Raw genomic sequence first — 72,089 nt, 5'->3', positions numbered from 1 at the left:
CAGCACTCCAAGACAAATGGTCTGGACCCCACACTATTGTTGAGAAAAAGGGAGAAGTCACCTACTTGGTGGACCTTGGGACTCCCAGAAGCCCCCACAGGGTGCTTCATGTCAACAGATTGAAGGCATATGTTGACAGGGCAGACATGGGGCTACTCATGGCTACAGATGAGGGGCAGGAGGAAGAGAGTGACCCTCTCCCAGACCTGTTGACTCAGAACCCTGATGATGGCTCAGTTGATGGTGTGGTCTTTTCTGACAGCCTCACTGTCCATCAGCAACAGGACTGCAGACAAGTTCTGCAGGCCTACAGACATATGTTCTCTCTGACCCCAAGTCAGACAAACTGGTGCACCCATGAGGTGGACACTGGTGACAGTCTGCCTGTGAAGAGTAAAATCTACAGGCAACCTGACCATGTCAGGGACTGCATAAAAGTTGAGGTACAAAAGATGTTGGAGCTGGGAGTCATTGAACCTTCAGAGAGCCCTTGGGCTAGTCCTGTAGTCCTTGTGCCAAAACCTCACACCCAAGATGGTAAGAGAGAGATGAGGTTTTGCGTGGATTACAGAGGTCTCAATGCTGTCACTAGGACAGATGCCCACCCAATACCTAGGGCAGATGAGCTCATTGACAGACTGGCAGCTGCTAAGTTTTTGAGCACATTTGACCTAACAGCAGGCTACTGGCAAATCAGACTAGCTGAGAGTGCAAAGGCCAAAACTGCTTTCTCGACCCCAGGAGGACATTATCAATTTGTGGTAATGCCCTTTGGTTTGAAGAATGCACCTGCCACTTTCCAAAGGCTGGTGAATCAAGTCCTTACTGGGTTGGATGATTATTGTGCAGCTTATCTTGATGATATTGCTGTCTTTAGCTCCACCTGGGAGGATCACCTGGTCCACCTGAGGAATGTTTTAGAGGCCCTGCAAAAGGCAGGCCTCACTATCAAGGCCACTAAGTGCCAGATAGGGCAGAGCAAGGTTGTATACCTGGGCCACCTAGTTGGTGGGGGTCAGGTTCAACCACTGGAGAGCAAGATCCAGACCATAAAGGACTGGGCTCCTCCAACTACCCAGACTCAGGTCAGAGCTTTCTTGGGCCTGTCTGGGTACTACAGAAAGTTTGTTAAGAACTATGGGTCCATAGTGACACCACTTAATGACTTGACCTCCAAGAAGATGCCAAAGAAAGTTCAGTGGACAGCAAGCTGTCAAAAAGCATTTGATGACCTGAAGCAGGCCATGTGCAGTGCACCTATTCTGAAAAGTCCAGACTACTCCAAAGAGTTCATTGTCCAGACAGATACTTCTGAGTTAGGTGTGGGAGCTGTTCTTTCACAACTGAATGTAGATGGTCAAGACCAGCCCATTGCTTTTATAAGTAGAAGGCTGACCCCTAGAGAGAAACGTTGGTCAGCTATTGAGAGGGAGGCCTTTGCTGTGGTTTGGGCCCTGAAGAAGCTGAGGCCATACTTGTTTGGCACTCACTTCAAGATTCAGACAGACCATAAGCCCCTCTTGTGGCTAAATCAGATGAAGGGTGAAAATCCCAAACTTCTTAGGTGGTCCATTTCCCTACAGGGGATGGACTTCACAGTGGAACATAGACCTGGGACTGACCATGCCAATGCAGATGGACTCTCCAGATATTTCCACTTAGAACATGAAGACTCAACTGGTCAAGGTTAGTTTAATGTCCCTAAGTTTGGGGGGGGGTTGTGTAGGAGAGTAGGGTCTGCTTTCTATGTTCACCCCCACTTTTTGCTTTTGCTTTACTGGTTTACGACTTAGATGTGGCTGTGGGCCTGCTAATCAGACCCACAGCCCTGCTGTTCTCTCTCTAAATTACTACTATGTACTTTAGGTGCATAACCCATTTGGATAGGATCACCTTATTGGCCCCTGTACAGTGTACCCTAGGTACCCAGGGCATAGGTGTACCCTAGGCCTACCAGGGGCTGCAGCATGTATTATGCCACCCCTGGCCTGGCCTTCCATTTTGACACAACTGGCTGATCAATCAGCTGGGGCAAGGTCGTGTAAACACCCCTTGCTTAGGTGTAGTATTCCTATACCTAACTTACATATAGACACATGTGTACCTATCAGTCACTCCTATGGCAGGCCTTGACAATCCTGGAGGCAGAGTGCTTGGTAACATGTGAGATGGTGCTCTAGCATGAGCTGAGCCTGTCTGCAGCTTTCGGAACCTTGTCCTTATAGCTGTTCTATGATATAGCCTACCATATACTCTTAAAGTGCCTTATAATCTTAGACGGTTATGGTAACTATGGTTTGGCTTTATCGAAACATGTCGTGTAAGGTGTCTAACACTGTGGAATAATACCCCCATGCCACTTCTGGACATGAGAATATTATTCCCCCCTTCTAGAGGGAAAGACATGTTAAAATCATACTTCAACTGTTAGCCTCTGACCAAAGCCTCAGCATCACAAAATGGATGCTGCTGCCACGACACAAGTCTGACCTCCTGCTGCTGGGAGTGATCCCAGCCAGGGAGGCCTGGACAATAGGTTTCCTGCTTGGGGAGGTGCTAGCACCTCCCCAGACAGCCTTTAGTGTATTGGGGCAGGGTGGGCTGAAAGGAATGAGACATGCCTGGGGCACACAAGGTGTTCCTTGCATAGTCCAGTTCAAACCGGCGCTGGGGCACTCCAGCCCCAGCTCTGGCGCGAAACTGGACAAAGGGAAGTGGGTGTAACCACCCCCTCCCAGGTCCCACCCATAAGGCGTGACCTAGCAGGTATCCCAGCCCCCCAGATTAGTATAAGAGTGGGAGTTGGGCCTCAAGACTTTAGATTATCCTGAACCTGCAAAACTGAACAGAAACTCTGGACCTTCGACATTCGACGAAAGAAGAAGACTGAAGAATCTCCCTTGTAGCCAAGGAGTGGCTACCCTGTGCAAACAGGCACCATCAAGTGACTACCCTTTGCTTTGTGAGACGTTCGACGAGGAACCGACTGCAGAGCCCGACCAGAGCCTTGATTTCCAGACTTCTCCGACCCTCATCCACATCTGCAGCAGAGCTGAGATCCGTGGAGGCGACGAGCGACGTGGGACCGGCTACCTGGGAAAAGTGGCTAGTAACTTACAGCGCAGCTTCTGAGGTACCCTCGAAGTTGTGCACCGGGGATTGAGAAGCCCCAACCCCAAGCACCATCTGCACCGAAGACCAGCCCCCCACACTCCACGAGTCCTGCGTGGGGCCCTTCAGCATTTTCCTGCTTGCCGCGTCTGTCCGGTTGCTTGCCCGCTGGCTAGTGGCCTCTGTGACGACGCTCCCTGAAATCTTCTGCGCTGGTTTGGCTCCTCCAGACTGGCTCCCGCTTCTCTGCAAAGAAGAAGCACCCCAGACCTTCCTGGTCTGCACCAGAAGCAAGTCCCTTGTTCTTCGTGGGTTCCGCTTGCCAAGGCTTGGTGAGTCCTAGTCCAACTTCGACGCCGCCGACAGCAAGAGCCTTCGTGGGACAGCTCGCCTCCTGGTCCTGGTCGTCCTCGACGCTTCCTGGTCCTCCTGGCTGCAGCGACAAGCTTCACCTTCACCTGCAACTCTTCACGACATCGCCTGGTTCCTTCCTGGTTCCACGTGGTCACTGGCTAGTGACCTTGACTCTGTCCCCTCTGCTTGCAGGTCTCTTCTCTTCTTGATCCCAGGCTTGGGATCCACCGGACACTCTCTCTCCTGACTGCCTGTCAGCATCTTTCTTCAGGCATCCATAGGAGTCGACGACGAAAACGACGCATCTTCACCCCTATGCACCCGCAGCCTGTGGGCTAGGTAACTTGGGTACTCCGGTGCTCATCAGGATAGTGACTATCCTAGTGTCTAGTTTTCAAGTCTCAACTTCCTAGCTACTCCGGAAGTGTCCTAAATCTATCTATTTCTAAACTGTAACATTGCTATTGACTTTTACGCATTACGCGTGAGTGTTTCCACTCTGCACACGAATCCCGTGGGCCTCCTACTTCCTAACTAACGCTAGTGTAGTGTAGCCCCAGCGATTCCCTAGGCCTAGGCCTATTCTATTTCCGTGACAGTGGTTCTTATACCACTTCTTTAGCATATGGTTTGCGTGGCCCCTAGGGCCTAACTGTATTACTTACCTGTGTGACTTACTGTATGCATTAATAAGACTGTGTTGTACTTACCTCTAATCTCATAAAGAGTGCTGAGGGTTTGCTTAGAATAAATACACTTTATTTTATATATATATCTGTTGTGGTGTCCTTTCATTTGGTATTCAAGGGATTATATATGGTATCACAGCTGGCTTCACATGCCATTCAGAGTTTAGCCTAAGACTGCTCTTGTCCATGCTACCACTAGGATAGCTGGTCTATAAGGTTGACTTTACAACCAATCACCATAAGGGTATTTGGACTGATATAAGGTGTTCACTATAACTAGTGACATCATACATCAGGCCAACTTCTCACAGTTGGCCCCAACTTTTTGCCTGGTATTTGAATGGTTCCGGGACCCCAACCTATCTGCTCCCTCCCTAAAACTGATGTGAGTACCCTAGGTACATTCCAATTGGATACCGAGGATACCCTGTCAGCCCTTGTAGAAGGTACCCTAGGTACCCAGGGCATGGGTCCCTCAGAGGCCTACCAGGGCTGCAGCACTTATTGTGCCACCCTGGGACAGCCATACCAAATGACACCACCAGACCACTACTGTAGTCTGGGTAAGGTGGTGCTTGCACCCCCTTACAGGGATACAGGTACCCTGTATCCCACCTATGTACAACACATGTATTCTCATTGGTCACCCCTCAAGCTGGCCTTGCTAATTCTACAAGGCAGGGTGCTGAGATATGTGTGAGGGGGGACCCCTACCTGAGTAGGGCCCCTCTGCAACCCTCGTAAAACCATTGCTGGGTTGTTTGTAGTGTAGCCATACCATATACTCTAACCGCATTATACGTATATCGCGATAGCGTGATAACTCGAGAATGGCTACACAGAACCATATCGTGTTTGTTGTCAAACATGTAGGAATCATACCCCCAGTCCAGTCATGGGCATGAGGGCATGATTCCCCCCTGCTAGAGGGGCGATATGGGAAAAGTGGCAGAATTTAGACACCAATTTAAAAGTGCACACGTATCACAAAATGGATGCTACTCGCCACCCACACGACTCTGGCTGCCTGTTGCTGGGGAAAACCCCAGCCTCGGCAGCTGGACAATAGGGATCCTGTTGCAGGGAGGTGCCAGCACCTTCCCAGACAGGCTATGTGGATTGGAACTGGGTGGGTGCACCATAGGATACCTTTCAGAGTTGCACGTAGGATGCTACAGCGCCTACATTCTGCATACATCGCCTGGAACTGGTTCAGGGGCCTCCTGCCCCTCGCCCAGGCGGGAAACACACAAAGGGGAGAGGGTGTAGTCACCCTTTCCCGCCTCAACTACCATTGGTGGACACTGATCTGGACACTCCCCTAATCTTGTGGATAAAGGTGAATAACGTGTCCCCGGAGAATCAGATTAATCTTGGACTTCAGAGACTTGACCTTCGATGAGCTGCTGCCCAGCTGAAATCTCCCTTGGGGTAAAGGAGTTACCCCCCTGCTTGGCAGGCACCTGAAACACTGCAAGTGACCCGGTTGGAACTTTGCTGCTTCGGACATCGACGATTCCTCTCAACCTTGAGGTGGGTTTCCTAGTATCCCAGAGGCCAGTGAGCGTGCCCAGCAAGTCTGAGCACCGTGGAACGCGTGGGTGCCGAGATCCCTGATACCCCAGGACACCGGCCACCTCTTGCATAGCACATGACCCTGACCAGTGGGGAAGTTGTGCTTTGGCCCAATATTGAGCCAACCTCTCAGCAGCAACTGTGCCAAAGATCAGCACCCTAGCTCACCCCAGTGGCCCGTGGGCACCCTTTTATGCACTCCAAATTGCTGCCTTCCGCGGTCCCTTGTCTCTCGACTTGTGGGCCCTGGCGGAGGTCAATCCTTACTTTTAAGAGTTCCCCTGGTTGCTCCAGGCCTGCTCTACAGTCTCCTTGAAGGAGACCTCTCACAAACCTCGTGGGTTTGTACCAGTAGCTGATTTGTTTATCTTGCGTGGGTTGTGGTTGCCAAGGCTTAGTGGATCCAATCCGGACACTAACACCGCAGTGACCCTCATCCTTTATGGTACAGTTGCCTTCCAGAAGTTGGCCTTCCTTGAAGCCTCCCGGAGCCCATGGCTGCAGATCCAAGCTACACCTTTTCCACTTGAAGCACCCGACATTGAAGGGCTCTTTTCCTTGAGCTCCCTGGTCACTGTGCCGTGACCCAGACTCTGTCTCCTCTGCTTTCAGGTTCTTCTCTACAAGATCTACAACTTCAATCTTCACGGCATCATCAACGCTTTTGGCTAGCAGCAGTTTTGTACATTTTCCCATTGAAAATCAGCCCGCGACCCGACATCGAAAATGACCTATGCACCCGGCTTCCCTGGGGCAGGTAACAGTGGTACCTCGGTACTCCCGTGGTAGTGGGCTCCTCAAAAGCTTAACTCTAAGTTTTTAACTTTGAACTCCTGCTAGAAGTGTCTTTAATCTGTTTAAATCAAACCGCGACATTCTCCGTAGGCTTTAATAGAGATCCCGATAGCAGCTATTTCCACTGCACGCGCCTCCCGTGGGTCCCCTTCCTCATAACCTGGGGTGGATTCTCAAGGGGCCAGCGATCCTAAATGCCCTAGGCATTGTCTGTAGAATTGTCGTGGTTCTTCTACCACTTTTTAATATATGGTTTGGTCCCCCCTGGGGCCCTGTGATTCCAGTGCTATTTATTGTATCTATAAATGCTTGTTTGAATTGTAACTTTACCTCTAGCCTCATAAAGAGACTTGTGGGATTCTGTTTAGAATAAATACATATATTTTATATATATACCTGTGTGGATTACTCTTTCATTTGGTCATTCAAGAGGTTATCTATGGTAAAACAATAAGCTTAACACTCCTTCAAAACTTAGCCTGAAGGCTGCTCTCCACAGCTACCACTAGGATAGCTTTCTTTAAAGGTTGTCTTTTAAACCTATCACCTTAAGAGTCGAATTGGACTGGTGCAAGGTGGCCACTATAACTAGTGACCAGCATATGCCAGGCCAACTTCTCACAGCGTGCATGTGTTTTCCAGCTCTCTTTTACTCCTGTGCTTTTCCCCCCACAGAAAAAATCTTTTAGCTCCACAGACTTCATATTGCTCTAATCCTCTTGTACTTCACTGCCCTCTGTTTAGGTGTCACTCGTGTGCTTTCACCATTGCCCTCCCTTCTGCTCTCCTTGTTATTCTTTCCCTTGTTTTGCCAACTGAAAGTTTCGAAAGATGTTGGTTAGTTTACAAAATATTGTGTTTTTTCCCACTTACTAACCCTGCTAATCCGTGTTCCTCCCCCTTTCCACTCTACCTTAAGCACCCTCATGTGTCCTGCTCATCGTGTAATGCATTTTAACATGATCTGCCAACGTGATTGTTGGAAAATTTGACTGTCACCCCCCCGCCCCCAATAGCATTTTAACGACCCTGAAGTTTACCTCTGCCTTTTGTTTCTTCTGACCTGAGATCGGTATGTCGTATCGTCCATCATTCTGCCTTATGCCACTGTCTCAAAGATCCTTTTTGGGGCTGCGTTGAAATGAACTAACTGTGAACAGCACAGCTGGCTGCATTATGTATCCCTTCAAAACCACTGGCACCACTGTCTGCCTCTGGCAGTGCCACTGGAATTATGTGATTTTGCGGCCATAGCATTTTCCACATATTTATTAAGTTGATACATTTGCCGCATAAACCATCACCAACATATTTTCACAAAAGTAATTATTTTAGCTCATATGAATCAAAAGTTACTAAAAATGCAGCAAAAGCCATTCGCCAATGTTGACTGTTCATCTTCCTGTTGCTTATTGATGTATTTGGGTGTCACACTGGTTCTAATGTAGTGAATATTTTGCCCACATACTGTTTACATGTGTAACAAGAATTGGCAAAGCCAATAGGTTTCGCCTATGCAAGGCCTATTGACGTTGGCAATGTTTTATAAAGATGTTGCATAGCAGCATGGCCTGCTGTGCAATATGGTTCAAAGCAAATAAAAACAAAGCACCATGGTGCAGCCAGGGTTGGCTGCATCATAGCGCTTTCTTTGTTTAACTCTGCTGCACATCATCCAGGGCTGCTGTGCAACATCTTTAAAAACATTAACATATCCAAATAGCTCTGTGGGAGCTAAATTTCTTTGTTAATGTTGTTTAAAGATGTTTCACAGCAGTGCGGTATGCTGTGCAAAATAACTCAAAGTAAATAAAAACAAAGCGCTATGATGCAGCCACCATTGACTGCATCTCAGCGCTTTGTCTTTATCTACTTTAAGACATGTTACACAACAGACTGGGCTGCTGTGCAATATGCCTTAAAGCACAGTGGTAGAGAGGTGGCAAGCAACCCTTTTATCTGGGGAGAGTATGTGGCCTTACAGCCAGAGCTGCCAACTGGGGCACCAGGTTCGAGTCTCGGAAGCTCAACATCCTGAGATTATGGACAAATCATTTAATCTTGTTGTGCCTAAAACACAAACATAAATATGTCCTTATGTAATAAAACAAAAATGAATGTGTCCTTGCATAATGTAACTGGTGCTCTTGTAAAGCACCCCAATGCCTTTGGGTCGAGTTTACAGCTAGATAAACCTTTAAAAAAAAGCAATAAGAAGGTGGAGGTTGGGAAACCAAGGTAGCAGAGTGAGTGGGTTGAAGAGAACAAAGGGAGTGGAGGGTAAAAAGGAGTGCCTGAAGGAGCCTCTGACCAGTGGAAGGACACTGGCCACAGGAAGCAGTGCTTTGTCCATGTTCCAAGGCAGGGATGAAGACTGTAGTCCAGGAGGAAGTTGGAGGTGAGGCGGAGGCACCGACCAATAGGAAGCAAGGAAATGAGATTGACGTGGGAGCCTATCAACGGTAAAGTAAAAATAAGTAATGGGAGGGCTCAAAGTCCATTTTGAGCTGTTTTTAAAAAGAACAATAGCTTTCACTGACAGCGCATGCGGCCTAGAGCAAAACCTAAAAATGGATCGATAATGAGGTAACACTATTACATAATGTGCCAAATCATGCAGCATAATTTGGCTTTTCTTGCTGCACAGTTTATTAACCGCTGTTGCACGATTTGGGCCTCCCCTGCTTCATACTTTCAATGACCCTGGACTCTGTCCACCACTGCTAACACCCTGGACAGTAATTTGCTTTGTTCTCCAAGTTCAGTATTGTCTTCCTCCTGCTCATTGAGACCACCTGCAGAAGGATAGCTGGCTACAAAATGGCAGCAAAGCCCAAGGATTTAACACCTTTGTGGATCATCATTGTCTCCCATTCAGTCTCTTTGTGAAGGGAAGCCCTTGAATGTACTGCAAATGATTTATCACAACATATTTGTTGGATATGATAGGTCGTTGGGAACGTAGGTCTTTGGGAACGAAGCACAAAGGTGCAAGGAAATATGACTGTAGTATTCCACGGGTTACTCCACCTTCAAATATTCTACCCATTTTGCTTATTTGTGCATTGCATTGCATTACTCAAATATACTGCAGAGGTTTGCAAAATAAATTTGTTCTGGTTACAGGCCCTGGTGCGGGTTTTCAGCAGGTGAACTGCACATGCCCAATGAAGCTCAAGTGGATTCTATTGATAATTTTCCCTTCGGAATAGACCCACAAATGTTTACAAAAAATTATTTGTGAAATATTTTTTTTTTTTCAGGTTGGCAATTGCCATTTGTAAAGGTGGAATAGTTACAAATTCAGGAAAAAACACAAAATCAACTTCTTTCATCACCTTTGCCAGGCCAGCATCCCTGTTTTGTGTCGGTTGAAGTACAAGTACTTACCCTCAAGCACAAACAGTAGGATATCTTGTGCTTCGACCTGCTTTGGGCTTTCCTCATTTGCAAATGTGAATCACCTTGGGCACTGCCTGCCCATAAATTAGAGGTTATGGTAAAAACTTTGTTGGAACCAATTTTATTAAAACTGTGTGGGATGGAATCCAGGTTATTGCACCTGGAGTCCTCTATGTCCAATCTCTCGAATATCGTAACTATAGTGGACTCACAGAACGCTGATATTCAACCAACAAATTTGATTGACAGAGGAGGTGGCAGCAATGATAGTGAGGTCGATCCAGCGCAGACTAATACAGGATCTAGTATTACTAGTGCCTTAAGTAACGCTAGGAGTGCCCCGAAAGAAAAGACATCCGTGGTACAATCCTTAGGTTCCAAAAGGAATCCCCTTATCCCTGTAGTAAATCAGAGGTTAGAGGAGGGAACCAGTGCGCCGCGAAAACAAACGGTCATTGATCTCCCCCCAGAAGCCACCCCTTATGTAATCATATTGGGACAAGTGCCTGCCCTTTCAGCAGGAGATCATGAAAGCTATGAGCAACTGCTGAATAAAACAGCGTATTGGCTTAGTCAGAATACCCCTGGGGGAGCTAACCTTATTAACAACATAATCATGGTACGCAGGGTTAGCTGGATTGGCAGATCTAATAAAACAGTGTGTGGCGACTGCATTATTATTAATTTCAACAGCCCCTATATTGCGGGTCGCCTTTTATCAAGGGGCGTATGCCCACAGTCAACAGAGGATACCGCAATTAAACTATTACCCTTGGGTTTTTTTTATAGGCCAATACCCTGGAGGGATCGGGCAGAATTTAATCGGGAGGACAATCTTTCTGGGGGTGGCTGGTCTATGGTGGGACCTCATTTACATTCTGCTCCTCCTGTGTTGCCCCAGCCAATATTTAGCAGACTAAATAATATCTGTCACAGACTCCCAATTCAGAATAGATATGAGACCCTGTCCGGTCTGGAAGCCTGTGATTGACTTGGGGAATCTGATATCTCAGGAAGTGGGAGTAAGACTGACTCGGGAGTGGCAGAGGATAGACCACATAGGAAGAGTCGAAATAACGTCATCTCCTGGAATATTGCAGAGTTAGCCGCCAAGATAGTGAACCCCCTATGGATTACTTTTGTCAGACAATTTATGATAATTTGTCTGCAGGAAACTTGGTTGACTGAATGTAATTTTCTTCTAGAGGGATATAAGGCATATTTTGTACCAGCAATTGTATGTAACAGAGGGAGACCAAAGGGGAGATTGGTCATTTACGTTTCTGCAGCGCTGACATGCAAAGTTCGTGTTGTATCTTCCGCCGATTTGACTATTCTTGCACTAACTCTGCAAAGTGGGAATTGTATGGTTGGTCTGATTAATTTTTATAATTCAGTTTCTACATGCTCCGATCAAAATCATATAACTGCTCTGAATAGTTTTATTAATAACTCTATGAGACATACTCTACATAATCTCATGGTTGTAGGTGATTTTAATGTTCATCCCTGCGGCAATCCCTTAGCTACAAGTATTTCTGAGTTGTGCTGTCCAAGAACTCAATAGAACAAAGAGAGTGCCGATGCTGCACTGAACTTTCAAAGAGATTTTGACAAATGAACTGAATTAAACATATCCATTTTATCCAGCACTTCTGGAGAGAAAGGATAAATCTAAAACCAACAGGATTGTGTGTGTATCAACCTATAGCCCCACGTCAAATTGGCTCAAGAAGACTATTTCTCAAAATTGGCATCTGATCAAAAATCTTGATGTTTCACTCAAAGAGACTCCGCTATTCGCTTTTAAAAAAGATAAGAGCATCGCCAACCAGCTAGTCCGAGCTGCACTACCAAAAACTAAAAGTCCGGACATAAGAAGTCTCCTTAATTTACCTCCAATACAAGGGCATCACAAATGTGGGACATGTGTGTGTTGCGATTCCACAATCGAAGGGAACCATTTCACCCACAAGGGTGTTCATTGGAAACATAATACTTTCTCAAACTGTAAAACGAAATATGTAGTATACGGTATTTTTTGCCCTTGCGACAAGCTGTATATTGGGAAAACAAATCAGGAAATAAGGATAAGAATACAACAACATAAATCGAGGGTACGTAAGAACGTGCCTAATGCCCCGCTGGTGAACCACTGGCATCTTAACAACCACACAGAAAAAGATGTGAGATGGACTGTGATCTCAAAAGTCACACAAGACAACCGAGGTGGCGACCTGGACGCCAAATTGGTCAAGAGAGAGGCTATGTTTATCATCAAGTTCAATACATCAGTGGATGGACTGAATGAGTTATCCGAGATTTACAATCTGTAAAAAAATCCTTCAAGCTCTCATTAACCAACAAAAATTTGGTCCTTTTGACACCTTACGTGGTGCTTTATGAAATACACGAGGCGGTACATGTGTTTTAGTGATGATGCACATCCTAGCACACCTTTTTCCACCCTTGGATATTGAGCCCCTGAACAAGCTGACTGAGGTTTATTCTTTCCTCGGTCAGAACAGTTGGTGAATGGATTATTATAATTTATCAAGAGCCCAGTGAAGGAAGACTATCAACATATGGGTCAAAGAATAGCCCATGAACTAACCCTTGTTTTTGTATAAACCCGAGTGTTCAGCTATACAATGCCGTTCAGCTTGTTCATTCTTATTGCACAATAAAGTTTTTTGTCAAAAAAACCCGGCCGATAAATACAGCCTGAAACCGGGACAGATATTCCAACAACCACGGGCTTCCAAACATCACACTTCTAAATTACATCCAAAAGGCTGCCACTACATCGACCTTTTGATTCTCTAAGATGTTCTAAGAATTTCTGCTGTGAATTTTTTCTCCCGTTGTAAGGACACAAATCGTGGCCAAACTACATCTCCCAGAAACCTCTGGAGCTCCGCCCTGTAATTGGATGCCGTAATGTAACTACAAAATGGCTACCAACTTATTGCCCAAGCATTCGTCTTCGTGCACGGTCCACGATGGCTCCAATGGCGTCCGACTAACGGGACAAAAAGGTAAATACGATTAAGAGACCTCATAGGAGGTAGCTAGTGTGCGTGTGGTAATAGTGCTAACAGTACGGAGAACCATGGTCTAACGACTACGTTTCCTATCTGTCCCCAGATTCCGGCTGGTGAATTAATTTACACGCTGCTCCTGACTAGCACATTCAACTCCGACCAGGAGGAGTAAGGGGTTATAGATGCACTCATAAGACACCGTATGCCCCTGCAAGTAAGATTTCGATCTTCACACCACTCCATATTGCATCCATTTTTGCAGCCATTAGACATCAGTTTAGACGTTGTGATCTTTCCTTTAATCTTTTTTCTAAAAAAACTTTTTCTACTCTGCTGTCCACAGATCTTCCCATTGGACGTTCATTTATCATCCATTACAAGCCTTGGTTGCGTACTCTCAAGCTATAGGTAAGGTTCTTGAACAGAGTTTAGCGGCCCATTAAAACTTTTGTGGAGGGGCCAATTGGTCTAATTCAGTGCTGTTCGCTTTTTGTTTCCCAGAGAGTTTTGGTCCTGATGAGAATCCCCGGTGAAGATATTCGAAACGCGTTGACCCACCTTGACCTGTCTTCGCCTTTGGCCAATCAACTGCAAAAACAACTTAAAAATAAGCGTTTTTGAAATAGTGCAAGTGTTATTCACTGATGGCCTGTTGTTATTTCTTGTACATATAAGTGTAAATTGTAAATTGAATGTTGTCTGTCGTCTGAATGTCTGAGGTACGCTAGTTGTGTGGTCATTTATATGTGTTTATGTAGTGTAAATATTTGAAATGCACCTTTTTGTAATTGTTAGTTTTTTCTGATCATTTCTGTAAATGCTTGAATCACTCTAATATAACCGTGCAAAATAATAAGAAAAATTTGCATTAAAAATATTTTTGATTAAAATCAATCAAAAAATGGATAAAATGGATATGTTTAATTCAGTTCATTTGTCAAAATCTCTTTGAAAGTTCAGTGCAGCATCGGCACTCTCTTTGTTCTATTTAGTTATCTTGACTTGGCCCTGCTGCCATCGAGTCAAAACCCAAGCTCGTCTTGCTAGTCCAAGAACTCAAGGCTTCCATTTTGAGCATTCAATTGAAGGGGAGTTGTTAAATGATATGATTAATGACCTCGACATGACATCAACCATGGCTCTGACGGACCCAAATATACGTTTTGTGGTGCCTACTTTTAAAGGCCATGGGAAGGGGACTTTTATTGACTTTGTGCCGATTACATCTTTTATGCAAAACTTTGTACACTCCTTTCAAATAGTCGAGAGTGAACATAGTGATCATAACCCACTCTTACTTTACTTAACCAGTCCCTGGGTAACGAAACTAGGATCAAACCCCAAACAGGGGATTCTCAGCATGGCTGATCGGAAGCGAACACTAAGATGGTCTCAAGTAATCCCGGAACTGTTCTACAATTATATAAAATCTGTATGTGCAGATCAAATAGTCATCTGCACACAGGGGGAACATCAACATACGAAGGTTCTAGTGGCTTTCCAGACTGTCATAGATAAGGTTACTGACTTGTCGACAGTACCAGCCAAGAAACAGATAAAAGTGGGCCCAAAATGGTTTGATCAGCAGTGTTCAAAAACAGCAAGAAGTTTGAGGGTTTCTCTTGCTTCTAGACCCAGAGTGCAAGCTGACGTAACAACTTGTTGTAGGGATTATAAAATAGCATTAGCTACACGTAAGGAAGTTTTAAGGGATGAGGCCTGGAATGAGTTATTGGACCCTGAAACACTCAAGGACAGCTCAAAGTTCTGGGGTATATTAAAAAAACCATTTCTTGCACAGGAGATAGGAGCAGGTCTTGAATGTTATATAACGAAAGAGGAATGGGAGGCCCATTTTGAGCAGATGTATGCCTGGCCCTATGAAGAGGATGATAGATTTGTATTTGGTTTTAACATTAAGAAGCTCAGGTTTGGGAAGGGTGAAATAATGGAAGGTATTGTAGGCTTAACAGCCGGTAAAGCTCCTGGTCCCGATGGGATCCCTCCCGATCTATTCAAGACTGACCCCTCTTTCTGGGCACCAATTTTGGAATCGGTTTTTAACGCCGCAGTTCAACTAGGTTGCCCTCAGTCTTGGGGGACTTCAACTATAATACCTGTCTTTAAAAAAGGGGATAAAAGCAGTCCACACTGCTACAGACCTATTTCACTCCTAGACTCCATGGTGAAAGTAATGGGTAGGGTCCTCCTGCAAAGGCTCACCTCTTGGTTAGAGGCCAATAATATCATGTCCAACTCCCAGTATGGGTTTTGAAGAGGCCGGTCCACGACCACTCAATGTCTGAACTTATACTTGATTTTAAGTAAATATACAGTGGTTTATAAGGGGACTGTCCACCTAGCCTTCATGGACTTGTCCTCAGCTTTTGACTGTGTGAACAGGAAGAAGCTCTGGCAGTCCATGAGGGCAAAGAGGGTTGATGGAGGCATTGTGGATTTTTTTAGAAGATCTACATAGATCCACCAGAGCAAATGTTAGATTTTCTCAGGATCTGAGCGTGACGAAGGACTTCAAAATCAAAAGGGGAGTCCGACAAGGTTGTATACTGGCCCCCTTTTTGTTTAATTTTTACATTAATGACTTAGATAGTTTTTTGCAGGAAGTAGGGGCCGATTTCCCCAGAGTGGGGCGCCGGGGTATCCCGGTCCGACTATATGCGGACGATGCGGTCCTCATATCTAGGACTGAAAGAGGTCTCCAAGCACTCTTAACTGCTTTTAAATCTTTTATGTCAGACAGGGATCTCACAATAAATAACTCCAAATCATTCATTATGCAGGTAGGCCAAACCCCCAAAAAGAATTTTCAATTTAATGTGGGCAATGAAAAGATTCCCATCTCTAGCACGTTCTCCTATCTCGGTGTTCTTGTTGACAACAAATTGAACTGGGGCCCGTACATTCTGAAAAAGAAAGGGGACTTTACTAGGGTGAACGCAGCTATCTTTAATTTTGCCTCGAAACTGGGGAAAAAGTCTACTGGCGCAATGTTGCAATTATATAATGCCAAATCAGTGGCTATGGCATCTTTTGGAAGTGAAATTTGGGGGTATAGCTCGGGTGAGCGGTTACAGATTGTGGAGAATACTTTCCTGAAACGCTTACTGTGTCTCCCACAAGGTACATCTAATTTAGCTGTTCATGAGGAGTTGGGGGTACAGTATATCAATGATATTTTTTCCCTGCGACCTTTGATTTGCTGGTTAAAACTATGGTTAAACTCAGATATCCCCCTAACGCACATGATGCTTGTCTATGGATAACTCATCTACTGTACCCTGGCTGAAATATATCAGGAAAGGTTTTTTTAAGCTTAGGGCGGGGTGAGCTATTCGAAACTACCGAATGTATTATTAAGGGGGATGTGGAGGCAACAAAAACAGCCTTCATGATGGACAGGAAAATGACGAGGGAAGCTAAGGAGGCACAGAAATCAAGCGTCAGGACTTTTCTTATGTTAAAAACAACTCCACACACTGAGCCTTACCTAATGGGATCTCTGTCTTCTCATGAGAAACTTTTATTAACTAGATTTCGGATTAATTTATTTCATCATTTGCTTGTCAGACCATATATTTTGTTTTTTAATAAAGAAGCAGGATCCTGCGGATGCGACGGAAAGTCTCCGCAGGACATGCTGCATTTTATGTTTTTATGTAAATTTTACGAATTTCCCCGCAAACGCTATCTGGTCCCGCTTTTTAAGAAACTTGATTTTTATCAGATCAGACCTGCCATGATGTATTTACAACTACTATGTAGTGATAGTATTCTTTTTGTATTAGAGTTTTTAAAGTCGGCTGTTAAATATAGAAAATGCCTCGATTTATAAGTATGTACCGCCTAAAATTCTTGCTAACTCAGCACTGATGTATCCTAATGATGAACTTATTCCCAATATTTACTCTTATTGTGTCGTACTTGTGTGTACTTTTATGGTTTGTTTTAACAAAACCGAAATAAAGTTTTTTATTTATTGATTGATTGCCTGCCCATAATCTTGTTAGACATCCGCCAAAGCATGCTCTTTTTCTCTTAATTGAAGCATACGTTATGCATGAACTTCTGTATGTAATTTGCACTTTTGTTTATCAGATGGGCTCCGGAACATATTATGCACTACTTTTTGTACTTGCCAATCCAACTCGGATCAGTAAATGAAAAGGAAAAAAAGCAACTGTTTAATTCGGTACGAGCACACCCGTGTTCTGCGTGCCTATAAAATGACTTGGCTACCGCAGCCATAACACCTTTCTTTTGTATACCTTCGTAGGTATGCTGCATTGCATCTGGGATGCTGCACATCATCACTGAAAACCACTGGCAAAGCCAATAGGTTCCAAAGTCGCTTGTTTCCTTAGGAAATAGAAGGAAAGAAGTAAAGAGAGAGACATCCCCATCGAGATCAGATCGGGCAAACTCAGCATAGAAAAGCTGTATAGGCAGTGCTTATCGCGAGGGAAGAGACCAAAGGAGGGGATAGAAAAGAGAAGAGAGAAGACTGAAAGGGAATATAAGGAGGAGGAAATGAGAGGAATAAGAAGTAAAGGACGCAATCAAAATAAGATGCAGATGCGAAAAGAAGGAAAAGGTTAGAGAGATTACTGCTAGAAAGGGCAGGATACAGATAAAAAAATATGCTAAGGGAGATGTGTGGGAGAGAGAGGAAAGAGGGAAAGAAAACAGAAAGAGGGTAAGGGAGAACAAGGAGAAGACAGGGTACAGGAGAGCAATGAGAGAAGAGGAAAATGTAAAACGACTAAGGACATAAAGACAAGTGAGAAAAAAGGAGAAAGATACTGAGTGGAATTAAATTGGGAGGACACAGAGTGACAGTGCAGAAGGAGATGAGAGGAATGGAGAAAGGCTAGAAGAAGGAAAGAAGAAGAATGAGAAACACACAGGGGCGGCTCCTCCGCTAAGACAGAGGAGCATTACCCCACTACTCTCAGAACAGGAAAATGAAAAAATTAAAAGGTAATAACATAGTTAATATCATGTTATTTGTCCTCGCTACAGGGATAGGTTAGGGCAGGGCGGGGCTGGGGTCACAGAGGGAGCAGTGCTGGGCACATTCTAAATGTGCATGACTGTTTGGCCGGCCGTCTTGGGTTGGCCAAACAGTCATGCGCACTGTGCATGTCCCCCATTGGGCTGTAATACACAAGGGAACATGCAGAGGCTCCCAGTTACCGTCTGAGCGCAGAACCACGGCGCTCAGACCAATTGACTCGTCTTTTCTCTTCAGATGTCAGTAAAAATAGAGATCAGACTACCAAGGCTCTTTTTTCTCTTTTTTGCTTTTATTCAAAGGCCTATTTTCTTTATGAGTTTAATTTCCTGAGTAATGTATTTTCAGAAATTACCAGGCGTTTCTAACAGTTTATAAGGTGAATATTCCAGACTGAGTTGGTGTTTGTTACCAGGGCTGGTGCTTTTCTTGGATTAAAAGGTATAGTTTCATCAGTATGAATTTCTAAAACTTGGTTTTCCTGAGTTTTACTTAATTCAACCAAAAGGCGATGCCCTTCCATCCATTATTGCCACGGTGGTGGTAAATGCTCTGCTGAGTCATTCTTTACATAGGGGTTTCCAGGGCAGGTGTTCCTGTCAAGGGAGCCGATTATATACAAGTTTAGAGGAAGTTCTTGTAGAGTTAACTACAACTTTTCTGCAGACTTCCATCCAAGCACAAAGGTTCTTGTGGAGCACATATGTGTCACTCTGAATCAGGTGAGTCCAGCCTGCTGTGTGCCTATAGGAATGAGTCAGATAAAGTGCCTGGCCTAACCCGTCGTTCGTTGTTTTTTCACCATTGCATCATAGGTCTTATTTGACTCGCCAACGAGGTGTGGGAAAGAAATCCCAGAGTCCAAGCTCAGAACATTCTGCTCCTCTGTGGAAATAGATACCTGCATGATAATTCCAAGTCTAATCTAGAAGAAATCTAGGTTCTGACCAAGCAGGTGTGCTGCTTTAAAGATAATGGAGTACAACCCTGATCAAGGGACCCGTGTCACGAGACCTTTGTATACCAGACCATCACGAACAGAAAGACACATCCAATAAAAGAATCGAGCAAAACAGTGATGTTTGACCTGCATACACCTCTGCAGTCACTGGTGGCCATGTAATGCGGCTTAAGTAATGCTATGTCCGAGGAGAGGTTGTGTTACGTCCTTTGGTAATGAAAGAAGAAGAAGAAGAAGAAGAAGAAGAAGAAGAAGAGTTTGGATCTGTCCTTAATATGCAGATATAGATGAAGTAAATGATAGCTCAGTGTAGGAGAGCCGGGGGGTGCTTGTCTGCCTTCACTATCAATAAATCTGTCTCTCTGATTGCCACCGTCTCACTGCTGGCCAGATGCTCCACATTGGCCCATTGAATAACCAAATGACACTTCTCAGTGCGTAAAATAAACCATCAACATACCCTCGCGCACTGTCACCTACCTCCCACAGTAACCAAACTTCATCCTAGTTGTGGTCTTTGGACCCGTGGTGACGTCAGGCAGTGTCATTGAGACTAAGAGCACAGCTAGTGGCGAAGAGAGACGAGGTTGCATCTCATGAAGATGCAATGTTTCCTTTGCCTCACCCTTGGATCAGATGCCGAAGGCTCCCGCTGCTGCTGAGAAGGGTTCCATGAGCATGTTCTCTTCTACTGCTTCTGTGCGCGATGCAATTGAGCGGAAAAGATTTGACATTGTACGGTCTCTCCTTCTAGGCACAATCCACTAACAATGCAGTGCACTTTCTCTTTTATACAAATAGAGGCAGCATCCTGTGCTTTCCTTTGGCTTGTGTCTCAGAATATCATTAGCCAAAATATTGACTTGCATAAATATTGTTCCCTAAATATGATTTATAAAATATCGTCCCATTTTTTCTACTGTGAACTCCAATGGGTGATATTTTTGTAAATAATATTTAGGACCCAATGTTTATTTCCTACAATATGTGGTAAGACTATTCTGGTAACATGCCTGCCTGTCAGTGCATCTGATATGATGTCCGGGTGTTCATGGTGAACTGCCCTTGAGTACTACAGTGTTTTCTCTTGCTTTCTTTGCAATTGTTTTTATATATCTAATGTCATTTCTGTCCTCTTACTCCAACCCACTGTCTTCCAACTTCCTAATAATGGACCTTCTTCCTGGTCCATGACAAGTATACTTGCCTTTGATGTTCTTCAAGACAGCCCCATGCTTCTATTTACTCCTGTACTTCTGTTGTTTGGAAATGGGCGCCCAGAGGAGAAGGCACAGCACGTTGCATTGCTATCCTTGCAGACACTTTCCCGGACAAACCCCCTCCTCTGTGCTGCTTGTGCAGCAATAACAACCGAACAGTTCGCTCAAATTCTCTTTTTCTGTCGTGGAGGAGCGGTTCCTTCTGGGAATGAAAGGTTGTTGGTGATATCTGTCCTCACAGTAAACCTGCTGAGGTCTTCATTATATTGGCAGGCCCTGAACATGTCTCAACCCTGACTGTTACCCAGGAGAGAGCGCCCAGCGGGCCGGGGGAGGGGGGGGTCCACAATTTGACTCCCATGCCTTCTCCCTGAGTTCGGGTCTGACCCACTCTTGCCCCCATTGTAAGACTCTGAAGAGTCTTTTCCCAGCAGGTCCATCTGACAGAGAGTCAGACCTGTGCAGAGCCGCATGAAGGGGTGAGGGGGTGGGCTTGGCCCCACGGCTCTCGTAGGTGTTCTGTGACCCTGCAGCTCTGGGTCTCACAGGCAAATGGGGAGACCGTAGGTGCTTTGTGAGAAGAGAGGACAGAATGTTGTGACTAAAATGGATTCACACATTTAAACAGAGCAGACAAACATATTGTCAAGCTTGACCTCGCCATTAATGCCCTTACACAAGTGCCTAAGGGCAGGGAGTCATTCCACGTCTCCATGGTAACCGCAGAGGTGCAGAAATAACAGGAATTATGGACTGACTCCTGAGAATCCCATGAACTGCCAGCTGGATTATTTCAGTAAATGATGGGGGAGACATGATAGGTCTTTGGCAACTTTGCAGACCTCACAATTCCTGTAACCGAATGAGAGCCCACGTGTTCATGGATAGTCCTTACCGATGAAGGACCCGGTAAGTGGCGAACTGTTCATTCAGTGATAGCCTCTCGGTTAAGCCTTGACCGAGGTGCTTTTCAAAGATTGGTCAGCAGGAAGTTCACTGCTAACAATATGTCATAACTGGATGATACGCCGTGCTCAGCGCCGCTGTCAGAAACATCAGCCGCAGCTGGAAAGTGTTCTGACGGATGAAAAGAGCGCAGTTAAACTAAGGTAGGCGCCATTTTGTGACCTCCTCGTGAGCCGTTATCTTACCCCACGTTATTGACCGCAAGCATTATTGACCACAGTGGACATGGGTTTCTGATGTGGGCTTTGCATTTACTGTTATTTCACTCGACAAGTTCCTTAACAAGTCGCAACTCTGTCAGCGCTATCAACTGGCAGCCATGTTAGCAAAGCAGGCACTGGTCACATTTACGGGGAGACGGTGTGTAGAATGTATTCTTGAAGCAGCATGGATATTTTGTCAAACTGGAGTCACAGGGTAACAAGAGCTGGTCTCTTCTTGCTGAACAGAGGGACTTCCAAAGCAGGCCCAATGTGGAGTTTCTGAAAGAAAACTGTCATCAAGTTTAATTGACCGGACTGCTGCAGTTGTCATCATCTTACCAAGGGAAGATATATTGTGGGCAAAATGCTGCACAACCTTAACTTTTCTTTCCATCTGTCATCCTGCCCTATCATCACATCCTAGTCTTTCAACTACCACAGCTGCCTCCCTCTATCTGTGAGTCCCCAGAGCACCCCATCTTTCCAGACTGGCTCCCCAATTCCCTGTAGTATTTCCTATTTGCTCCATATATCTCATATTAATCTCTGCATTCCTTGTGAATCCTCTTGACCTGCCCTAGCTGTCTCTGACCCTTCCATATAATTAATATGCTTTCCTGGTTATTTTGGAATATTCAAGTCCCGTGCCGGCGGGGCTGGGGCCTGGTACTGGCCCGCAGTCAGGACTCAGCTTGGAACATTGGGCCTTCCAGATGTTCCTTTGGAGAACACCATCTGCACTGCTGATTAGATGCATGCTGTTCTCAGGGGCGTGGCTTCACTGACTGTCTCCAGGGTGCTTTGGAAGGAGCGCAGCTTTGTTATGATTGCGTTTCCGGGAGGTCAGTGGTATAATGTGGCCTGGAGATCTGTCTTGTCCTGGAGGGGATTGAATGGGACTTCTCCTTATTTGGAAGGTGCCCTGGGGCTCAGTTTGTTCTGCACCAGCTGTAATCCCCTGGGTCCTGCTTCACAAAAGCTTCTTGTGGGGAAAAACGACTCACAGCCTTTTGTGAGAGAGAATCTTACTGTGCTTCTGCAGTGCTGTGCCTGTTCTGCAAGGAAGCCAGCCATACTCTGGTGCTGTCCTATTGGTATGTGCCCTCTGATGAGTAAAGGTGGCGCCGCTTCCGCCCTAGCTGTGCATCTCCACTGCAGGGAGGAAGTTTGCACTATTTCTGCCTAAGGTTTACCTGTTCTCTGAAAAAGGGATGTGTCTTCTGCTGTTGTGCCATTTTATGGCAAAAAGGATAAATTGAAAACACTTGCATAACATGCCCTCTGAACCCATGACAAATTTACAATATTTGATGTGAAAAACTGAGATCAATAGTCTGAGGAAGGCACCTGTCCCCTATGCAGCATCAAGCCTGCTTTGAGCACTGACTGAGACTACAGGTAAGTCTCGGGCACTTGACTGGGCCCTGTCGCTGACCTGTAATGCTGGATCCCGATGAATGACCTGCACAATGTGTGTCGACTGTGTAGAGTTCATTGCCACCTTTCTCAGAAATAAATTCCAGCAATAATTGTTTTACGTTTTGCCGTTCTGGAAGCTTCAGGGAACTTTAGTTGAACAATAATTTGCGTATAATTGAGTGTTCCTTTGTAACAGGATAATTATCCCACCGATTAATTTAATAATCATTAGGCATTATAGTTCTCAAGCACTTTTTCGGTGATTGTTTTCATGTGTTTGCTGTTTTAGGTTTATATTTTAGAAAAGAAATGATATCAGAGCATTGCTTCTCCCAGTTCATTTACTGGCATGGGCATATTAAAATGCAGGCCAGGCCAGTAGAATACTGGCCAGGTGGCAACCCTAGTTTACTCTTGGTCCAGGCCTGAACTTTCCTATTGTGGTGCTGTTGTGCACTAGTCTGCTAGTCTGTTTGTTTTTGGTTCACTTACCCGTCCTTCCAAGCAAGGGAAGCCATGATGTTGTTTCTGCCACTCAGCGCAGTGGGAGAAGTAGCCTGACGCACTCTGGTAGTCTATGCTGGGTTGAGCAGTTTATGTCTGACACTTAATAATGACCGGGTGGGGCAGTCATCTTTTCCCTTCTCTCCCAGTACCTGCAGGAGGGTTGTCTTGTACACCAGTCACAATTCTTTACAATATGATCATCTTGGAAAAGGGAAGTAGGTAGTGCAGTTCCAAGTCCATTTTTAGCTTCTCATTGCTCAAAATTTCTGATACATATCTCTTCACATTGACTTCAATGCTTGGTTTTACTCGCACAAAAGTGTCCCTCAAAGGGTCACACATTTGGCAGTAGACTGTCACTCATATGCACATTGAAAAAAGGAAATGTCACAAAAGAGCAATCAGAAAATGTGGCTGCTGTGAAGATCACTGCTGCACTCCCACCAGGGATTGCGTGAGTTCACCATCACTCTGGGCCCTGGTAAGCAAGGGACACAAAAGGAGCCGGGCCAGGGCTCTCTCCCCAGGGACTATCACTTACTTGAGCATGATCTTTCATCATGAAGTGGATTGAATGGACCCAGGACACACAATGTCATCTCACGAATTCCTCTGGTTGCATTGCTTGCCTCATGCCAGCTATTTGTGTTGCTATGCGTCCATTCTCCTGCTTTGTCGAGTTGGAGGGGGTGACATTTTCCTTTATTCAAAGTTTTGTTTAGTGTCATCCTTTTATGTCATCATATTTGTGCTTAGTGGAGTGTTTATTTTCATGGTATGCCATGCCATGTCACATCATGTTCTGCTAGTTCGCTTTAATAGTGCATTTGTATGTTCGTGTACTGCTTTCATCCCTCAGGGAAGGGTATTGTGTCAAGCTCTAGGTTGGGTGGAAGTAATTTATTCCAAGAACTGTGGAAATGTGATGTTGATGTTGAATAATTATAGCTGAAATGGGTTATTGATTGCTAATGTTGATGCCGGCAACATACCTAGTGCACGTCAGAAACTGTCTAAAAGCAGTGTTGCTGAGTTACTGACATTATGAAAGTCTAGATATGTATGTGGTGTTCTGTGGAGTGTTGTCCTAGTGTTTGATGTGTAATTGTGATGGTCTGCCTAGTGTAATCTTGTGATTTTCTGATGCACATTTCTAAACCGGGCCGCTTTGTTTGTGTCATAGCGTGTGGTCATTCGGTATGTTTAGGTTAGGGTGCCCAATGTGTTCTGTTCTGTCTGCATTTGCAATGGCTTCGCGGAAAGTGCCTTTCAGAAACCCGCGATAACGAACTGTGTGGCATGTAAAACATTTGTGGATGCATGCCATATGGTCTGTCTAGTGTTTTATATTGGAAGCTTGTATGTGGCATGTTTTGGTTTAAGTGCTGTTAGTGTTTTATAAAGTATTCTTGAACTTTGTAGGATGTACCTAATGTGCTGTGTGGGTATTTGTGTATTGTGCCTCGTGTGGTTGATGTGGTACGTGCTGTATGATTGAAGCTGGGTGATAGGCAACCATTTGGCATATCTGAATTGTGCTGGGCTTATGTGAAATGTTGTGTCTCACGTGCAGAGTTGGATCATTTGACTGTCCTGCGAGAACACAGCAAGTAATACTAAACAATTCATTTGAATCAGGTCGGTGTGAAGCAGCATTTGTGTTTTTCCTCCAGAGCCCAATAGTCCCAGAGCCTTGGATGCAGTGCACGGTGCCTCTTTGTTGTCTTCCACCACATTCATGCCTCACTGTGGCATCTGGGGACTGGTCGTGTACCAATGCTGCTGATGCTCTTTACATTCTGTAATTATGGGTTGGATGTCTGATGACAGTCGAGTAACAAGGACACATTCCCAGAGTGAAGGTAAATTGTATTTCCACTGTGGTGCAAACACAATATCACAATTATCTCAGATGTGGTGACATAGTTGTGAAAGGGGAGGTTCTGAGATGTGTCACAGGAAAACAAATAAAACTCCCGCCTCTTTATCAGACTCACTGTGTAGTGGTGTAAGACAGTCATCCTAGTGACGTCTGATACCATAGAATGAGGTGCACTCTGCTCCTGGAGTTCTTACTCCACCGTCAGCTCAAGAAGTGGTGGTAAAGTGACCACTGGGCACTACTTCTGCTCTGACGGCCATTTGTAGGTCTCTGGGTACAATGACAGGATCACGAGAAGTGCGATGCATAAGGATATCAGAGGCTAGGATGCTTGATGTTTTCACTGAATTTCCCTGCCCCTCTGCTGAGCACTAGCCCTGTACTCAGCCTCTGCACCTGTGATAGCTGCTCAGGAGGTCTGCCGCTGCCTCTGGCAATCAGTACTTATGCCGCTTGCTCTGGGTAGCTCTGCTGTCAATAGTTTTTTTTAAGGTCGGGCTTTAGCCTAAAACTATTGCTTTTACTGAACCTATATGAATAAGATCCATACGTACAAGGGCTTTCGTTCAGCTCTCTCCATCTATTGGTGCGATACTGTGTCAATCGCATTTTCCTTCTGCCCCTACAGCATACAGGACGGGACACACTTCAGATATAGGAGCAACTACGGCAATGTGTGTTTTCAAGACTTTTATTTTCCAGACTGACAACGGCCTGGCAGCTTTTCCAAAAAAACAACACTAAGCAAAGCAGACACTGGCAAAGCCAGAGGCCCGGAACCAATGCCAGACCTATTAGTTTTGCCAATGCTTGTTATATCTGTGGTGTTATATTCTGCCATAGTTACCTTTGTCATGCAGATGTCAGGTTACGCTCTCCTTTCATATATAGATGCTAGATCGTGCCCTGGAAGATTTTTTTTTTTTTTGTGGTGTGATGTATAGTCCTCTCATTCTTACCCTTGAAATGGCCACGTCGCTGCTTTCCCGCTTTTTAATTGTGGTTTAATATAATAATGTACGTTATTCCTTCACCTGCGATTCTACCTTCTAACCTACAGAGAAACGTCATCATTCCCAACACTCTATAGAGACATGGGCAACAAATATATTAGCAAAGACTAGCTTTACCTCCACAAGTTGGTACCGTCGAGTGCTTTTGCTATAGGGTCACAAACCCACGTCAGTCTTCATGGTGTAATACAAACCTGATATCCCTACTTGCAGCTTCGGTGTAGAGCTGAGGTAGCTACTCTTCATGTGGAGGGTGCCGGATGGTGGCAGCACTCAGCAATTTATGGTAAGTGGCCTTTTTCGCAGGGGGTCATACGGCATCCTGTCCACATAGCTCGTAAAGGTTTGGAATATTTTGCTGGAGCTTTTCACCTTCTTTGATTGTCATTTCACTTTGTCCAGGCTCAATACTGCGCCCCCCATACACACACATACAAACATTGAAGCAGCCGTCAGTAGTTCATTGGGTGCAATGGGACCAGGAGATAGAAGTTCGTAGGAGCCACCGGTCTGTGGTGGTCATTCGTTATCCGCCTGGGGAGTAGCTGGGTCCGCTTATCTTGCTTGCAGGAGGGTCCCAGCAGCCCTGTGATGCCTCACCACACAAACAGGTAGGTGCACCTTTCCTCCTCTTAGCAGGTGTGATGCCATCCCGAGGCCCATGATTTTAGGTCTTTTTTGGGTGCGGCTGGCAGGTCTCATGCCTTGCCACGGCATCTCCATTCATCAATACCCGATTTTACTTATCAATTTATTAATATATTACAGAGTACTGTAAAGTGCTACAGTCCGTACGGATCACCAGAACCGTAAAACTAGGGGATGTGATTTGATGTTTGTATGAGGCTCGTACGCAAGCGGGGCTTTGTGGCCTCGATTTCAGGGGTCTTCTGAAGGGTGAGTGCTTGGATTCTGCTATAAGAAGGACGCAAACTCCTCCCTTCGGGTGGTGGCTTCCAGCGCCTGAAGGACTGTCTCTTGTTCTGACACACTGATGTTTCATAAATTCCTTTAGTCCAAGACAATCTCTTCTCTATACTTCTGGAAAATTGTTCATTAGAGATACAACCCTCCTCATCTCTTTTAGAGGTACAGGTTCTTGCCGAAATTATCATTTCATCTGCCAATACCTTTGAGTCATTCTCGATTTAAAACTCTGGCTAAAATGGCTGTTTGCAACGACAGCACCAACGGAAACATTTCAACTGCACGTTTTTGCGACTGAGGACTTTATGCCACCTCACAATGTTGCGGTTCAACCTTTGGCGTGACTGCTTCAGACTGCAGTAGATTTAACAGCGACAGAGAAGAAATTCAAACACATACATGTGGAGACTTAAGTTGGCCGTCTGCTTTCAAAACTGGAAACTCTAATTTTAAAAGCCATGTAGGGAAATCTACTTATTTAGCTGAGAAGTTATACCTGGATGAAGGCACTGGTACAATTTGGACCCTAAGAAGTGATTGGATACTTCTGAAATAGGTATTCTCCAGATCTGCTGGGGGGGGGGGGGGGGGGGGGGGGGGGCTTTTGGGGAGGGGAAGGAAATTTTGCCTTTCTGTGATTGGCTTCTCTGCCAACGGGAGTCTCAAAGGAGCTGGCAACGTATTTCTCTAGTCTATTTTTCTCTTATTTTTTTAATTATAATTTTGGATATCTGGGCCTTGATGTTTTTTTTTAATGAGGTCTTTAATCTGTGAACTAATTGTTGAATTTGTTTACAATTTGCTGCGTTTATTAGCTATGAGTTTTTAGTACTGTCCCATGTTCTGTGAATTTTGAGCAAGGGCCCGGCTGCATACAACACATACATGAAATTTTAAAAAACGCAGAGTTTTTATTGGAAAAATACGTGGTGCATGGCAGAGAAGGGCAAACATTTGTTTAATCACTCTGAAGTTAACTTCTAAATTTTCTGAGTCGAAACTGGGCAGAGGTAGTTTTCACAAATGTTTTTCAACCAGACAGGACACTATTAAAATATTTAAGAACACAAACTGAAAGAAGAACTCGCGCTTGCGTGCAATGAACTGTACATGGTGGAGAATTGAGCAAAATGTTTCCAATTTTTCTGAGTGAATACGAGTAAATATTTCTCAGCATACTTAAAGCGATTGTGATCCATCCAGCAGGATCATGGTGCGCATGCATGCACAGTGTGGAAAACAAACAGAATGATTGCATGCCATAGTGCTTGCAGACAAACGCAGTTTATGAATGAGTTATTTGCAGCCTAGGAGGGTGACTGCAGTGGGACATGCGCTGCAGGATTGATGGAACGCTCACACGCATGACCAGGATCACAGCATGCAGGCATCACTCGGTGAGCAGACGCACACACCATTATTGCATATACACAAGGAGAGGGTGATGTGTGAGTACGAGGCGAGTGAGACCAGTAGTAATTGTGATTATCGTCGCTAGCGGTCGATACAGAAATGCATGCAAGGCAGGCTTTCGCCATGTGACATAAATTCTTTATTGCGGGTTCCATTTTCACACAAAAACACAATAATACTTCAGAGAAATGAAGTCACTGCAAACCTTGAGAGTGGCAGAGCTCTCAGCCTGCGAGATCCTATCCACACTTCCAGGTGAAACATCCCTTATCAAGGAAAGACAACTCAGTCTAGCTGCAGCTGGCCAAGCCCATGAGCGCAGGACTCTGCAAAAATGCCAACTCCTCCCCAGCATGGCCTGAGCCTGAAAGAAACCCCACCTGCTCCACCCCACCCACACAATCAGCCATATATTTTGCAAAAATATATTACCACAATAGTGCGGTTCTAATTCTTTACCCAAAGCTTTTTTTTCAATTGCCAAATGCCCATAACAATCCCATTGCCTCCACTATCATAGGAATACATTTTTGCAGTCTTGCCTTCTTGTTGCAATTTCGCTCTGCAATGCGTGTCAACCTGTTACCTGCATGGAATGCCTCCAATGGGACCATGCCGCAGACATAACGCTGAGGAAAAAGGTCCTCAGACAACCGTTCATTTTTGCTACTGCACCTCTCCTCCACATCTTGTAAAAGTGGCCCCAACCAGAAATAATAGGGTCCAGAAGGAAATTTCGATGTTTATTCTTTGCACAGAGTTTTATTTTGTCAACACATTGCATTTCAACGCCCAAATCCAATGCTTATGCCCTCAACGTCTCTTCGTTGGCACCCTGCACACGACACCAACCATGGCTGGGCACCTGGATTTCACTGTTCCTTCCTAACCTTTTCTCTTTCCAGCCTCCTGCAAACCTGCTGCTGCATACCTTCTACCGCTACTTGACAGTCTTAATACATATTTTCTTGCCGGCAACATCCCTTCAACATAGAAAAGGGGCGAGCCCTCCCAAAAAACTGGGTGATTGAGGGGTAGTGGGCATTTAATTTAAAATATTTTCCTTAATTAACAATATAAACAAAGTTTTATTCAAAAAGTGAAACACTGGACCATCATGGAATTTTAGGAAACCTTACATGATAAATCAGGTGAAAGCAGACAATCATTTTGGGAAGAAAAAGCCCAAGAGTGACAGGGAGTGAGTAAAAGAATTAAGGTCTTAGTGGTTTAGGTTAAGGCCACTAGGAATGAGTTTTCTTGTCTTTCTTCCTTTTTAGCACCGTTAATATACTTCTTCAGATCTATATTAGCACCTTGTCCCAAGAAATTAAGTTTTTAAAAAAAACAAGAGGTCTGTGTTATTTTTCATTTTTTTTTCTGAAAAAAAAAGAAGCCAACTGGAAGAAAAGGCACATCAGCAACAGCCAGTTTAGATCACCAAGTCCTTGTCGATGTCCTCTGTAGTGAAAGAGACACAAAAAGGAGAGAAAGAAAGAAGTGTTAGTTGACCACAAAGCAATCTGGAAAAAATCTCTGAACGTCTTAAGTGAGAAAAAATGTGATCAGGTCTATAATACATGTGTCCTTCACAGTGCAAGACATGCAGGTAATTGAGGCTCTGAATGTTCCCAAAGCCCACATTTCCATGTGGTGCCAACATTCCGAACACCAGCAATCCCATCAGTGCATACTACTAGAGATGTGCAAAATAATCCTACCCAGCATCCGCCAACATCCGCAGTCAGTGCAAAATGTTTTTATGACTTTGGCAAAGTTGAGTTTTTGTTGCTTCCGCAAATTTCCAGGATTTATTTTTACAATTAGGGCTTTCATACTTTTTTACAACAAACTATACATTTCTTCACTAAGCTCAGCTTTTCAGGCACCAAGAACAATGATAGAATCCTACATAATTGTATAATACACAAATTATTCCAAACTTTCTTATCGTAAACTCATAAATAGCAATTGTATCTCTTTAACATATCATTCATTTACAAATAAATAATTCTGAAAAGATTTTGCTCGTTTAGAGAAAAATGCTACATATTTGCATTTTTAAATGCTTGTTTGTGTAGAATGTTATAATTTTAGCTAAAATTTGAGTTAGTGTAACTTTGCAGGAGATTTTGTCAAATGTGCCAGTTACAATTAACCATTTTTTGCCAGACAACATGGAGCAAAAACACTTTTTAAATGTGCATTCTTATGAAATACAGTTTTTAATCATGCAGTATTTTGCCTTGGCGATACAACCTACAAACCATGTCACAATAAAGCATAGTGTGATAACGTTGGACTTTACCTATTATACTACAGAATTACTCAGCTAAAGCTGTGGGCTTAGCACCTTAGAGTAGTTTGCTGTGTTAATGATTTGGCCAAGTAATGTGCAATATTGCGGTTGCAATGCTCTGGCCTTTGCTAAAGCTGGTGCACATGCGCAGTAACGTCATTTTGCTTAAGGCGATACATTCTGGGGCCTTGACATTGGATGTTCTCTGCTCAGGTTCTGCTCACAGGGCACCTTCCCATATACCTATGGAAAATGCAGTGCAGGCAAAGCAGCGTAGGATGAGCCTTATATCCCTTTTTTTCAATACTTACGTTCCTTGATACCGAAGCACTTGGCCCATTCGTCCAGGGCAATGTACTTGTCGTTGTCGGAGTCACACTCTTCGAAGAATCGTGTGGTGCAGTGCTCCATGGGGATCAGTGGGGCACGGAGGGGGGACAGCTCACTGTGAGACAGGTACCTGCAGAGATTACAGAGTGTGAATATCAGAAGCAAGACGACTGCCACACAAAGCAAGAGGAAGAAATGAGAGGAAGCCATCTTACAAGGGATGCCAACCTACAATAAAGGTTAAAGATTAGGAGATAAAATTGAAGAGACAAATGTTTAAAGGCATAGGAAAGGGGAAGGTATGAACAAGGCCATCACAAGTGGTAGACAACTGGGGCTGTTTGTCCCAGGCCCACAGTTCCCTGAGCTGCTTCTGCAAAATGCAGTTCAATATATGATATATTCACAATCAGACAGGTAATGACAGTCACCGCTATGTTGCATCGTTTGAAAAGTCATCACGGCCAGCACCCGTGCTTATCTGGCAGACAAGCCAGGACACCATTAGACTGCAGACTAAGAAGAGTAAGAAATAAAAAAACAAGGCAGCAGGCCTTTGCTATCTATGCATGCAAGACCTGGAACACCATCCATGTATCCATCCCAACACCTTCCAATTGAGGAAAGAGTTGAGCACTCACCTCTTGAAACAACACTACATCACAATGCGTTAACCGTCCACAGCCCAGCTACCTTTCCTACCACTTGCTGACTTTATGCTTGTCTTTGACTGTGTATATTGCTCCGCTGTCTTTAGGCTTGGTTTGTACTATGAAATACTGTATACATACATACATACACACATACATGCATACATGCATGCATACATAAATACTCTTTTTAGTGACTCCAACTGATTTTCCAACAGTAACAAAGCCACTAAAGGGCTTGTTCTGGACCTGTGTAATTCTTCAAGTCCCAAGATCCGCAACCATGAGTGCAGTCTCAGGACCTTTTGGAGCTGTCTCCTATTGGTCTAGACATGTTTACATCATTTTGCTTCATAGGTGCCTGTCTCATACTGTGTTTCAGTTGGCGACCCTCCTCCTGATATTAGTGGTACGCTATAGTCAAACAAAGGTCTCATTGGACCTGGTGACTTAGTTGGGGGATATTTTCTCAAAGGTTTCATAATATCTGATTGCAGTATACTGAAAGATGACTCAATGGCTTCTTCGAAATCTTTTAAACCAGTGTATGTATCTTTTGTGCCTCCCTTTCTTCCTGCACTACATTTATCATCAGTGTCGATGGGGGCAGAGTTAGGGAATTTTCACTGATCGTCATTGATTTTGATGTTTCATTGACATGGGTCTTTGTGGCTTGCAGTGCTGAGTTTGAGACCTACCGTTTTGTCACAGGAACTTTCAAGAACTTTCAGTAGGTTCAGAATCATATTCTTCCAATTCCAGAGAACTGCTTGTCATTTCTTCAGGTTTGCCACCTCTTGCCTGCTTGTTTGATTGTCTCTTATGGTGAGGTTTTAAAGTCCCAACTAGTGTGTAGTTAACAATTTTCGCTTTGAGCACGGTTTTAACGATGTTCAATGTTTTGGGACTGAAGAATTCTTCTCCTTTTTGTCACCAGTGAGTAACTTGAGTTCTAGAACAGTTTCCTCATAAGATGCTGCAGCCCCCTCTTGTCTATGATTCAAACACCGAACATGTATCACATGGACGTCATTTGGGGGTACTCAAAGGTCTCAGCTGCGACCTCTAGTTTGCTCCCTTCTACTCCTGACACTTCCTTTGCAACCCCTGGCCTCGGTGGGGGCAAATCGTTTTTCTCCTCTGAGGCCAGAGGTTGCAAAGGAAGTGGCAGCAGTGGCAGGGAGCAACCTAGAGGTCGCTGCTGCGACCCTTGGCTACACTTAAATGACATCCATGACGTATCAAAAGCCTGGGTATTTTGCACCTAGTGCTGAAGCTTTTAAACTTTAAGAGCTGTAAAAGAAGGATCACAGTTGAAAATGGCTACTTTAATGCCTGCCAGGAATACACAAAACGTACCATGGCAGATATAGATGGTTTTACTAATGCAGATCCAGACCTCCTACCCCCCACTTCCCCATTGTGCCAAATGGCATACCAATAAATCCCATTCAAGGGATGGGAACCGGGTGAAACAAAGCATGGTTGGCCTTGAATGCCCACAAAATGCACATTTATGAACATTCTCTAACTGAAATCCGAACCTTTCCCGCCCTGGAGATGGTTGGAAAATTACTCACTTTCCAGGGTGAGAAGGAGAAACGGATCACCCCCAGGTCTAGTGGGGTGTAGTGGAAGGACTTCCTCCATACCGGGAAAAAACGGTGTTTTTGCACATTTGGCTAACCTTTCCACTATGCAGGCTTTTAGGCTATGTACAACTCCTACATAGGGAAACAGGTAGTCTTTAAACAAATCACATGGAGGTGGAATGGTCTGTCTAAAAACCTGAACTTGATGTACAAAAAATATTACAATGAAACAAATATTCTCCTAAAATCATCTATTATCTGAAAACTTTTAAAAACTAAGATGTACTTTCCAAACAAACCACTAAACGTCAGATATTTGTAAAGCCTGCGAATCAATGACAAAATCGGGCCGAAAAACACAAGCATGCACTTTCCCTAAAGTAACCACCCCTTTCACCTACCCAGCTAAGTTTCTGTAATTGACGGGCGACATGCAGCTAAGGTTACCTACCCGTCAACGGGGTGCTGGTCCAGCTGTCCAAACTGCCAGTGGACTGGGAAGACATACATGTTATAATTCTTCTCAAAGTCACGAGCCAGCAGCTCCACAGTGTGATCTCCAGCTTCCAGGCGCTTCTCGTTCTCGTGGATCTTCTTCACCTGGAAGACAGATGGTGGGAGTATGGAGTAATCAGCTTTACAACCATTCCTCTAATACCTCACCAGTGGAGCATCATTGGGATCCAGGAATGCGGACCGCCATCTTGTCACAGCTCCATAATGTGTGTGTAAACTGATCTTACACCATGAATTGAGAAGATTTTGAGAATTAATGAGATTTCCTAGTTATTTTGATACCGTGAAGCTGTTTTGTACAAAAAGGTTACACTGTGCATAGATCTGGCTGTCATATTTGTGCAACATATAGTATTATATGCGTAGTTATGGCATGCTGTGTTGGAAGCTTTATAGTGCGTCAAAGTGTGGGGAGGGTAAACGAGAGCTGGAAAGTAGAGAACAGGAAAGAATGGAACAAGAAAGAGCGAACGTCCTAGAAGCTCGCTCAATGGCTTGATCATCCCCAACATTTTTCAATCTCTTGGAGAGGAATGAAATTATCTAGTGGGAATCCAGCTTTACACATCTGATCAGGAAGTACCATATATTGGTCTCCATGTGAAAAAGGTTGGTGTTTTTATACAGTAATGAGTGCTTCCAGTACTCGTGCGTGGCACAAGGTCAGGCTGGTGGGGATATTGATGGTGTAGAGGCATGAGCGTGGCACTGTATGTGTACTTGTAGTGTTTGAATATAGCTATGGTCTTTTGAGCAGTGATGGGTTTTGTACTTGTGTATTGAACTAGGGTCGTAACGCAGGCCCCTGCAGCTCCTGCGGTGCAGGAGACCCTCAAAACTTCAGGTGGTCCCCATATAGCCCAAGACCAATGAATTTCTGTCAAATGTGGGAGGCTCAGCGGCCCCTAATCACATTCTGCAGGGGTCCTCAACATTTATCGTTATGCACTGTATTAAACTGAACCATATTTAGTATTTTGGTACTGCTCAGTGTATTTGCAATATATGGATTAGTATTTTCTACAATATGTACGGAATATTTATCAGTTTGTGGTATTTTTCTGCTTGTGTTAGCATTCTGTGTGTGCAATATTCTGTTCTGTATTATTCTGTTATAGATATTGTTCAGTGTGATATGGGTGACATTGTTCTGGATGTTATTCTATCCTGTTAGCGGTATTCTTTAATAAGTCATATTTTTCTCAGTCTGTCTGTTGTATTGCTCTGTGTGTATTGTCATTTTCTCTATATGATACTGTTGTTCAATTTGTAATATTTCTTTGTTGGTTCTATTTTTCTCCATGTGGTCTTAGGGTTTTGTTGTATAGCTCTTAACTAGGTACTGCTTTCTGTGCATTGTGTCTTTTAAAGATACTGTTCTCAGCGTGGAACTGTTCCACGTGGAACTGATGTGTGTTTAATGTGCATCTAGCTGGGTAAGACGTATTGTTTTATGTTTGGTATATATGGATTGAGTGTTGGTGCCTTGTCCTTACCCTGAGTTTCTGCTTCTCGTTCAGCAGGTTGTTGTCTTCGTCACGTTCGTACAGAGTGACAAGGACGTTCTTCAGCCAGTCGCGCATGCGCAGGGGGAATTCGGACAGCTCAATGTCCAGGCATGGAGCAATGTCTGCAACAAAAAACAATGAAAACACTCAGCACCATGTTATATCCCGTGCAGGTAGATGTGACCTTTGACCACTGCTGGAGTCAGACAATCATCTCGGTGCTACCTCTTAGTAGAGCTCTCTCAAGACTGAAGCTCTCATTGCATGAACATGGATGCCACGGGGAAGGGGTTGTCTGCTTTCGGTTCTGGTGACAATTACAAACCACTGTGCTTTCAGCCTTGTAGCTTATGATGTCACCAAAACAACTCAATGGAAATATTGGACCGCAGTTAACCCATTAAGTATGCTCAAAGCAGACATACACAAAACCATTCACTTCAAGAAGGACAACATGTTGCCCAAAGAGCAAAACTCTATAACCTTTACATTAAAGAGAGCAACATGTTACACATAGGAGGTAACCAAAATAGCCTGCAAGTCAGTGACTACAACAACACATTACACACAGGAGACAACCACTTCAACTTCTCCACAAACAAAAGTGCAAAAGATCAACAACACAGACAGTCAACATAATGCTCACATCTACACAGTGCTCAAGGATAATATATGTAAAAGCGCAACACATGCGCAGAGGAGACAACTACTAATAACATAGCCTAAATGAGAAAGGTATAGCACTCAAAGGAGACTGCGATCATTGTGTCCACACCAATCAAGTCATCCAGTCGTTATCTGTAGAAGAAAACCAAACTCCTGAGGTGGATGCGTGGGTAGATAGGACGTATGGAGAGACTCTATAACTCTTTCCATTCAATGGGTCACAGAAGATAGAGCTCTCATACATACCTTCAGTGCAGTGGCACCAGGGTTCAAAGGTGTGAAGGGGCGAACTGCACTGGTTGCCTACCTCATTATCACTGTGCTGTGTGTGTTGATTTACATTCCAGAACAAAGCCAGGCAGCTGCGAGCTAACTGGCTGGTAAGGGGTTTGGAAGGAAAGTAAGAAACCTATGCTCTGAATAGTGCTTGAAATGAGAAATAAGTTACTCCAGGCACTCTCCATCGCCTGGAGATGAAATGGGAGGGGCAGAGGGGGGAGCATAATAAGTAATGTTAAGCATCATGTCACCACTATTTTTTGGCACATGTCAGTGTGGCTGCAATACCTTAATATTACATTAACTATACTTCTCACTGGGGTTGTGTACATAGTAAGGGACTGAAGCAGCACATCTCAGCAGAGCTGCTATTTCTTTAGATGAAGGGACACTAATAACGTGTGTTACGTGTAGTGGGCGATAGCAGCACGGCTCAGCAAACATATGGCCATCCCTGGCATTTAGTGCACATCCTGTCATTTGGAAATCATCTCCGGCATCTAATGGGCATTCCCTGCATTTATCGAGACACGATGCCTGCTATGCTGTGATTTTGCCTGACATATGACCCCCATCTTATCTGTGGCGGGCAGGCAATTTGTGTATTTAGCACACAAAAAATGCAATTTGAAGCTAAAATTATTGTATTTTCAGAAAGATAATGAGTTGCAGGGTATATTGATTTTTAGCAAAAATGAAAAGCTAGTGTCTGTGGGGCAACATAATGTATTTTTAGTGACAACCTTTTGTTAGGTCAAATGTTATTTTAAAAAAAAAATTAAATGTAGTATTTGGAAGTAAAATGTGGGGTTTATTTTCAGACAATAGCCCGCGAATGTTGTGAATTTACATGTTTAAAACTGATAGTTAAGTGATAATTCATGCTGAGTTCACCATTGTTTCCTTTGTTCCAGCAGTCCAGAGGACACCCGGCCCCTTTCATGATGCTTGTGCAAAGAGAGAAGAAAAACAGAACAGAAGCAGCAGGGCGGTAGGAGAAAGGGAACATGGGGCGCCGAACGTGGGGAAGAGGAAGAAGAATGAGAAAACTGAGCGAGAGAAAGAGAGTGAAAGAGAGGGGGGAACGGAGCAGGGAACGGATGTGAAAAGTGTAGGATGGAGAGGGAGATGAAAAGGGATTTATAAAGACAGTATCAAGGCACAGTGAAAGTATGGTGCTTCCTGGACAGCTATGATATCTTAATGGTGAGCGGATAGATCTCAGTGTAGGTCTGGCTGAGCTTACATTTGCACGGTCCGATGTAGTCCAGGTGCAGCTTGTGGCCCTTCTTGGTGCCCTCGAGAGTGCATTTGGTGGCAAAGAATTGGCAGGCAGAGTCATAGGTCTTGTTGTCATTGCTGCACACCTATGGCAGGAAGGACATGACAACCAGTGAAAAACATGAATGAAAGGCATCAGAAGACACCGCAGCACCGAAACAACTGCGCAATACTATTTTTATTTACCGCTATGGGCTTCCTCTAGTCACTTTTTCAAGTCTAAATACTCAGGGTGGATTTGCGGAAGGGAAAAATAATGCAACAGGTTTGCTCCTCATCACAACCTGCACCCCCTCTGATTGTGAATAGTGTAACCGTATGAGCAGCCCCACCCCACTATTGTTGGTAGAGCATTACTAACATCTCCCTGGCTCAATCCATCTCAAAGGACAGCTGTATCTGCCATCTATGCCCACTGAACGCTGGCGGTATCCTTCTCAACCATTATATGCAGCCCATCCTGGCCCCCAAAGTCAGGATTGTATACCGGTATATCAATCAATCAATCAATCAATCAATCAATCAATCAATCATGGCATTTATCACTGGCCCCTGCAGTCTTGTTGGTGTTACATTATTAGACCTCTTCTAATCACTTCAGTCTTATGAGTGGAACACTATCGGCGCGCTCTTTTCCTTCTGAATCTCATGGATGCCCTTTTTTCTGTCTGCTCCTATTTCCATAAATATTGCTGGGGCAGTGGTATCAGACCTTTCCAAAATCCCTGATCTTTGTTTGATTTATCACCAGTAACCAACATAATCTTGCTGCTGTAGTAGTATTACCTGACGCCTGGCCCCTTGAATCGGGGTTCTTGCCGAGAGAGATGTATTGGCCCCCTGCTCCCAGTCCTCCAATATCCTCATGAATATTGCAGCCGTAGAGGTATTTGCCCGTCCCAAACCCCTGAATCTTTCAGATGTAATTTATCAAGTCTTAGCTAACCTATGCACTTTTCCTGGTGGAGAGGTTGTGGCCATTCCCTAAACCCCTGAATTCCTCAGTCTTTGTGTCGCGAGATTCAGGGCTTTGTTGTCTCCCGTTAAGAAGCTTCCTAATGAAGCAGGATTGACCCTTCTGTAACTATTTTCCTTTACTGGTTGGTGACTAGTCACATGAATACTGCCCTTTCCAGAGCCCCTGAACGTAAAAAGGTGTGCTCTGTTGACATGCACTTATTAATGTGTAGCAATATCATCGCTCTTGTTGCCTCCACTAACCTCTGATCCGTGTTGATTTAGCACATCAGTTCTCCCCCACATGCCTCAATGTGGCTTGTATACCGGTGTCAGTTCTCTTTAATACTCCTAATTTTGCTGATTCAGGAGTAGGAGACCGCCCACCCGAATCTCTTAGGAGTACCCGTGAATTAATGGCAGAGTGACCAGTCTCCATTCTACCCAAAGACTTTGTTGTAGATGCTATAGTTGCAACCTGTCTCCATTCTACCAGGAGTCTTTGTAGTAGAAGCAATAGCCTCTCCCCGCCTCAACATCTCTTCAGAAGCAGAAAGAGCATGGTTCCTTTCTGACTTACCCGCTCAAACTCACTGACGCTGGCTGGACAGCTGGAAGGGTCCTGGCACACGCACATGGGGTTGTTGCTCTCATCCACCTCACACACCTTGCCATGCTTGCAGTGATGGTTCAGGCATGGATCTAAGGGGAATCCAAGAGGTCAAATGAGAAAGACACATGGCGAGCAGCAGGATCAGCCTACTGGAGCGCACTCTGTATTGGGACTTTTCCTACCTCTGCCCTCGGATGGGGGGCAACTAACAGGAAGATTAGCAGAGTTCCCAACAGGGTGGTGATGCAGAAAGACTAAGACAGATTCAGTAAAATGCAAAGCAATAACAGAGCTCTAGGCAGGGTGTTGCTCTGCCCTGTGGACAGGAGGATGGACAGTCCTCATGTGGGTGACAAGGCCCCAATCACATACCAGGAATGGCTCATTTGCTGAAAAGCGTTAGTGTTGGCTGAATCGATTTGTAGGTACCAGATGTGCTCAACAGGCCTGTCTACCATGCAGTACTATGCTCTAGGGTGTCAATAAGAAGGCACACGTGGCAGCCAGTGTAAACGTGGAGAGAGCTATAGAGGCCAGGTTCACTTATTGGTGTGCCAGAGAGAGGCCAAGCCTTGAAACAAGTGGCAAAGTAAGGGTCGAGGAAGTCCTGGTTCTCCAGCCAGTGTTGTCGTGGAAAGAGATAAAGAGGCTAGACTATGCAGTGACTTGTACCAAAGCTAGTCTGAGAGAGGCCAAGCTCTGCAGTCAATGGGTGAAGTAAGAGAATTCGAGAGCTAAATGGTCTACAACCAGTGATTAGAGAAACCCAGAGAGATCAGACAGTGCAGCCATTGTGGTGGGAACAGATTCAGAGAAGACCTGGGCAGCAGACAATGTGATGAGCATAGACTGCAGAGAGAACAAGATTTTCATCCAATGTGAAAGGGGAATAAGCAAGAGATGCCAGCTTCTACAGCCAGTGAGAGAAACGGAGAAACCAGATGTAAGAGCCATTGTGACAGCGGCAGCCAGGTCCTGCCCAAGAATGACGGGGAGGGAGGCGCAGAGTCTGGCCTGTGCCGCTGTAGCCACAGAAGAGGCCAAAAGAAGCCAAGATCTCAGGCCAGTGTGAGAGGTGAGCAGTCCAAGGAGGCCAGACTATGCTATCAGTAGTCAAAGCATAAAAGCATCCGGCATTGCTTTTTAAGTGTTCTGTTCTCTTGTGAGTTTAACATCAGGACACACATGAAGTTAGGTCCCCTGCTTCCTGTGAGAAGGAACCCATTGAACACGCAGAGTCCATGCATTACAAACTATCTGGGCGCAAGTCCCAAGAGTTAGCTATCACAGGTGCATAACGGACACTCCCGCACCCCCACGGTGCAGGGGGGTCCCATTCATCTAGACATAAAGGGGAGACCCCCAGCTTGTCAGCTCGAGGGTATGGGTATTCCGAGGGCCCCCCTCACCATTACAATAGGATAGGGCCCCCTAAGGTTTCCTAAGCCATCATGCAATAGGATGGGTATGAATGACAGCCGCATCCAACGGTAAGGGACAGGCTGCTTACTCTCTGGAACCACTGTTTCCTCCTCCTCCTCGTCGATGGCTTCATCAAACTCTCCAACCTCAACCTGCACGGGGTTCATCCCCACTGCCTCCTGAAAAGCAAGGGTTAAAACAGTTGAGTCAGAGTTGAATTCTGATGGAGGGCTATGGAAACATTATTACTGGAAGTGGCTACATGGCAAGATCAGAAATCTAGAGTTGAGTGCAATGAGGAGAGATGGGGAGGAAAGGGGAAAGGGATGAGAGGGAAAGAAAGGGGTAGGGACGGACAGAGAGGAGGTAAGGGGAAGGAAAGGGAGAGGAAGGGGTCTTGCATTGGATTGATGTGATGATCTAAAAATATTTAGCTGTGCTTACTTCTGCTACGGCATCCTCGACTACCTCAGCCTCTTCTAGCAGAGCATCCTGCTGCTGTGGAAAGCAAAAAGAAAACGGCGGTCAGAGAGATAGCTTCACCATTCTAGAAGACGAGGTGCAGCGGCTGACCATCACCAGCAGGATACTGGTTGACTTTGAGCCCCACTCCAACACCGCCTTCCACACGAGGCCCCCACACACATGATAAGATGGCCAAGTATCAGCCCCAGGGACACACTCTACATGTACACACAAAAGCCCTGTCGTGCTCTGCCTTCTAACACAAGGATTGCCCAGGGGGTCAAGGAGAGGATTCATAAAAGGCGGGTGCTTCCTGTACATCTTCCACACAGATTCACAGTGGAGGCAAATGTTGAAAGCTCACGGCAGCCTTTTTAAACCAGAAAAACAACAGAGGGACAGATGTAGGGCAGGAATCACAGAGGTATTCAATGTCTGTTTTGTAAGCCTTGCACCTTCCCCCTCACCCTCCCATGAGTTGCATTAACAGCCTTGGGGCATTGTATTCCATTTCTACAAGCTTCTTTTTCATCCCACCAGGGGTATGCCTTACCCTCAGCGAGGGGCTCTGCAGTCCCTCCTTCCTCTCCCACGACCAGAGAGGCACTGCAGCCCTATCACACCCCTGCCCCGTGGCCCACCAGAAACATTAGCATCCTTTTAAACCCCCACATACATGAGAGACCCGCATGCACTTCACGGCTCAGATGTTTCTGGATTAGCCCCAACTACCAGGGCCCCAACAGAGAACAGAGGCTCCCTGTGCGCCGTCATTAATCCCCTCCACCACCTGCCCGCCAGGGATTACTGTACCTGCTGCCTCTTCTACCTGTTCAAACTGCTACCGTGAGGGGGACAGGGAGGGGCAGGGAAGGCTGGATGGGCGGAGCCTCCTGTCGCACAGTGATCGCTTTGTCAGATACTACTGAATGGGAGAGGCGAGGTCCCCCGCGCCATACCCCAGATATAGCCCTGTTCCACCCACACACACATGCACACTCACAGATACACCAGCACTCCATTGACGCATGTATGTATGTATATGGCATTTCTATAGCACAAACCTAGCCAGATGGCAGTGGAGCTCTCCACGGGCTCTAGAACAACACACATCAAGTCAACAAGTGATAGGAGAGGCAGCTGTGATGAGGACAGTTATTACGCACCGGGCCCCATCCTTGCAATACTTACTGGAGCAGCGAGCGACTTGCCAGCCAGGCAGAGGAGGAAGAAGATCCAGGCCCTCATGATGCAGGGGAACCTGTAAGATGGAAAGAGCACAGGCGCCATTAACATTCATGGTCTCTTCCTTAATTATTGTGCTCTTTACAGCACAGCTCTGCCACCTTCAAGCTGATTCAGAGCCATATAAGGCATTTCAGGATAGGAAAACAACTAACAGGACATAGTGTGGCATCCAGGAGGCACTAGATAGAAAAATACATAGACAAGTGTAGGCACCAATCCTACAGGAGGGAGGGGGTGCATACACTTTTACGGTCTTGTAGGTCGAGCAATCACTGTTTTTTAGATAGACATGGACGTCAATTAGTGTTCATCAGGAGTCCCAACTCATACCCCAGCTTGTCCTTTGGCTCCGCTGGTACTGCCCTTGCTGCATCAGGTCTTGATGGCCATAGACAGTAAGCCCAGCTTACTTTCTGCAGTTTCCAACATTTGTCCTTTACAAGATCCCCCGGCCAGCAAGAAGGAAGCTGTAGAAGAGCAAATTTTGGTGCAAGCTCTTCTATAACCGCTGTGAAGTTGCCATGGATGAGACAGTGTGTACTGTCGCGTCCACTGCCTCTTGCATTTTGGTAAAGCAACACATGTTTGTTGATGACGCCATGTCCACGGCAATTTTAATTTTTCCCGTCAACTATCAGGAATAGGCTTTAACTCTTAGGCTGGGTTTCAAGATGTTCCAGAGCGAGGCATCCCTTCATTTTTGATTCAGGTTTTGAAAATCCACCTGGGACCTCCCGTCTGTAAGACGTCTGCTGGGACAGAAAGGAGCCATTGCCAGTTGACCAACCGTGAAAGTTGATCCCTCTCAATGCACCCTCTAGAATCCAGCCGGGATCAAAGGGGGATCTCTGGCAATGGTGTTGGCAACTCAGCCCCACTCTGGTTCTCATCTGAAATATACAGGAATTAACCCAAGATACGCCTACATGGGCACGGAGCTCAAGCAGGTATACGAAGTTCAAAGTAATAAGGTAACATGGTTTTAATACGTTGGCAGGAAGTGGGGGCGGGTCTGTAAAATGCAGCTTTGTGTTTGTAGGGACCGTAGGAGTGCTACAAAAGTTCTGCCTTATTTGTACATTGCAGTTCAGTCATTCAAATGTCTCAACATTGCAACTCCACACAATAAGCATGTGCAGAGTACCGGCCAAGAAGAGGGACTAAGAGCAACGCCCCTTAATTTGCCTCAATCTGATTGTTTATTGTTGGACGAGTGGCTCAGTGTGGTCTCAGACAAGATTCAAGGCATCAGTGCCTAAATGCAGCCCTTTGCCTTCGAAAAACCTTCATTTGCAAACTTTTCTGCATTAATATTCTCTAGACAAAACCGACCAGTATGACACCTCTCTGAAACTACACTTCCTCCCCAGATATGGTCATTTCTGCTTCTGTTACACATGAAAGGTACTACCACCCTTGTAACTATGCTACAGTTCTCTCTTAAGTAATACTCCCAACCTTTCAATCTATTTTCACACTGCTTGATACAGTTAATTTGCTTTTCAGACATTGCCTGCAATGTGTTAATAAGCATGGCCTCCAAGTTCTACCTAATACTATTGCTGCTCAACATACATGGCCTTCAATTCACCCCAAAACCATTATGCCACAACAAACATGGCCTCCAACTCATGCAAACGCATTCTACCTCAATCAGTATGCCCTGCAATTCACCTTGGTAACACCTAACATCCTCAAACATTGCCTCCCTTTCACCGTGGTACAATCATGAACTGTAGTATTCTATGTACCGCAATTCAGTCTGTCTGCACAAACAGGGCCTGATTCCGAAAGCTGACCCTAACTTTTTCAACAAGCGTCCTCATCCTTAATTGTTCTTTGGTACATCACTTCCCTAGACCCAAACCACGCAGAGCACAACATTGGACCAACAGCAAAATGCACCACATGCACCATACAAAATCACAGAATGCACCACCTGCACAGAACACTTGATTTCTCAATGAACCAGTAGCACAACATGCCATTCTATCAAAAACATTCCATATGTGAGTGAATGTTGAAAACAAGGATTAGCTTGAGCATTCCACCCAACAAAGTCAGAAATTAGTATGTTTTATATGTGAAATTCCAAATTTGTACTAGGTCCCTTGTGATACATTACTTTTTAAATCATTATTCGACAACCCATTTCTTTTATGGTAGCCAGGCCAATTGACAACCTATATAGCAGAATCAATCAATCAATCAATCAAAGACATTTATAGAGCGCACTACCTACCCATAGGGTCTCAAGGCGCTAGGGGGGGGGGGGGTGCCGTTACTGCTCGATTAACAGGTGTTCATTGTCACCCAGCTCTAGGGAACTGTCCTCAGCCTCACAGAAGTGCACGGTAGAGTCCGACTATTTACAATTGTGAATGCATTTGTTAAACTAAACAGTTATTTCTACAGTGCACGCTCAACCAGCTAAACTATCTTGTTAACTAGGCCCTTTTTCAAGCTCAGCTTAAAAAAACACTAGGTTTGGGATTTTCTCCCCTAACCAACCCTCTGCTCCTAGAAAATTTAGCATGTTATAATGCAAAAGAAAATCCAGTTATCAATGGATTCAGGTTCTGCCCAACTCAAGCTTTTTTTGTAGTTATATGAAGCTCGCTTGGAGCCAGAGTTTTATACTGCAGTGGGGATAGAAGGGTCGTTAGCTGCCCTGAATACCCCATATTGATAGTTTTAATCCTGCCAGAGGTTGACATATAATAAAGAGTTACGGGTCAACCCCTAGGTAGTTTTATAATTATATCTGCACCTCTCTTGGTCCCTTTTTCCAGGAGAAAAATGTGTTTTCCTTTATGATTTGAGTGACACTCTTGTGTTTTTGCCTTTCTTTATTACACTCTACCCTCACCACTATCCTTCATCTTCTCTTTTAAAAAATTGCGCTCCATCCAGTGTGTTGGTCTGCACCTGGGTGTATGATGCGGCCCAATGATGAAGCATGACACTACCAAGTGTGTGAGGGCAGTATTAAGAATTCTTTTGAATTTCCCGTTTCTAATGTATAGTATATCTATTGTTGCCATGAAGTTTTCCTCTGTCGTGTGAGATTTATATATTGGTAAGGGAGTCAGAGAAGACTCAATCCCTTGTCTCTTCTTTCTTGTGATATTTAGCGTTCCCACCTATCTCTCACAATGCCTGCAGGTCATCCAAAATGCGGCTGCCCATCTCATCTTTGGACTACCTCCTTGCTGGTCCATCACCCATCACCTAAAACACCTCATTTGAGTTCCAGCCATCAAATGCTCCATCTTCAACTGTCTGTGCATCACTCTTTGGGTGTTCACAGCCTTTTCCTCCAATAACAATCATGTGGCCAAACGCAGCTCTGTTAGAAGTGTGGTCTAGGATGTATCTGCAGCTCCTGAGAAGGATAGATTGGTATCGCTAGTCGACCCCTATTCCTATTTCATGGAAACACTCATGCAACTGTCTAGTATATCAGTCAACAGAGAGAGTAAAGTTGTGTTGGTCTACAAATGTTAGATTACAGTTTATGGGACAAAAATCTATTTCTTATTAGAAATAATAATCACTTCAAGTTCTGAGAGTCAATGAAAGTCAATAGAGCCCGTGCGAGTGGCAAACTGCGCTCAGAAATACATGAATGGCACCCAGAGAGACAATGTGCTCCGAGAAGTGGCACTCACACCCAAGGCGCTAGTCTGTGTTCCAAAGAGTGATCCTCAGAACCAATCAGTAAGACTTGAGCTCTTCAAAAACAAGTGAAGAGCTGGTAGGAGCAATGACGTGGATTTGATCGCAGGCTTGAAGGAGAGGACATTCAAAGCTTTCCAAGACTGGTTTTGTATCATATTAGAATCTATATCCCGCTAGCAGCTCTTTTCTAAAATGCTAGCCTGGGGGAACAGTGTGGCAGGCACTGGGGGCTGGCTGTCAGGGGCTAATATACTTTTCCACCAGAGAGATTATTGGTCTTGAGTCCTCAAACACTGCAGATCATGCTGCAAGGCTTCCGAGAACATGGATTATTTGCCTTGGAAGTGCCAAGGGCTGCCACTTATGTAAATGTCTCTGAAGTTTCCTCTACCAGTGAGTGGGCAAACAGAAGAGGCCGCTCCTCGCATCGCCCTGCTGAACACATACCGTGTGTGAAGCCTGCTCTCCTCTGGCTTGCAAAGTTTGCACATCTGGAGGCCAGGGAGGGTAGTTCTGGACAGGACACAGAGGCGGCCTGTCGGTGATGAGAACTTTTCTGTCCTTTAACTTAAGGTGCAGTGCCTGTTGTGAGAGGTCTGTCCATCTCTTTGAATAGAAAGACACCCGTTCTGGTCTAGAAGGCACTAAAACCAAAGAAGTGTTTTGGGAAGGATTGCACCACAGCAGCGCCCGGTCGCGCCTCCGAGCCCCCATTACCCTAGGAGGAATCTTGGTAGCTTCATCCAACTGTGGCACTGCCTGTTCTTAACACTGCTGCATTCCCCCAAAATACTGCAAGAATCCAACAGAACGGATATCACAGCCCTGCGACCCCAGACGCCAGATCAGAGAGAGATCAGAGCTGCGGTAGGTAACTCCCATCCACAAACCTGGGCGATTGACTCCCTTAATCTAACCACAATCTCCATAATAGTAAAAGGCTGTGACATTTCACATCCAGGAGAGGCTGGGGACCCCCCCTCTCACAGCAAGGTGATGCCTATGAAAGGAAGAGCCAGTCACATGTCAGTTTTACCCGGTGCACCTGGTTGAACGCCTTGCTACATATGCCACCGATAGAAGAATCGCTTCCGTTGTCAGTATCTGACATTGGCTCCAGACATGTAGTCTATCACTAGGGCGCGGCGTGTGTATATAGAGCATCAAACTGTTGATAAGCATGGCACATCTCTGCACATTGATGCACTGTATGATGCTGATCGCTTCACCATGTGTAAACACCTCCTTCCTTGTGGCATAGGCTGCCTTACCCAGGGTATTCTGTCCTCAATGTTCCAAAATATTTGTAAAAACGGTACTAACTTACTGATTTGACGAGTTGTGGCAGGTCTCCTCAGAGAAGAGGCAGAGTAAATATGAAATGAAAATGTACAAGAGCTAATTTCGCACTGGCACATTTGCTAACAGGCCCTGCTTGCAAAAATGTAAATAAATTTAAAAAATCACAAACATGACCAATCACAAGAATACATTTTAAAAAATAAAAACACAATTTGGCCTGCGAGCCCTAGCACTGAAGTGGACTACTTTCTAGATGTGCACGTGTGCAAGAGCACAATGCTGTCACTGACAGCGAACACAGTCAATGGCTGAAGTGGACTGACCCACTTTCCCAATGATGTAGAATCTGGTGGGGGGGGATGCGAAATGTGAATGACACTTGATTAGGGAGTGTGCTTGCTTGTATTGCATTTTTATAATGATTTTTGGGAAAACGTGTGGGTGAAGAGACAGCTAAGGAAGTCTTTAGGGCAGACCTAAAAAGGACTTACCCAAGAGCATACTAAGCAGAAGCAGAGACCGCGAGAGGGGTTTAGACACATAGAAGCATAACTAATACTTTGCCCCTAAGTCTCCATGCCTTTCAGCCTCTCGAAAAAAGCAAACAGGCAATAAAAACTGAAAAGCAGGAAACGTCAATGTTGATTTGTTCCCTGACATGACCCAATTTAGTGCAGAGGGTAGAGGGAGAGGGAACAGTCCCAGCTTCTGTTACCGACACTTTCCCATGCCATACAGACCAGATGTTCTGCAGTGGATTTGTCAACATTTTATTCCCGTCATGGAGAAAAACAGCTGCCGGAAATTTGATTTGGCAAGTGGACCCTGGAGCAAACCACCTGGGGCTCTAGGGAGAGGGAAAGGGAAGCCGCACCACAAGGGTGGAAATTTACTGCTGAGAAGAGAGCTGTTGGACATTAGCTTGGCAAAGGGTAGATTCATAATGACTTGTCGGATATGCCTTCAATAAAGGAAAGTAGAGAGAAGTGAGGTGAACTCTGATCCTAAAGGGCACACACATGTCCGGTGTCAGAAGGGAGAGGCTCGTGATGCAGGGCAGTCACCGGGGGTGGGGGGCTGGGGTGCAAGAGGCATTTACGCTGCAGACCCCACTCTTCTTCATCAACATTTATTCATAGATTGTTTTATTGGCAAGAAAATATGCTATATGTGTTAATAATGAGACAGGTTGTATGGCCAGTCGAGCGGATGGTGTCCAACACCTTGCTTTCTCTTTTCCAGTAGTACATTTTTAGGTCAAGCCTACCAGACAGTGCAGCTCTCCGGTTGCAAAAGACCTATTGTAAGTTTACCAGATCTTATGCCTGCTCATTGCTTAATGTTGGTTGGATTGATGGTCACTCTAATTTGCTTGCTTCTTATTCAATGGCGTGCCTTATCCATCTTGTGCCTATCCCTTCCCTGGAACACACCCTCTTTACTTGTATCCTTTCACTCACTTTTAAGGAACTACTTATTTTTTGCGTAAGTACTCCACAAGAGTGCATGTGTTTTTCAGCTGTTTCCCTAATGTGCTACTTTCTCCAACCTACACTCACTTTGCTCTGTATCGCCCATGCGCTTCTTTCTCCACGTTGCTCTCGCTTGCCCCTTGCTTCTTCACTTCAGCTCCATGTTGCTTTCTCTGTCTCTCTCTCTCTCGCTCTCTCTCTTTCCCCTGTGTTGTTTTCTCCCCACTATGCTCGATATTGTTCTCTCTCACAGGCTGCATCTCCCAACATCCTCCAGGTTGCTTCCCCACCCTCGTTGTTTCTTCCGCCCCCGTCCTCTGTGTTGCCTTTCTGCCATCCGATCTCTGTATTCCATCCCCGACCCTTCTTGTTGCCTCAGCCCCTGTGCCCTCCTTGTTGCTCAACCCACCAACATCCTCTGTGTTGCTTCTCCCAACAGCTTTGGAAAAAAAAATGTTGTTCCACTTTTTGTTTTGTTTATTGATCAATAAGATGAAAAAAAGTGCCTGTGTAATTTTTATAGGCACGTGCTTACATACAGAAACATGCATGCTCCTACAAAATAATGTGGTTGCAGTGGCTGCCTCAAAGTGCCTTTTTTTCTCTTCAGACATGCTGCACAGCATCAAGGTAGGTGTAGAGCATCAGATAAAAACATTTGGCAAAGTCAATAGTTCTCAAAGGTAAGATCTATTGGCTTTGTCAATGCTTGTTTAAAATACTTAGAAACAGGCACTGTTTATCGTACCTGGCCAAAACAGAAGAAGTGTCCTGAGGGCCCCACATTAATTTGTTGCCTCAGTCCTCACACTAACTTTTGAGAAGCCTGCTGTTTGTTGTGCTGTGTCATGACGTTGCTTGTTTAGGCTCACACCCCCATAAGGCCACTTGAGAGCCCATCTCACACATGGTCTGTTTTTGCACAGCTCAGCGGAAGCTCAGTTCCCGGGTAGAACACAGCTTGGTTAGTACAGGCAATACCATTAGCCCAAGAAGTGAGTATCAGACACCATACTGACATGTTCACACTTCCGGTCAATGGGTGACTTGAAGCACTTCTGGGTCATTGTGTCTGTTCAAACCTGAGCTCTTGGCTCAGTAAAGGCAAGAAGCATCCAGCTCAGTGGACTTAAGGGCATTTATGTCTTTCAACTGCAAATTACACCAGCATTAGGTGCTGCAGCATAATTTGTGGAACACCATTCTCTGTACAGTCAACAAAACTTTGGGATTTTTTGCGAGCCAAGATACTGAATACAAGACCATCGAGTTCAAGAAGGAAGTACCTGAGGACTGAGTTATCCAGAGATAATGGCACAGAAGCAAGCTAGCATGCAGGCGTTACTAAATGAACCAGCATTCAAGGTCAGATCAGAGCACCCACACTGGGGTGCTCCTGAAAGTCACACCCCTACCACACCACCATGGCTGGCTGTAACCAGTCCAGGCCACGTACAACAATTACATACTCTTGGCTCCCAATGCAGCACTCGATCTACCAACCTGTAACCAAAACAAATCAGAGCATGCTTCTAAAAAAAGGTTTAAAACCTGTAAAACAATTGTACCAGTACGACTGCCATTGTTTCTTCGTTCCTGATGCAACTTTTTATCCCGGCTATCTGTAAACAAATTATATCAAAGCATGCTTCCAACCCAGGTTTTGAAACAACAGAACAATCCTCCAACAGAGAGAGGGGCACACAAGTATCTACAGAACCAAGGACCCGCCTACATTAACCACCACCTGAACTTCCACCAACCATCGAGAAGACCACACTCCGCCTCCCTCTCACTTGCCCATACTTCCCACATCTACCGAAGGAGAATGGAGGACACTCCTTCTCCCACATCACAGAAAGACCTGGAACAGCCTCCGAACGAACTCCAGACCCTCATCTCTCTTCCAGAATTCTGAAGGACCCTGAAGACCTGGCTGTTCGAATAAGTCACCAGGACATGCAAGCATCTGGATACCCTATCGGGTGATTAGCCACGCTTTATAAATCCTAATTGATTGCTTGATAGACCATCCAGCCTGCAGTAGAGAACATATTCATCCAGGCAGTCACCATTAAGCAACCTAAACCATATACCTCAAGTCCAATGAAGTCACTCACAGATTGTGCAGAGATCTGCCACATAACGGCTGCACCTTAGATGACTCTAACACAGTCTGCGTCTGAATGTCCTGCTCCCGCCCTTCTGCAAGCATCATTATTTTATTTGTGCAGCAATGTCCTGCACTATGGATGATTGTAATAAAGGACATCAAGGAGGATATTTGTCCCTTTTTTGTGCCTAAAACCTACAAGATCCATAGAATAGTTGTCTTAAATCGCTCTAATCAGCATAGAGGTGGGATTGAAGGATCAGCAGTCACCCAAAACCTCTAGTGCAACGTGCAGGTATTCAAAACCGCCCAAAAATGTAAACTATGTGCAGGCTACCTCTCGCACCCCTTTCTCCAGCTCACTGTTGTGCACTGTGACCCAAGACAGGAGAAAAGCACCAATCTCCTCGCTCATGCGCAACACCAAAACGCTTCCAGCACAGGTCGCATTGATAGCACGCCACCCATCAACCTAGCGCTCACCCCCAGTGTGGCTTGCTAGCCATATGATAAAATTGCTCAGCGCCTCACAACAGAGTACAAAACACTATACAAATGTAATTACAATTGCAATTATTCTGCATCTTGGTGGTAATGACTGGGTAGGCATGCCAACACGTCATGGGTTGCCAAGGATGCCAAGTTGTTTCCAGTGGTAGTCCTACACAGTCAGAAAGATCTGAGGGCAGGCTTCTTGATCCTCAGCCAGCCTTGAACTTGTATTTGGGGAAGTGAATTCAGAAAGTTCCAAAATGATGTGGGAGGCAGGGGAGGGGCTGTTTGAAAGGTATGCCACATCACATCTTGAAACAAGAAGACATGAGCCATATGGACGGTGCACATAATTCTAGGCTGGTCATAGATATGTTATAAACTCTTTGGTCTCCCTAAATGTTATGTCATTTGTATAGTGCACAACTCACCCTGGAGGGTGTCTTAGTGCTGAGTTCTTCTGGCTTTGCCAGATGACAGCCATCTTTATAATCAAATACTTTTTTTGCGAGCAATCACTCCCTCGTGCAAGCAGACCTCTACCATCTTATTTCAGTTGTAAATTAGTCCCTCATGCATCCCAACGAAGGCAGACTGTCACATCCAAATAAAAACAGTGTGACTAAAATAATCCTTTAGTGGTTAACCCAGGAAACGATTGACTGTGTCTCCAGTCAATGACTGAAGGCTTTGAAGCAAAACAAGCCAATGACTGAAGGAGGCTAACCCCAAACTTCTTAAAGTAGGTATAGAAAGCAACTAGTTGTTCTGGCTCCCCGTGCAGAAGAGATGCCAATTCAAGCTGCTGAGCCACGCACACAAGGCTTTACACAACCAAAGTCCCGACTACATTAACCACCACCTGAACTTCCACTAACCGTCGAGAAGACTACGCTCCGCCTCCCTCTCACCTGCCCATACTCCCCACATCTACCGAAGCAGAAGTGGAGGACGCTCCTTCTCCAACATCGCAGCAAATACCTGGAACAGCCTCCACACGCACCTCCGGACCATCACCTCACTTCCGGAATTCCGAAGCACCCTCAAGACAAGGCTGTTCGAATAAGTCTCGGGTCCTGCAAGCGCCTGGATACCCTATCGGGTTATTAGCCGCGCTTTATAAATCCTGATTGATTGATTGAACAATCACCATAAACGTGAACCCTAAATGTGCCGTTCTAATTTTCATTGTTTTCCTCTGGTCTCTACTGGAGTTCGGAGAAAGCCGCCCCAGTGAAAGCGCAGGGACTTATTGAAGGGGTTTTGCTCTTACCTTTCACAAGCGCATAGCATCACAGCCAGGACTGTGCTCTCTGTGCACAGTACCAGAAACCCTGCAGCAGCGGGGCAAGCCGCTGCCGAGCCTTTAAGGAATTCCCTGCAGGCCACAGGCTCTGAGCACAAGTGCTTTGCACACGTGACTCTCCGTTCACACTACAATGCTGCTCTTTATCATGTAAACACAAAAAAAGTTATCATGAGCATAAACTATCGAACGAAAATCAAAACACCAATCACATATAAAGGGTCTATTTTCTCGTTCCATAGTCGAGATTGTTTTGGAATAGACATGGGGCTCTGAATCTTTATTGATACCCTGCGATGTGGCGCACTTCCGGAGGGCCGCGGATCCCTCAGTGGGCACAGCCAGCTGGGCCCGAGCTGTAGTCAACTGCCCGGAGTCGCTTGTCAGGGCAGATATGAAGACCTCTCTTCGCAAACGTGGAGGCACGAGGGCTGGGGCATCTACAAATCGACTGTGTGTTAATAAACTCCCGGGTATATATTCAGCTTTATTTTGTCCTAGCTTCTCCACTGCTCCACACTTACAATTCAAAATTCCGCTGCAAGCCCAACTTCACCCCCTCCGCTCACTGGTGCTGCCCTAGCCCTGCATTCCTAACATTGTATACATTGCTGACCCCCTGTCCTGCCTCTATCCAATCAGAAGCGAGGAACTTTGCCTGGCAAACCAGGTTATAGTATCCCGACTCACTCTCTTCAGAGCACCTCTGTCCCCTGAAACAGGCTGGAGTCCGTGGGTGTGGGGGAGGCGTATGGAGGCCCGTGAGCACCCCCGCCACGCAGACTTCAGCGGCAGGTGAGCTGCAGGTCTGGACACGGGGAGCAGCGTGCCTCCCTCCCCGAGGGCACACGCATGGCCTCCGGGGACAGAGGGGACGCGCTGCATACCCACCTGGACCGCCGCCCCCTCTTCTCCGCCAGCAGCTGCCGGCTCCGGCTTGTTGTTTCAGCTGCTGTCGCTCTGTGTGTCTCCCTCTAACAAGCAACTCATGACACCCTCTTTCTTAGTCTCTCAATGGCCTTCCAATCGAGGGTGTGGTGCTCCTCTCCCTGCCCTATCCTGTCCCCTCCGTCGTTCTCACTCTCCCTGCCCCTGTCTCTCTCTCTCTCTCTCCACCCTCTCCTCGGTGTCTGGAAGGTTGTTCACGGAATGTCTGCCCTGTTTACAGAGAGCGCTGCTCTTGGAATGTCCCATCTGAGGTGCCGGGACACCCGGTGTAGGACGTCCCTCGTCGTCTGTGTGCAGGGGGCGTGGAGCATGGACCGGCTCGTCTGGGATACCAGAGCAGTGGGTAAGGAATGTCTGACCTGTGTGTGCGCAGCACTGAACGAGGAATGTCTGACCGTGTGTACCCAGCCCTGAACAAGGAATGTCTGGCCATGTGGGCTCAGCACGGTACATGGACTATCTGTAAATATGTGCCCAGCAGCGCTGAGCATGGGCCGTCTGACTGAGTGTGCTCACTGCGCAGCACTGAACGAGGAATGTCTGACCGTGTGTGCCCAGCGCTGAACGTGGAATGTCTGACCATGTGTGCTCAGCGCTGAACATGGATTGTGCGATCTCATGTGCTCAGCAGCATCACACATGGAATGTCTGCCCATGTATGCTCAACATTGAACATGGAATGTTGGACCATATGGGCTCAGCAGTGAGGATGGCCCGATTTCCTGCACTGCGAGCATTTGCAATCCAAACTCGAATCTGGAGGGAATCCTCAGTGTGACATGTATGTCAGCTGGCATGCAAACTCTGGGTTTCTTCAGTGAATCAGCAACAGTGCGCTGGGGTGTCTGGTTCATGACAAATAAAGCCAAGCCAACATGTGTCGTTGTCCATGAAGGGGACAACACGGCCTTTTACAGGTCAAAGAAAGCGATCCTGACATCTTTTAATGTAAAAAAAAACACTTGGAAAGAAAAAAGAAAGAAAGAAAGAAAGAAAGAAAGAAAGAAAGAAAGAAAGAAAGAAAGAAAGAAAGAAAGAAAGAAAGAAAGAGTCAGAAAAACATTAAAAGAGGAAGAAGAGATAACAATGTATGTGAAACAAAAAAGAGGAAACGATGCAAAATCTAAAAGAAAACAAAGGGCCTTTACTAATAAAGGAGATACAAGAAGTAAGGTTTCAGAGAGGAGAGTGAGAGGCAATGGGAGAGTGATGGTAAACTCAACTGTTGGGATTATTAAAGAAGAAAAGCAAAGACCGGTGCAGAGTGAAAGAACAGAGTTGAGCAAACAGGGGCGCAGTGTTGGACGCAGCTGACTGCGGACACAGAACAGGGCCCCAGTTTGCGGATCTTGACAGGAGCCGAGTGCCGTCGGCAGAGGGCTGGGGCGCCGCTGACCTCTCTGTTACTTCTGGAAGGATGCTGGGAGAAGAGGCCATGGGACAAAAGCTGCTGGCAGAGAGCCGAGGCAGGCTGAGCTGAAAGGGCTGGCAGCAGAGAGCATTCCTGAGGGTGGGGGTGTAAGAAGAGATCCCTCCGCACAGAGAGTCACGGGGAGGGGCCTGCAGGAGTGATGGAAAATCTGATCTCCCCCGGCTCCTTCCCTCCCCCCTTTTCTGCCTATGTGGCAAACAATACGTGCATCCTTAACCCTTTCACGGGCACCCGCTTCCAGTACTGCCCATTCCTGCAGAGCAGTGCCAGCGTGCACTATCGAATGTCACCACAGTCAACGGGTCAACATCAGCACCAGCAGAAAGGCAGGCATGAATCACACAATAATGCTCCATGCTGTGCTGGGCTCTGCTATGGAATAGGCTTGAATCCAGACATCCCCACGAGCGCCTGGGAGCTTCGGCAATACAGCTGCAGAGCCCTCTCTGGGTCAGGAAAGACCCCCCCCCCCCCCCTCGCCTCCCCTAACGCCCTCCTCGTCCTGGCCGTAGAGGCTTCCCTGCAAAACATCCAAAACTGGTCCAGAGAAGTGTAACGTCACGGATGCATGTCAGTTCCTCTTCCCTCCAGCCCGAGGCCAAAAGATGCGCAGACCGAGAGCCGCACAGATCACTCCTCACAGATCCCGAAGATCAAAGAGATCTTATGAAGAGCAAAACAAACGCAAACGCTTCCGCAGCTCAACGAATGGCCTAAAAAGGTGCACACATGACGAAGAACCCCACAAAACACATATCCAGAGACAGCTAGGGATGTACAACTCAATACACAATCAAAACCGTCACCCCAAAAGCTAAAAAATGCGCTAAAAACGTTATGAAGCACCTCAAAATTGAAACAACTACTCAGAGCACAGATCTCTCCGCCACATCCAAGCATGCGCGCAGGTATTCGACGGTCGATAAAGTCGAATGCATTTCTTCGAATCCTGACAAAACTTAAGAGCCGGAGATCCGCACACCTCTCCTCAGAGAGCGTCTGAATGTTACACCTCTCTCCGGAGCCCCCGGCCCCTCACCGGGCTCCGCCTGTATCCTGGGACCCTGTCCCTGTCAAAGAATCCATGGGACGTGGAAAGATCCTGGGCCCCGTAAAGCCTTTGTGTTTTATTGTATCAGCTTCAACGAAAAACACAGAAGTTCACCACAAACCCTTCTTTCAGCGAGCAGTGCCGCAGGCGGAGGGCGGTTAATGCAGTTTATGCCAGTCTTTGATGTGCCTTTAGTGGGGCAGCTGCGTCGCCTCGTTAAACGTTGACTTTACTACCCCCACACTCCTAGACAACACAGCTCACATCCTGAAATACAGTACAGCTCGTTTTAAAACACCCCACACCTCACCCCAAAGAAGAGAACTGGCGCCTAGAAGGTAAAGGCGCAGCCACACGCCGAATAGCTCAGCACTCACAATGAAGTAGCTTAGGCTGAGCTCGGAAACACCAGGGGTTCGAGAGGAATCCACACACACACCAGAAAGGGGCCCCTGAGACCAGCGGCATCGGGGGCCCCTAGGGCCAGCGGCATGGGGGGGGGGCGTGAGACCAGGACAGACGGGGCCCTGAGACTAGAAAGACAGGAGCTCCTGGGATCAGGAGTCGACAAAAGTTCTATGAACAGGGGCAGGCAGGGGTTACTACACCAGGATCAGGCAGGGCACCTGCGAGCGACAACGAGTTTGGAGCGACTTCTGAGACCAGAGCCAGGCAGGGGTCGCAGGGACCGTGAGATCAGGGGCAGGCACTGATCGCAGGGTCCTTGAGAGCAGGAACAGGCAGGTGTCCCAGGGCAGGTAGAGGTCGCAGGGACCCAGTCGAGACCAGGGACAGGCAACGGCCGTAAGCGCCGAGAGAGTGGTGGCAGGGTCCTTTACACCAGGAACACACAGGCGCCCCAGAGTCCATAACAGAGGCCTTACTCCAGGGACCATAAGTGAGGGGGGACTTCTAGGCTAGGGCCGGGCTTCAGAAGACAAGCAGGGCGCCGACGTTGAACCATAGCGCCAGGCAGGGGGTGGGGGTGGGGACACAGTGCCCGACTGACCGGGGCTCCACAACGGCTCTGCACCTACCTCGGCTGCGGATCCAGGCAGTAGAGACAGCTCCAGGCTCTGTGAAGGTCTGAAGGAATCTGAGAGCTACGGGGGCCGGCTCGAGGATGGCAAGCAGGGCTGGGATGGGCTACGGGCGCCTATGCAAATCACAGCCCCCGAGCTCTTTCCTTGGTGGGCCGTCCTCCGCCCTCCCTCGCCCCATCCCACAAACTTGCTTCACCTCGCATCCTGCCTGCAGATATTCTGACGTCAGGCCCTGTCGTCACCAGCACGGAGCCCCGGCCATGACGTAGTGCCATGGGCCCCAAGACAAGCAAGGAAAATATACTCTTATGTATTTATGGCTCGATAGTAACCCGAACCCTATGATTTAGGCTTCTTTGCACACTTGTGTTTGGTAAGACATTTAAAACTTGCCAAGATAGCAGGAACTATGTCACAAAAATAGACCTAGAAAACAAAACACAGCACTGCCCAGAAAATAGCTTGGAAATGCAAAATAAAACAATGCTCTTATATATCACTAGATGTATACAATATATTTATCGGCAATGCTTGGCTGATATGTCATGTCAGGGTATTGGGGTACTTATTTAGCAGTTCTATACAGTGCAATTGTGTCTTTACAGTTACTTCTTAATAACTTCTGGAATAAGGGTGTATGTGTTACATGGAGTTCACCTAACTATAGTCTATTAAATGTGCAAAATCCTACCACTCGAAGAGAAACTTGAAACAAATGAAGTGCAAGTCAATAGCCGTTGAAGCCCACGTCCAGAATCAGATGTGCAGTGTGCTGCAAAGAAGAAACAATGCTACAGGCCAGGGATCATTAGCGGCAGACAATGCTCCACCCCTCTCAACTCCAGAGACTCCTTGACCGTGGAGTTCAAGGGACCATTCTCACTAGGAACTCACTGATATTTCTGAGTGAGAGCTTTTTTTTCAGACAGAACATCTCAGAAGCAGAAAGAGGTAAACATTGCTCACTTTTTCCGAGCAGTGCATTCTGAAAATAAAGCAATATCTCAGAGAACTATCGGGTGAAGTGAATTCATCTTACATACTGCACGCTCTGCACTGCGCCAGCAAAGCCCATCCTGATACAGCCCCAAGGGTTGCATAAATTACATCACAGGCCGTTTGACCATCAGGTACAAGGATTGACTCTTTGCCCCTCCATTAGGCCCTTAGTAGTCTGATATTCGCCACTGAGAAGGTAGGGAAATGGCAAAGAGTGAATGCAACAAAAAGTATACAGGCCTCTTGGAGCTCTGCCTACCTTCTGTCTCTGTGACTATCTAAACAGCCCCTAAATCCACACGCAGAAAGGCCACAGCATAGTTTGTCAAAGGGCAAGCCAGAGGAAGCTGCTGCCAGCCCAGCCTTTCTCCCTATGATCAATCAATCAATCAATCAGTGACACTTATAAAGCGCGCTACATACCCGTAGGGTCTCAAGGCGCTGGGGGGGGGGGGGGTGCCGCTACTGCTCGAATAGCCAGGTCTTCAGCTTCTTCCTGAAGGAGAGGTGGTCTTGGGTCAGGCGCAGGTCGGTCGGGAGGGAGTTCCAGGTCTTGGCGGCCAGGTAGGAGAAGGACCTTCCTCCTGTAGTCGCTCTTCGGATGCGGGGGACGGCGGCGAGGGCGTGGTTGGCTGATCGGAGGTGGCGCGTGGGAGCGTAGAAGTTGACTCGGCTGTTGAGGTAGCTCGGGCCTTGGTCGTGTAGGGCTTTGTGTGCGTGGGTGAGGAGGCGGAAGGTGATTCTCTTGTTGACGGGGAGCCAGTGAAGGTCTCTCAGATGTCCGGAGATGTGGCTGGATCGTGGGATGTCGAGGATGAGTCTGGCTGAGGCGTTCTGGATCCGCTGGAGTCTCTTCTGGAGCTTGGCGGTGGTACCGGCGTAGAGGGCGTTACCGTAGTCCAGTCGGCTGGTGACGAGGGCCTGGGTGACGGTCTTCCTGGTCTCTGTGGGGATCCACCAGAAGATCTTCCGAAGTATGCGTAGGATGTTGAAGCACGCCGAGGAGACGTTGTTGACCTGCCTGGTCATGGAGAGGGAGGAGTCCAGGATGAAGCCCAGGTTGCGTGCATGGTCTGTCGGTTTGGGTGCGGTGCCCAGGGCGGGAGGCCACCAGGAGTCGTCCCAGGCGGAGGGTGAGGAGCCCAGGATGAGAACCTCCGTCTTGTCCGAGTTCAGTTTCAGGCGGCTGGTCGTCATCCACTCGGCTACCTCTTTCATCCCTTCGTGCAGGTTGGCTCTGGCGGCGGCGGGGTCGTTGGTCAGGGAGAGGATCAGCTGGGTGTCGTCGGCGTAGGAGATTATGCTGAGGTTGTGTTTGCGTACGATGGCCGCGAGGGGGCTCATGTAGACGTTGAAGAGGGTGGGGCTCAGAGATGATCCTTGGGGGACGCCGCAGATGACTTCGGAGGCCTCTGATTTGTACGGTGGTAGGCGGACTCTCTGTGTTCTTCCGTCGAGGAAGGAGATGATCCATTCCAGCGCCTTGTCCTTGATTCCGATGTTGCTGAGGCGCCGTACTAGGGTGCGGTGGCAGACCGTGTCGAATGCCGCGGAGAGGTCTAGGAGGATGAGGGCCGCTGTTTCTCCATTGTCCATCAGGGCTCGGATGTCATCGGTGGCGGCGATGAGGGCGGTCTCTGTGCTGTGTTTGGCTCGGAAGCCGGACTGTGAGGGGTCGAGGGATCCGTTCGTCTCGAGGAAGGCGGCCATCTGCTTGTTGACGGTCTTCTCGATGACTTTGGCTGGAAACGGGAGAAGCGAGATGGGGCGGTAATTCTTGAGGTCGGTGGGGTCCGCTGTTGGTTTCTTGAGTAGAGCGCTGAGTTCGGCGTGTTTCCAGCTCTCGGGGAAGATGGTGGTGTCGAAGGATGTGTTGATGATGTCTCGCAGGTGGGGTGCGATGACAGCGTCGGCCTTGTTGAAGACGTGGTGAGGGCAGGGGTCGGTCGGTGATCCGGAGTGGATGGAGTTCATCGTGCGGGTGGTGTCTTCGGTGCTGATCGGGGTCCAGGCGTGGAGGGTGGTGGTGGGTGGGGGTGGTTGGTCGGTCATGGTGTGCGTTGGTTGGTTGTTGAAGCTACTGTGTATGTCCGTGATCTTGTTGTGGAAGTATGAGGCGAGGGAGTTGCAGAGGTCTTGCGATGGGGTGATGTCGTTGTTTCCTGCGCTGGGGTTGGAGAGCTCTTTCACGATGTTGAAGAGTTCCTTGCCGTTGTGTGCGTTGTTGTCCAACCGGTCCTTGAATGCTGTTTTCTTGGCGGCGTGGATCAGCTGGTGGTGTTTCCGGGTGGCAAGTTTGTAGGAGGTCCTGTTGTCCGGTGTCGGTTCCCTTTTCCAGACTTTCTCGAGGGCTCGGAGGTTCTTCTTGGAGCACTTGAGTTCGTCGGTGAACCATGGGGCCTTCTTGCTGCCGGGTCTGCTAGGCGGGGTCCTCAGCGGGGCGAGCTCGTCCGCGCAGTTGCTGATCCACTTCGTGAGGTTGTCGGCGGCCTGGCTGGGGTTCGCTGAGCTGGCAGGAGGGTGCTGGCTCAGGGAGGTGGCGAGCTGGTCTGCTGTGATCTTGTTCCAACTTCTGCGGGCGGCTTGTTGCTGGTGTTGGTGGGTCGTCGTTCTCTTGAAGGTGAAGTGGACGCAGCTGTGGTCCGTCCATTGAAGCTCTGTGGCGTGGCTGAAGACGATGTCTGTGCTGGATGAGAAGACGGCGTCGAGTGTGTGTCCGGCGAGGTGGGTGGGGGTGGACACCAGTTGCTTGAGTCCCAGGTTGGCGAGGTTGTCGAGCAGGGTGCTGGTGTTGTGGTCGTTGTTGTTCTCCAGATGGAAGTTGAGGTATCTCAGGAGGATGTAGTCAGCGGAGGGGAGGGCATGCGGGCTGACGAAGTCGGCGATGTCCTCGCTGAATTGCGTGCGTGGTCCAGGGGGTCGGTAGATCAGGGTGCCTCTGAGGGTGGTGTTCGGGTTGGTGTGGATCTGGAAGTGCAGGTGTTCGGCGCTGGTCAGGGTGTTGTCGGTGCTGGTCGTGAGACGGATGGCGTTCCTGTGGATGATGGCGATGCCTCCTCCCATCTGGTTGGCGTTTCGGTCCCTCCGGACGATCTTGTAGCCCTCTGGGATAGCGATGGCGATGTCGGGAGCTGAAGAGGCATTCATCCAGGTCTCCGTGAGGAAGGCAACGTCAGGGGCTGTGGCGTCTAGGAGGTTCCAGAGTTCGATGGCGTGTCTGTGGACGGAGCGGGTGTTGAGTTGGATACACTTGAGGTGGGTGCTGCTGGTGTTCGACTTGGCGGGTGCTGGTGTGAGGCTGGTCTGGGTGCAGGAGAACTTGCAGGCGTGGCAGCTGAAAGGTCCGTGGGTGCATCGTGGTGTGGCTTGGTGGCAATCTGGGAGTCGGCCGGTGTTGAGAGCGATGAGGGTGGCGGCGGAGTACGTCAGGCGGGTAGGTCGAGGTCTTCGTGGGCCAGGGGTCCTGGCGCTGGACGCGATCCGGTCGCGGACGGGCGCAGACGGGCTTACCTTTGGCGCACCTTCGGCGCTCAATCGGCGCACCCGCTGCGCGTGGCCGCTGCGCGTTCGCACGGTCGCCATTTAAGGCGAAGTGCGCGGGTGGGCGGAGCAGCTGAGAGGCGGGAGCGGGGAGGGTTACAGAAGGCAAAGGGGGCGGGGACAGGCGGCGGTGGCGGGAGCAGGGAGGGTTTACAGAAGGCAAAACGGGGCGGAAAGCAAACACGGGGAAAATTAAATAACAACAGAACAGGCAAAAATACGATAAACAAGGGAAAAAAAGAGAGTTAGACCAAGCAGGCACAGATTCACGTCAAGACAAGGGCAAAAACAACTGCAGCGGCGGCAGCCGGCGGACGAGGCAGCAGCGAGGCAGAGGGCAGGCAAGGGGCACACGCAGCAGCTGGTGGCCGTGCGGCGCGGGGGTGTCCCACAAGTGGGTCACACTCACCTGCGTCGCACGGTCGCCATTTAAGGCCAAGTGCGCGGGTGGGCGGAGCAGCTGGGAGGCGGGAGCGGGGAGGGTTACAGAAGGCAAAAGGGGCGGGGACAGGCGGCGGTGGCGGGAGCGGGGAGGGTTACAGAAGGCAAAGGGGGCGGGGACAGGCGGCGGTGGCGGGAGCGGGGAGGGTTTACAGAAGGCAAAACGGGGCGGAAAGCAAACACGGGGAAAATGAAATAACAACAGAACAGGCAAAAATACGATAAACAAGGGAAAAAAAGAGAGTTAGACCAAGCAGGCACAGATTCACGTCAAGACAAGGGCAAAAACAACTGCAGCGGCGGCAGCCGGCGGACGAGGCAGCAGCGAGGCAGAGGGCAGGCAAGGGGCACACGCAGCAGCTGGTGGCCGTGCGGCGCGGGGGTGTCCCACAAGTGATGCCCAGGGAATTTGGAAATAGGTGATCCCAGGGCATCTGTCACTGTGGTGCTGCAACTACATGAGGTCATGTTGGAATACTAAGATGACGGCCATGGACCAGGGTGTTCCAGTAGAGCAGTTCTAGGACATTGCAAGACTGTAATCTGGATGTGGCAAGGGGACAATTTAGAGTGATGAATACGCTGAGGTTGCCAGATCAGATGTTCTCATGAGAATATAGCGGGAAAGGATTTCACTGAGATATATGGCCTGTTAATTCAGTTTAATTCCAGGGTCAATAGTTCATTTAGGTTCTTGTTCTCGACAGTTAGCCAACCAGCCTAGTGCCATTAGTGGAAGGTGGTTGTAACTCTGGGATCACCAACCTTTCACACATGACTGATATCACGTATTACTGACAGACTCCTTTCTGGCACCCTGCTAATTATCTAAATAAACTGCCACTGAATTCACCATCTCCTGGGAAATACAGAAGTGTATAAAAAACATTTCTGACAATGTCCTAATCAGTTGTGCATTTCCCCTTCTGATCAAGGAATTGGAAGCAGACAAGAGGGATTTTTACAAGGAAGTACCCCTTGGTGTAGCACATCCCAGTTCTTCTCATCAACGTTTGGAACATTTTGTGGGGGAACGATGTTTCAAAAGATAGACCCTAACTCATTTCACACACTAAGGTTTCACGAAACAGGAAGGTACTGGGGTCAATATTACTAAGATCTTTTCTATCAAAGTGGTCCCTCCTGGCTGAATCATCAGGCTCTTTCTGGAAATAGGTATTGCGCTTGTCAAAGTCTTTCGGTGCACTCTGGGTGACAGAGAATCTCCTTTCCTTTTGGAAATTGGCCAAGACCTTTTAACCCGGTCACGCCATGTGACCAGAGTGTGGTCCAGTGGTGTATACCTCTGGGTGGAAGCGCCCTATCAAGTGATAACGACAATGATATTGGCAGCGTATTCCAGTTGCAGATACATTGAGATGATGTATAGAAGTTTTCTTGGCGGTGGAAATTAAAGTCGTAACTCATGGCTTAACCTTAGATGTAAGCACGAATTGCACATGCTTTGAGACATTCTGCAACCTCATCTTATGGTGATTTTAGAGTGTTAAGCAATCAACCTATAATGGTCATAATATGGGATGTTTTACATGTTTTCTAGCCACCAACCTCCTCTTGCATTTCCACAAAACGATATCTTTCTTGTGTTGTTGTTGAAGTTCTATCTCAGTCTACTTTGATCTCATTGCCAAAATGCAATGTCCTTATCCAAAGTATGTCAATCAAGAGCTCCAATTGGCCCATCCATTCTGTTACTGGGCCTCAGGCTCTAGATGGGAAAGTCCATCAGCGATAATATGCTTCTTTTCTGGGCGGGAATTGATAACATCCAACAAGCTTGGCACTGATTTGCTGCATGACTTTTGTTTTTTAGCTATAAAAGAATTTGATGGTCCGTAACTACTTCAAAATGGTGTTTGTTGTTCTCTGGATAGCGGAAACAATGAGTACAACATTGTTAATGGGCAGTAATAATGTATATATCTTTACATTCTGTGACATGCACATATTTACAGGCTGCATCCCGCAATCTCAAATGCACCTGTAATTGCAATTGTTTATACACTTGTTTGTTGTACTAGAGGCACAAAGCAGACAGCTTTTACTATGGCAGGGAAAGCTTCCGGGGTACACGGGTTGGAAAAGAATAACTTCAGTTGGTGACGTGTTGGGAAGTTTGTGGTGAAATTGTATAGGTTAGATTGCCTTCCGTTTTTATTCGTCTCCAGGTATTTTCTTCCAGATCTTTGGATCTGGAGGGTTCTGAAATTCGATAATTATTATGTCTGGTTCATTTGTTGCATAGTCAGCGTCTGAGATTCGGTGCTAGTAGCTAAATATTTTTGCCTTTTTGATGGTGGCTTTTATATTCTGGAAGAAAAAGGGACTACAAATTTGATATTACTGGTGTAAGAGTCTTACCACGAACCTCTTATGTATTTTTAGGGATTTTACTTCAGGTGGAACCTGCCATTCCCATATGGGAACTAATTGATGTAAAATACTTGTTTGTGATAAGGTTGTCAAGAACAGTTGTCAGATGGAAGGAGAACTGGTTAACTGTTGATACTAGGTTAATAGCTGAGGAAGTTAGTAGTTGAGAGGTGAAGCATGATTGGTTGAGTTTCCTCCATCATCTGACAGGTATTATGCACTGTTGCGAGGCTGGCAGGTTTCATTGAGGATGAGTGGGAAAGTTGAGTAGGATCACATGATGGTCAGTCCAGGTGACAGGATAGTTCTGAGCCACTGAGAAGATGTTAGAAAGAGTAAATGTGATATTAAGTGCATGTCCTGCTGCATTCTGTATGTCCAAAAACGAACTTAAAAAAATTCCATGAAGCCTTTTGTTACCAAGGAGCTGCTGACTAGTCGCCCTGGACACTGCCATTTGTTGGATGGTAGCGGAGAGGGGTGGGACTACAATCACTGTTGTGAGAGGTGAGGTCTACCCGTTTATCTGTCCCTGATTACGCCTTCACTTGGGCTGATGTCAGAGGTACACTTCTTTGTGCCTCCATTTTGGGTGATCCGTGTTGGAGACAGCCCTAGTGCTACCTGCTTTGAGAAGTATCACATTACACAAAGTCTGTGCATGGAGAGCAAACCGTTTCTACAGTTTGGGACAGTGAATCCACAGCACCTGTCTAGAAGCTGTGTATAAAAGTGGGACCTCAAACCACCTTGCTTTGTTCCATTTCTAAGTCCTTCATGACCAGGGAAATCAGTGCTCTACAGAGTACTCAAATTACTACTGTGCAACCAGGGCTGGTCTCTGTCTAACATTCAGTCTCCCATAGGTGAGGGGGGCATTACCTGATGTCTGCACTTTCTGCTGGAGGAACTGTGGATCTGACCTGAAGCATCTAGAAGCCTGCCTACCTGCTGAGAGAGGAAAGGAGTCTATATGGCCTAGCAGGGGGTGATTCTATCCAGGAGAAGAGGGGCCCAGAATGTCCCTGGTGGCTGTGAGTTATCTAATGAGATCTGACTCATGAGAATGAGCTAGGAAGGACCCATGTGTCAAGTGGGTCCTCTTCTTCTCTCATCCCAGTTCCTGGGGGGAACCACGACTAGTGTGATCATTGGAGGCCATTCGGGGCTGCAGCTGTGTGATCACTGTAGTCCCCACAGTAGCTGCAACTACAGTGATAATTGAAGGGCCCAGACGGGGGCTGCGACTACCATGATCTATGTAAGCCCGGTCAGGGCCTTACCTACCTATGGCCCAATTGGGCACACAACTGCTGTGACCACTGTTAGCTGGATCTGGGATAGGAATGTCCTTGTCCTAAACGGGTCCATATCACCCCATCCGAGACCATCATAGTCGGGTCTGTATGCACGCAAATACTGCAGACTCAAAAGACTCAGTCTGCATGCACAGAGTTTCCACTGCAGGCCAGTGAATATACAGCTCACCACTGCCCCTCCTGTAGATGTGCTGGAGAGCGGTCCAAGCCTGCAAGTGACAAATGAGGATGTGAAGGTGCCATCTCAGTATATCAAGATTAAACACTGAGTGCATATTTGACTGTCTATGTTAGAAATTGGATTTCTGGTTGGCTAGGGCATGCGCCTAAGCCAGGCAGAAACAACCACTCTAGTCAGTGTAAGGAAGTTACACACTGAAGATAACCGCTGCTCACCCCCTTGGTAGCTTGGCAGAGCAGTCAGACTTATCCCAGATGCAGTGTGTAAAACATTTGCACAACACACTCACCCAGCAGCGTCACACTAGGCACACCACAAAAGAAACTCCACACAAGCTTATGTAAAAATAAACTTTGTATTAACCATAAAAAACATTAGAACACCATCACATATTTACATTGTGCCACCAGGCACTAGTCATGACTTCACAGGTATGATATACACCAATAGGCCACTCGGGCCACTGTCATAACATTACATACATCACAAAGCCAATCGGGCCACTGTCATGACCATTACAGTTGGGGATAACCAATAACTATTGGTAGAAACTGAACTTAGCATGAAGCATTAGGCATAAGCATCACATAAGTCACAAATCACTTTGTCTCAGATGAGCCCATAGGAACATATGTCCCCCCAGATACATTTGTGCCCCCTAATGATATCCAGCACCAACATTTAGTGCACCATAAGGCAATATGTAACAGTAGGGCCTTAAACAGCCACAGTTTGGGGAAAACCATGTGATTACATGAATGACCCTACCCTCCTCGTGATAATATATGGTGCATGTGAGAAGTTGGCCTGGCATATGCTGGTCACTAGTTATACTGGCCACCTTGCACCAGTCCAATTCGACTCTTATGGTAGATAGGTTTAAGACAACCTTTTAAAGAAAACTATCCTAGTGGTAGCTGTGGAGAGCAGCCTTCAGGCTAAGTCTCTGAGGAATGTAAAGTAGGTTGTGTTACCTTATAATCTATTGAATTTCCAAATGAAAGGACACCACACAGGTATATATATCAAATATATCTGTATTTATTACTAGACACACTCTACTAATCTCTTTATGAGATTAGAAGTCAGGAACATATGCAAATATCAACGTTTCACAATCAGTTAAGCACCATTATGGCTGGGGCCCTAGGGGCGTACCAGACCATATACTAACAAAGAGGTTTAATAAAGTCGACTTGCAAGGGGACAAGGCCTAGGGCCTGGAGAATCGCTGGGGCTTCACTAATCCACCCAAGGCAGGTAAGTAAGAAACCCACGGGAGAAGCGGGCAGTGTGAGAACACAGCCGTGGGTTCCGTATTGATTTCAATGGAGCAAGTCGCGGTTGGATTTTTAAAGTTTTAGGGTACTTCGAGAGAGTCTACAAGCAAGCCACTTACAAGGTAAGTACTTCGAGGGCCAACACACACAGGAGCACCGGAGTGCACGAGTTACCTCACCCAGGGTAGCCGGGTGCATAGGTGTCTTTTGGTGTCGGGTCGCGTCGTCGTTTTCTATGGGAGCCACAGAAGATTTTCTGCTTGGGAAGACTGAAGAAGTGTCCGGTGGAATCCAAGGCTGGATTCAAGATGAAGAAGACCCGAAAGCAGAAGGAACAGTGTTCACAGTCACTTGCCAGTGACCCGGGGCCAGGAAGATGGATGCCCACGGAAGTCGGGTGATTTCAGGTGATCAAGGGTGTTTTGACTCTTCAGCCACGAGGTCCAGGTAGTGTCAAGGACAACCAGAAGCTGGATTCGGAGTGTCCCACAAAGTTTGCAGCTTACTGAGGTGTCGGCAACCGGATTGGAGGCAACAAGCCTTGGCAACAGCAAGTCTTGTGGAAAATGAAGAAAGTCAGCGGTGCAGACCAGCAAGATCTGAGGGACTCACCCAGCAAAAGTAAGTGAGGGCAGGCCTGGAGCAACCAGAGGAGCCCTTTGGTTTGATGAGAAAGTATTCAGGGGACCCACAAGCCTACAGGCAAGAGATCGTGAAGATGCCTCATGAGGATTCACTTAACAGGAGCCCACGATCACTCAGGTTGAGGTAGGCCTGTGATATTCAGTGAAAATTTTGCTGGAGGCTTGGACCACATGTGATCCAATGCACAAGTTTGTAGAACGTCGTGAAGGGATTGCACTCGAAAATAGTGCACAGTACCTGGGTATTGCTGTTCCTCGTCACTCGTGGGGTCCACTCGCCTCAGCTCTGCTGGGGACTCACAATGACCATTAAGAAGTCAGGAAATCTACTTCTGGGGCTGCAGGGACTTCGGACTTCAGCGGGAGTGGGAAAGTTTGCGACCGTTGATTAGAGGTTTTGGTGCCTGCCAAGCAGGGGAGTCACTCCTTGACTCCAAGGGAGATTCTTCTGTCTTCCAAAGGTAGTGGAACATCAAAGGGCCAGGATTCTTCTTGTAAAGCGTCCTCCAGGGATATCCAGTTTGCAATGGCAAGGGTTCCCTATCTTATACTAATAGAAAGGGAGGGACAAGCCTTATGACCACTCCTCTGGGAGGGTCAGGGTAGGGGGTGGTTACACCCACTTCCCTTTGTCCAGTTTCGTGCCGGAGCAGGGACAGGTAGACCCTGAACCGGTTTGAGCTGGCATATGCACAGAGGAGCCTACTGCTCCCCCAGTGCAGGACTTCAAAGGACTCTAGGAGTGCACCCACCCAGCCCCAATACACTAAATCCTGTCTGGAAGGTGGTGACACCTCCCTGTGGCAGGATTCCTATTGTTGGGCCTCCTCCACTGCGAGTTTCAGTCAGCAGCAGGAGGGCAGCCCAGTGTCTGTGCTGGTGGCATCCATTTTGTGATGCCAGGGCTCTTTCAGATTTCTACAGTGTTTCACCAGTGGGTACATGTTGTCCCCTCTAGAAGGGTGGGATCATATTCCCATACTGGTGTGGGGGTATGATTCCAAGTTGTTTGACACCAAACACGACATGTTTTGATGCAGTCATTCCAAAGTTAGCACTTACCGCTAGGTTATAATGCACTTAAGAGTATATGGTTTAACCACATCCACAAACAGCCACAGAGAATAGACTCTGCCAGCTGCAGAGGGGTCCTGCTCATGCAGAGGCACCCCCTCACATTGTAAACCAAACACCCTGCCCTCAGGATTGATAGGGCCTGCCTTAGGGGTGACTGATAGGTTTATATGTGTGTGTATGGTGAGATATAGGAACCTATACCTCAGTGAGGAGTGCTAACACTACCTCACCCAGGCTGCAGTAGCAGGCCTGTGGTGTCAGATTTAGTCTGCTTCCCAGGGGTGGCATAATAAATGCTTCAGCCCCTGGTAGGCCCGTGAAGTACCTATGCCCTTGGTACCTAGGCTACCATATACTAGGGGCTCATAAGGTACCACAGTATCCAATCACTAGTGCATCTAATATGCACTCCAAGTTGTTTAGAGAGAACAGAGAGACTGGGGCCCTGATTAGCAGGGACCCAGCCAGACTTTAGCCAGAAACCAGTGTTCTCATCAGAAAAAAAGTGGGGGCAACATAAGTGCAGATCCTACTCTCCTACAGTGCAGCTCCCATGTGCTCCTATAACACTCTATCGGACAATCCCATATGAACCCAGAGGCACCAGAATCCCTGCAGACCTCTCAGGGGGATTACAGTAATTCCCCCTCTGTTAGGAGGGGTCCTTGTAACTTTTTAGTGTGACCCCTCAGGTTGCGGCATCCGTGGCAGTCCGCCTCACCAGACGGTTCAAGCACCCCCCCTCCCAAGGTAGGCTATTGCGGGGTGGGGGACACCCCTTCACACAACCATGGGCAGCTAGCTGCGAGGAGCGCAGTGAATCCTTTAAGACCACTCGGGTCTTGAATCTACACACCGGGACAGACCCTCATCCCCGCTGCCATTTACGCACTGGCTCTAAGCTCTCACCTGCCCAAAGCCGCAGTAAGCAGTTTTGCACTCCAGCACTCCCACTCCGAGTGTGGCCGGTGGGAGTCTACGAGGCTCAGAATCCTTCGGGCACGCTGCAGTGGGCGGTCCCGGGGCTTCAGCGGCTTCCATTGCCAGGAAAGGCATGGAGGTTCGGAGCATGCTTGCTTCGGCGGCTGGGCGAGATTGCCGAAGGCCTCCTCTCCACCTGGGCCCTGGCCCCAAATACACCACTGGGGGGCGGAGTCATCATTGTGGAAGGCATGCACAGCCCAATTCAGGTGCAGGTGCTACTCCTCCCACCACTCCAAATGCAGACCAGGCCTTTTCAGCCTTGCGCTGACTCATCCAGACTCTCTGGAGCCACTGCGCCTCCCAGCCCCTGCCACTCCAAGTCTAGACAGTCAATACACAACAGACAGACACAAAGACACATAGCATTAAGAAATGCCTACTTCTAAACGTGGCATTTCTAAAATAGTGATAATAAATCCGTGAACACCAATACGCAGCATTTATCACCACTATTCCAAATATACCAAACTTGTTCATACTACCCCTCTCATGTCAGGAATTACCACTGAAGCACATATCAGGGAATCCCCAATTCATACGTAAGAGAGGGCAGCCTCATAGCAGTGAGAAACCAAATAGGCTGTTTGTCACTACCAGGACATGCCACACAGTTAAGGCACATGTCCTACCTTTTAGCTACACCACACCCTGCCCATAGGGCCAGCTATGGCCTTCCTTAGGGTTACTGATATGTAGTAAAAGGGAAGTTGTAGACGTGGCATCAATTTTTTTGCACCATGTCACAGTGGCAGTAAACTGCGCGCGTAGGCCCTGCAGTGGCAGAGGCCTGAGACAGGTTTGAAAAGCTACTTTGGTGGGCAGCGCAAGCAGCGCTGCAAGCTCACCAGTAGCATTTAATTTACTGGCCCTGGGTATATGGGATACCACTGTACAATGGACTGATAGGTAAATTAAATAAGCCAAACAGGTGTAGACCAATCTTACAAAGTTTACCATAGAGAGCACATGCACTTTAGCACTGAACAGCAGTGATAATGGGCCAGATGTACGACCGCAAGATTTAGCGACTCGCAATTTGCGCCAAATTGCGACTCGAAAATTGCGAGTCGCTAAATTCAATGGACCAACACAACCATTCCACAAAAAGCGACTCGCAAATGACTCGCAATGCAAAATTACGATGATGCTAATCGCGACACGCTAAATGATCGCAGATTGCGTACGCGGTTGAAAGCATGCATTTTGCATGCGCAATTAGCGTCCGCGGTTGAAAGCATGCATTTTGCATGCACAATTAGCAAACGCAGTTGAAAGCATACATTTTGCATGTGCAAATCAATTTGCTACTGATTTTGCGCATGCAAAATGGTCGTACATCTGGCCCAAAGTGCCCAGAGTCATAAAACCACCAACAACATGTCAGAAAATATACCGGAGGAAGGCAAAAAGTTCTGGGATGAGCGTGAAAAAAGGGCCAAATCCAATAGTCTACAAGAAAATGCTGCATGTGCATTTCATTCACACTATATACTGATTTCCCAGAGAGGGGAACCCAGAGGATTGTGGGCCACTTGGCCACCTTAGAATGGAGTAGCAGTGAGGGATCAGGTAGAGTGTAGCACCACAAACACGAGTCACACTCAGAGAGAATTATATGTGTAACTCAGCGCATTGCGTATCATTTTCTACAACTGTATGATTAAAACTACTTTCTTTCTTTGAAAAGGTAATGGGCAATGGCAGGACATTGGAGTTATTGTGTCTGTTGGTAGATTTTTGAGTTCTGAGCTCAAGCACCACACACTACCTACCTTTATGAGAAGCCTGTCACCCTCACTACCCGGAGAGTCAAGTGCAGAAGGGGTTGTACTTGGCCCAGTTTGCAGAACCATTGAACGATGGGCTCCAGAACACCAGCATCAAACAATTCCAAACCCCGCAGTTGGGGCCTAGTAGCCTCTGTCTGTCCTGTGCCCTCTGAACAGGGTCTGACACAGAACAGCCTTTTGTATACTGTGGAAGCTGACAGAAGTGGGAGGTACTTGATGTACTGTCAGAGTAAGTCTGGATCTGGGGCCTGTGAAACAGCG

General features: G+C 46.8%; 1 protein-coding gene across 2 annotated transcripts; it reads right to left on the bottom strand.

The window, feature by feature from the left end:
* Nucleotides 1-28,629: 28,629 nt before the first annotated feature.
* On the bottom strand, nt 28,630-57,330 carry SPARC (secreted protein acidic and cysteine rich). Of its 2 annotated transcripts, none has more exons than XM_085617670.1 (10): nt 57,174-57,330; nt 42,283-42,352; nt 41,071-41,124; nt 40,715-40,805; nt 39,172-39,293; nt 37,600-37,720; nt 35,397-35,530; nt 33,836-33,984; nt 31,124-31,272; nt 28,630-29,974 (listed from the first exon to the last, which is right to left on the bottom strand). In XM_085617670.1, the coding sequence occupies exons 2-10, from the start codon at nt 42,337-42,339 to the stop codon at nt 29,946-29,948; spliced, it is 906 nt and encodes a 301-aa protein (XP_085473796.1). In that variant the 5' UTR covers nt 42,340-42,352; nt 57,174-57,330; the 3' UTR covers nt 28,630-29,945. The 2 variants fall into 2 exon arrangements, with proteins under 2 accessions (XP_085473796.1, XP_085473797.1); XM_085617671.1 differs by lacking the exon at nt 57,174-57,330 and adding an exon at nt 53,597-53,679.
* Between the last annotated feature and the right edge of the window lie 14,759 nt (nt 57,331-72,089).

This window comes from Triturus cristatus, chromosome 7, assembly GCF_964204655.1.
Source record: "Triturus cristatus chromosome 7, aTriCri1.1, whole genome shotgun sequence".
In the NCBI taxonomy this organism is placed as follows: Eukaryota; Metazoa; Chordata; class Amphibia; order Caudata; family Salamandridae; genus Triturus; species Triturus cristatus.
The sequence above is the reverse complement of the archived record's forward strand: the minus strand, read 5'-3'. Positions and strand labels throughout refer to the sequence as shown.

What these genes read in the sequence shown, in the direction of transcription:
- SPARC (XM_085617670.1), bottom strand. Translation starts at nt 42,339, where the DNA reads ATGAGGGCCTGGATCTTCTTCCTCCTCTGCCTGGCTGGCAAGTCGCTC. An exon ending in GCAAGTCGCTCGCTGCTCCA is followed by an intron (nt 41,125 to 42,282) that starts GTAAGTATTGCA and finishes TGCTTTCCACAG; the next exon opens with CAGCAGGATGCTCTGCTAGA. An exon ending in CTACATCGGACCGTGCAAAT is followed by an intron (nt 35,531 to 37,599) that starts GTAAGCTCAGCC and finishes TTTTTGTTGCAG; the next exon opens with ACATTGCTCCATGCCTGGAC.